Source organism: Durio zibethinus, chromosome 9 (assembly GCF_047325235.1).
Source record: "Durio zibethinus cultivar Kanyao isolate XHJ-2024 chromosome 9, ASM4732523v1, whole genome shotgun sequence".
In the NCBI taxonomy this organism is placed as follows: Eukaryota; Viridiplantae; Streptophyta; class Magnoliopsida; order Malvales; family Malvaceae; genus Durio; species Durio zibethinus.
The window spans coordinates 8,636,177-8,706,251 of record NC_143170.1 but is presented as its reverse complement, the minus strand read 5'-3'; the positions used below and the strand labels follow the sequence as shown (position 1 = coordinate 8,706,251).

Sequence of the window (70,075 nt, the reverse complement as noted above, 5' to 3'; positions counted from 1 at the left end):
AATCATTTGAAAGTTTAAAACCACTGAAGAATTCACTCAGCTTTAGCTAGAGTTCTTAAGTTATAGCGTCTTTAATGCCTTCGAGGTCATGAAAAAAGAGATGCTATTCAAGTATGCTAACCTCAAGATTGACCTTTCTAACATTAGTCTGAACAACATCATGTCAAAGTCTCTTTCACACCATTCTAAGGAGAAAGAGGAAAAGGAATAAAATACAGCTATAGACGCCAAGCTCAACGCTGCCCTAGCACTCGAGGCTAAAAAGGGCCTGCTATCGCTACTGCTGCTAACTAAAGAAATGCCTACAAGGTTTTTTTTTTTCTTTTTGTTCTTTTGTTGATTCTTTTATAAATTTTTGTTTAAGTGAGAAGTCAAATTTTTGTAGTGACCTTTGATAAAAATCACTCTACTAAACTTTTGTAAATCAAAGTTTTTTTTATACTAACCTTATGATGATTAATAAAAGGTGAAATTTTTGTTCAAGTCTTAGTTCAATTTATTCAATTTGTTTTTTTTTTTTTACTTGCTTAACATTTAAGTAAAAATATCACAAGCATAAGCTCGAACAATAATTTACCAAATAATCACATGTTTTAAGTTCGGTGGACTTAACTCGAATGGTATAAAATAATTTAACGAACTAACATCCAATTTTCATCTTAGTTTGAGTGAACCTAAAATTCAACCAAATGTTCAAGAATATTTTAAATTAACTGAGAATCTATTTTGATACAAGTCTCAGGTCAAACTTCATTAGGTCGACCTAAGCCTAAGCTTAGGAGTTAGAATAAACGTAATCATATTTGACTTTAAGTCTCAGGTCAGACTTAGTTGAGGTAAGATTAGGTCTAACAAAACCCCAATTTAAGGCTCATAGTAAACATATCATCATAACTTTATTCCATGATTTTTGTGTTACAAGTGTGATCTCTGCTCCATCTGAGCTATTGGTAGTACACTTTTAAATTCTTTGCATTCCATGTCAATGATACAGGACTGTCATTCATGTCTTATAATCTATAAGTTATGTCATGAATGACCTCTTTAACCACTAAGGTCTTTTCCAAGTCAAAGCTAGCTTGCCACCTCAGTTGTCAACTCCTAAGGCTTCAATCTTTCTAAATACCAAGTCATCATTCTTAATGTTATTATGTCAAACTCTCTTATTGTAGTAGTTAGGTACCATTTATTGATGAGCTATTATTTGGGTAAAAGCCACATCTCTTTATTCTTTAACCAAATCTAAGTCAACCTTGAGAGCCTCTTTATTTTCTTCATTTGAGTTGAGTTTGACTCTCAAACTCAGAAGGTCGATCTCAATGAGTAGCACAATTTTTTTCTAAAATGCTAGGTGAAAAAAAATCTCTCTCATAGAGACCTTTGTGGTTATCTTCATGGCCCATAGTACTCTAAAAAACTCATTGACCTACTTGCTCTTAACCTTATCTAACCTCTTCTTTTAAGGCTTTTAATATTATCTTCTTGGTCACTTTAGCCTGGCTATTAGTTAAGAGTGGGCGACCGACTTGAATCTTAGATTGATGTAGAGGTTGAAACACCACTATTTGAATCTTGGGTTTTCAAATTATTTACCATTGTCAATTATTATGGACTGAGGTAGGTCAAATCGGTAAACTATATTTTTTCATACAAAATTTTCAACTTAGGCTTCCGTTGTAGTGGCTAGAGCCTTAGCTTTAAGCTATTTTATAAAGTATTGCTATCATAACAAATTTTAGCTACCTTGTGACCAGAGTTGAATGGTTTGAGAATGTCTATTTCTCATTGTATGAAAGGCCAAGGGCTAATGATAGAAGTGAGTTTGATTGATGAAAAATGCTATACATGAATGAGTCTTTGACATTTGTCACATCTTTTCACTAGGTCGGTTGCATCTTTTCTTATATAAGCTAATAGCAACCTTACCTACGTACATTGTAAGTAAGTGGTCAAGTTTCAAAGTGATTTTCATATATCCCTTTATGAATTTCCTATGGTAGTTTTCCTACGATCATGTCTGCTTTGATCAGGGTTATTCAAGGTTTTTTTCTTTTTTTTACTAGTTTCTCTTTAATGCTCTTCTATACTAATTTTTCCACCAGGCCTTGGCCTAAATTTTTCATTATCATTCCTGAGGCTAGCTTGGACAAAGAGTCTGCCAGTATATTTTTTGATCTTGAATTTTTCTTTCCTAAACTTTATAAAAGGTAGCGATAAGAGCTAGTGCTTTGTCTAAATATTTTTGCATTCCTTTTTCTTTGGCTTTAAACCCACTATTTATCTGGCCGGCCACTAATTAAAAATCACTCGATACAATTATATTCTTTATATTTAGCTCGACTATTAGGTTGATTATTAATGCCTCATACTCGACCTCATTATTAGATATGCTTAATTTGAATTTGATGGCATATTGATATCACAGGCCCTCTAGGCTAATTAGAATGAGACTAGCCTTATTGCTATGGCTAATAGCTGATTCATCGATAAAAATATTCCATTTTTTTTTAACTTCTTCATTCTTCTCAAGCTGCTCATCAGCCTTAGTCGACATGAATTCTACATTGAAATTACCAATATTTGAGATTTTAAGGTCGACCTAAAAGTATATGCATGTCTAATTCAATGAGTTCTATTGTCTATTTAATTGATCTACCTAATAGCTCTCATTTTTGTAAAATCTACTTAAGCAATTGGTCAGTTAATACATGAATTGTGTGAGCTTGAAAATACGATCTGAGTTTTCTAGCTGATGTCACAACTGTGTAAGCTAGCTTTTTTATCCTAAAGTAATTTATCTTCGACCCTATCAATTTCTTGCTCACAAAATAAATTAGCCTCTATTTTTCTTTTTATTCCCAAATCAAAATCGAACTAGTAGCCTAGTTCGTGGTGGCTAAATACAAATACAATGTCTCGTTGGGCCTTGGCTAAGAAAAGATAGGTGGAAAGAATAAAAACTCTTTAAGCTTATCAAATGCTTTCTGACACTAAATGGTCCATCTGTAGCCAAAAATGTTTTTGAAAATCTTAAAAACTGGCAAGCATTGCTCTATTAACCTGGAAATAAACCTGTTCAGACTGACTACTTTCGATTAACATCTATACCTGTACCTTTTTCACCAAAGTCAGTGCTTTCATGTTTAAAATGGCTTAAACCTTCTTTGAGTTCGCCTTTATCCCCTTTTTTATTGATCACATAACTGAGAATTTTGTTTGACTTGACTCCAAAGGTGAATTTGCTTGGATTAAGCCTTATATTGTATTTTTTTCAAGGTATTAAAGGTCTTCTCTAGGTTTTTTAAGTGCTAGACCATGCTGTTACTCTTTATCATGTCATCTATGTATATTTTATGTTTCAATCGATCTAATTTTTGAAAACTTTATTGACAATCTTTGGTAGGTCGCTCATGCATTTTTCAAACTGAATGGAATGACCTTGTAATAATGATTTTTTTTCCTCATATTCTTTCAACATTTTGATATGATTTTAGCAAAAGTAGGTGTCCATGAAACTAAGAAAGCCATGGTCAGTGTTACCATCCACCAGTCTATCTATGCTAGGAAAAGGAAAACTATCCTTTGGATAAGCTCTATTAAGGTCAGTAAAGTCAATGCACATTCTTCATTTTTTATTATGCTTCTTGACCATGACCACCTTAGCTATCCATTCAAGGTAATAGACCTCATTGATGAAACCTACTTGTAATAACTTGCTGACATCCTCCTCAATAACCTTTTGCTTTTTTAGAGCAAAAGTCATTTTTCTTTTACCGAACTAGTTTTATGTTCAAATTGGTGTGTGACCTATAAACCATTACATCAAGGTCAATTCCTAACATATCAGATGGTGTCCAAGCAAACAAGTTATCATTATTCCTCAATAGTTAGATTAATTGCTCTTATGTTTAAGTTTAATTTCAATTTGTATATATTTTTCTAAGGTGTTCTACTATAATGGTATAGACACAAGGTTTTTTGTTGGTTTAGGTTAGTTCTCATCTACCTAAGGTCTTTGATTAATTATGTCTTTCTACTTAGTCAGATTGAGACCATTTTTTATTGGGATAAATCTCAACATGACAGTTAGTATGTTGTTAGTAAGTAAAATAATAAGTGATAAGAGTGTATAATTGAATAAAATGTATGTATTTTCATTTCAATTTTTTTTTGCTGACGTATTAGCCCAGTCCTATTGACATGTGAGTATTTGAGCCAGCTTAAGAGCTCAGTCACTTTTAGAATCTATTCAAAAGTTACAAAAATTGTTAAAAGTATAGTTTTTATTGGTGTGAAATTTAAGAGCTTAAAGCGACTGAAGAGCATGATTCTCTCAGGTTAGTTTTTTGTTATTGTAGGTGTTTACTCTTACTTTCTTGTTTCTCTTCAGTGTCTGTTACTTTTTTTCTTCAATCTTTTCAGTTTCAACTAAACTGTTAGTTTATTTTTCAATCCTTTCTTTCATCATTGTAACATAATATTGCCGTGCAATGGACTGGTCTCCCCTTACCTCTATAACCCCATGAAGTGTTAAAAATTTTACTTTCAAATGGGAAGCTGAGCCTATAAGCTGCATAACAAACTGACTAGGTAGACCGAATATCATGTTGTAGACAAATAAGGTATCTGTGAAAATAAATTTTATTATCAATTTAACTATTCTCCACTTCATTCCTAAGGAGATCAATAATTTAATAGTCCTTTTGGTTGTGCCTATTTATTTTCAAATCCGATCAAGGTTATAGTGATCAATTATAGTTGGTCTTCTTTGATTCCCATCTTTTTAATGGTAGCATGATATAGGACATTAGTCGAGCTTTCATTATCAAACAAGATCCTCTTGGTCACATAATTATATACCATAATCGTAATCATTATAGCATCATCATATAAATATTATATTCTTTTTAAATTTTTCAAATTGAATGAGATCGATTCATCTTTTCAGTCTTTTTTTTTCTTTACCGAAGAGCCAATGACCATGACTATGCCCTAATCAAACTTTCTCTTAGCCAAGGTGGAGCTTCCCTTAGTGATCATGTTAATTACCTTGGTAATTGATCTATTGTCAATAGTTCAACCTTCATCCTATTTTTGTCATCCCCTTAAATTTTCCCCTCATGTTTTCTTTTGGCTTGCCTTTCCTATCCCTTATGGGTTTTTTGTTATTTTTTTTATAGTTCGTTCTACTCTAACCTTGTCTTCATCAATCCATAAACCTTTTTAGCTAGTTGATTAAAGTTTCAATTTTTTTTAGATTGACACAGTTTTCAATGTTATGGCCTATGTCTCTTATGGTTGGATCCCTTATTATGTTTTGTCTTAATGACTTTGGCCATTTAAGTTTTGGATTTCTTTTAATTTGTATTAGAATCCTCTCTCAATTTGTATTTAATACGATGTAGTTTTTTTCTTTGCTAAGACTTTTAGCCCAATGTCGTCTCTCACTTGAAGGAGAATGGTAGAAATTTTTACCTTTTTTATGATTGAGGAAGGGGGTAAACCTCTCTTACCTCAGTTGTTTCTCATTGTAGCTTTAGTATTTATAGATTTTTTGGCCACAAGTAAGGCATCAACCAATATCTTTGGTGGCTCTAAGGATAATGTCAACTTAAGGTGGTACTCTTTATCACTGAGTCCACTTGCTAGGCTGGCTATAATGGTCATTTGCTTTAGGCCTTTCACTTGTAGAGCTTCCGCATTAAAACCCATATAACATAGTCTTCCAAAGATTTATTTCTATCTTGATGGATTAATATCAAGTTGAAAGTCATTTTTTTTTTCTTCGACTGCTTACAAATAGGACATAAAAGAGTGACTAAGCTCTTTAAATGTTGTAATTGACATTGGCTTGAGGCTACTATATCAAGACTAAGCTCACCCTTGAAGGTGGTAGCTAAACCCTTACACATCAGAACTTTATCTGCACCTTGCATCGTTGTATTAGTTTTATAAAGCTCTAAATTGTCAAAAGGGTCAAATGTACCATTATAAGTTTCCAAAGTTGATATTTTAAATCGTTTTGGAGGCATAGCTCTATCAATCTCTCCCATGAAGGGTGAGGTTTCCATAAACTTGAGCTCGTCTTTAAAAACAACTGCCTTCCCCTTTAGCTCCTTATTCATAGCTTGTATTCAAGCTTTTAGGTCTCTACTTGGTTGGGGTTTCAAATTGGTTTGTTTTGATTTTTTAGTTGTGGCATGTATCACATTGTGGCTAGAGTAATGGTGGGTAGCTAGAATATCGTGTTCTTCTTCCCTAGAGGTCGAAGAAGCTTCTATTTCCTCATAGCTTGGTTACCTTTTTATGGCTTATCAACCAAGGGTGACTAGATTAGGCATCGTTGAAGCTTGAGGTTATGGTATGTAGCATTTGTTTTAGAGCTTGTATTTGTTTAGTTAAAGCTTGAAATTGTTCCATGGTCAAGCCGACCTATTGTGGGGCAAGTTGTTTGTCTGTTGGTAGTTATGTGTTTTTCTCCAACTAGGATAGTTCTCTCCTTCCTCCATAGCTCTCTTCCTAGGTAGCAAGATTTTAGGCTCAGCTGATAAGTAAAAGGCCCCTACTTGGCACACCAAATATTTGTACCGAGCTCTAATCCAAGGGTCATCCTGAAAAGACAAAAAAATGAATAAAACAATTAGATACAAAAACATGAAGTATTTCTTACATTTGCACTTTGATGCATAAGTCAGAGATCTGGATAAAGAACGTTGGAATGAGAGAAAAGTAAAGAATTAAAACAAGTTGAAACTTAGAATGATAGTACCTGGATGTCCATATTTATAGATAGAAAAGCGAGAGACCTGTGGCGGACAATAGTGATGTAGCTGAGCAAATGTAACACTAAACATGTCAAGCATATCAAATCGGCTTAAATATTTAAAATGCCCTTGACTGTTTGTTGGCAACCTCTAATAAGAGGAAAACACTACAATGTCCTATTAACCATTAAATGCCCCAACACAAACTTTAGGCAAGGGTTTTCAAAAGATTAATCACACTTAATTCAGTTTGATTCGATTCATGAATAGTAGTTACATAGTCGCATGTAAATTGTAAGGTCAATTGACTCCATTTTACTTTTAAATAGCTATATTTATACATGTAACAAATACTAAATTTTTTGGAACTTTTTTATTGATGTCACTAAAATTTAATTAAAATATAAAATGAATGGTCAAACAAATAAGATTTTTATCTATTTTTGTAATAATATTATTTAGATTCCAAACAAAAGTTAAACAATTTTATATTTAGGTATAAATATAATGACGTGCTGCTTCAAAAAATATATAATTATATGTTAATAAATATCAATTATTACGTCTAAATGTTTTATATGAAAGTAAATTTATAAATTCTATTATATATAAATATTAATTTTTATTTCTTGTTTATTCAAAAATATTTTTTTACTATACCAATATATTTAAAGATAGCAAAGTAAAATATAAAAAAAGTAAACACTTAATTTTGTTCAAATCCATCCCACTTTATTTGCTTTTAGACTTTGATTTGAACGTTTCAATTTAAGTTAGCTTAAGAGTTCTAATTGGGTTTTTTCAAATTTTGATTCAGATTAATTGTTTTTGACATTATTTTGCATGGATCCAAGCCTAATTCAATTTCATCTTTGGGTTAATTTTGAATTAAGATTTGAAAATCCAATTTTAAAGCTCAAAGTCCAATTCTAGGCCCAAAACCTTTAAAGTCCAATTTTATTTTATTAATATTAATTAATTTAATTAATTAAAATATTAAGAAAAATGAAAAATGAGGAGGTTAAGTACCAGCCTGCTCTCAGTTTCTTGTTCTCCAAAAATCCAGTCAGTTTGTTTTTTTTATCCGAAAAGAAAAAAAAAAGAAAAAAACATGCATAACTTGAAACATAGTGTGGTATATAACAGCCCCACGAGTTTCAGTAAGGAAAACAAGGGCAATACAAGTAGAAACGTCATTAAACAATATAACAGAAGAGCTTCCATACATAGAACTATAAATGAAATTGGATTCCTCGCTACCATATCTTGCTAGTGCATCAGCACGCTGATTTCTTTCACGGTATACATGATTCATCATTGTCTGATGAAAGGTCCTTAACGGAATCCTGTAATAAAAAATGAGGGTGTTAAGGCGTAGATTAGTAATGTTTGATCTAGTAATCAGGTTGATGACTACCATTGCATCCAACTCAATTTCTAGTCTTTCAATTCCTTCATTTTTTGCCAGGATGAGACCATCTCGTAACGGCCATAGTTCAACTTCAACACTCGTAGCTCTAGGGATGTGTCTGGTAAAGCCCTTAATCCATTCTCCTTCTTGGTTTTTTAAGATCGATCCTGCCCCAGCTTTCCTTGGATTACCCTTAGAAGAACCATCCGTGTTGAGCTTATACCACCCCTGGACAGGTGGTTTCCACTTAACACAAATGGTGGAAGGATGGCACTTTTCTAGCATGACCCACCAGAGTAACATATTCAGTAATGTCATCCATAGCCTTCTCGATCACTCTGTTGTTAATGAGTTTTCCTTCGAAAATCAACTTGTTTCTCATCCACTAAATCTCCCATAAAAAGAAAATAAAAATGGTGCTCCAAGGGACCATCTTGTTAGGTAACCGTGATTTATTCATGGCATTTGATTTGATCCATTTCTCCTACGCTTCTCTGCTATTAGGGCTAGATTGAATTGGGTGATTCATAGAGGACCACCAAGCCTTAACAACAAAGCACTCAGCTCGTAAGTGGTTTGTTGTCTCCTCTAAGTGATTACAGAACGGACATTCGTTCGGCACATTCATACCTCTTGACCTCAGGAACGACGCTCGAGTTGGAAGGAATTTTCTAGCACATTCCCACGGAAAGAATTTCAACTTTGGTGAGATCATTTGTTGCCAGATCCTGATCCATCTTTCCTTAGCTTCATTGTCCCGTTGCTAATTTCAAATATCAAAATTGGGTTTTTGATAAATTTTAATATAGTTTTAGGTTTTATTAAAATAATAAATTTTTTATATATCCAATCACACCAAACAATAAAAATTGGTAACAACTCTCTCTATTTTAATTTAATTTTTAAAATATTTTATCTAGTAATTCCAAAATTGATTTGACAAAGAATAAAAAAAAAGCAATTCTCAACTTAATTTTATAAATTTAAAGATAACTACATCACCAATAATTATATGAGATAATGTCCCATCGAAATATTTTTTATTAAATATATATATATATTTTTAATATTTAAAAAAATTGAATTTGGGGCAATTGTTTTTCAAAAATATAATGTAAAAAATATTTATGTTATGTGTTACATAATACAAATTAGTACATGAATATGACCCACTGAAATTGTTTTCTAGTTACATATCCTGATGAATAATTTGGTCTTTGAACATCTCTAATATAAATACCGTATATGAATGAAAATTATAGGAAACCGAAAAGAAAAATCTATACCACATCCCTTTTTTTTTATTAATTTACTGTGAATGCCTTAACCAAATCATTTGATCTATTCCCAAATTTGAAAATCTCGTAAGATCCCATAAGTAATTCAATGCAAATTTATATACATCTATACTAAAATTGAGTTTGGTGTTAGAAGTTAAGTCACACCAGTTCAATCAACAATAAGAAATATATAACAAATAAAAATAATAATAATAAATAATTTCCTTTCAATTAATTTGAAAATATCACTAATAACAAATTATCCGATAGTTCGTTAATTACTTCTTATTTATTTATTTATACTTAATATTTTATTTCACCCAGTAATAAGTATGTCATGATCTAGTAGTTTATAATTATTAAATAAGAAACATAATATTTCCTTTTGAAAGCAATTACATGTTTACAACCGAACACACTCGTTGAGATATTTTATCAACAGAAACTAAATTGGGAGCATTTGACTCAAAATATAACAATCCAACCAGAAACATTACTAAAAAAAAACAAATCAAAACCATTCGAAAGATCAGTTTCTCATCATCAAGCCATCATTCTTTGGTTCGTCGGTGCCACCATTGCCTGCTGCCGCATCTGGTTCTTTGCCAGGTTTCCCTGCCATCCTACAAAACATAAAAAAAACATCAAGACTTCTAACAACACTTTAATTGATATTTTGCAACGACTTTAAGTGTTTTGTAAATAAGATTTTTCAACAATAAATTGATATTTTACAATCACTTTAAGCGTTGTTAAAACCCATTTTTCTAGTATTGTAAGAATTTAAAATTGTTTGCTCAATGCATTTTTCTTCCAGATGGATCAATTGTATTCTTACCTATAGAAGGATCCCAGCCTCTATGTTGAAGCTCCCTGTACTCTTGGCAAAGAGCACACCATTCACAAAGGAAGTGAGTAACCCAATCCGGAGCTGGAGCCTCCGGGAGCCCAAACTTGTTTCTTAGTTTGGTTCGATACGTGCATGACATTAGGCAAGGCATCCCAATGCAGAAGGCGATCGCACCGTAAAGCAGTCCACTGGTTCCACAAGCTGTACGTGCATCACATCATCAAATAATTAAGTTTCCATCCTTTCTCGAAAGAAGTTTTTTCTATAATCATTCAAGCAACACCTTTTACTAATGACTGCTAAAATTAAATGCATATAGGGAAAGAAAAGCACTCATAATTATAAGTAATAATTATATTTGTAGCCTCATATACTATAAACTGTATGCTTTTATCATATATATATATATTATGTATGTTTTTATTAATTTCTTTTTGTTACAAGAGGGCAAACCTTACATTAAGGGGGAGGGAGAGAGGCTGGGATCGAACTCCAATCTTGTGTCTTCTTCTTAAGGTTTTCTTGACTATTAAACTAAAAAGCTGAAAACTTCTATTATGTATGTTTTTATTAATAAACACCTTAAGAAAGACTTCTCTTCTATATATATACTTACTTGTGTGGCCATCATCCACAATTTCAGCGATCTGACCGAATGTCAAGCATGGGAATAAAGCTGTACTCAGAGCTGAAAAGAAACAACAAATCAAAATTAGCCACAATACGTTGCATTTTGAGGCAACCCAGTGAAGCATGCATCTATATATACTACATTCCATCAGTCAAATGGTTGATAGAATTTATTTTTATTTTTTAAAAATTTTATTTGATTTCTATAGCTAGGTAAAATTTTTTGAGAAAATCGACGAACAGAGAAATAAAAAAGAATACTCGAAATCTAGAGTCTAGTCCCATTAATTCTAGATTTATCATTTATGTACTACACTAGCAATGATAGAAATGTTTGTAAGCTGTTACTTAATAGGAAAACTGAAACAGTGAGCAACGAGTCAACGAGCAGACGACTTGTGTTTTCTTTATCTTTATGCATGCACCCAAGTTATATTGAGAATTTTAGAGAAGTTTTACCGTTCATCGGATCATCCATGAAATCAAAAAGGCCACTTCTCCAACCCTCGCCACTACCAGGACCCACTGGAATTCCTGCTACCGCAGGAGGTTGACCCCCAGGTTTATGTGGTGATGCAGGTGGCATATCCTGACCAGGAGGCAGGTATGCAGGTTGAGGAAATGCTTGTGCTGAAAGGTTAGGGACGTAGACGGTCTGAGGTTGCATCACTGGTGGGCTTACATTTGAGTATATCTGATTGGTTGGTGGGCTTTTGGGCGGGTACTGCACTGGCTGTGGTGGATATGATGCAGGCTGCTGGTTCGGCCAGTTTGGATGTGCTGGATTATTTTGCAAATTTTGAGGTGGGTATGGTGCGGGCTGGACCGGTGGATAAGCTTGGTTAGGATGTGGTGGGGGGTATTGTCTTGGCTGAGGCTGAGCTGGTGGTGGCTGCTGCGGCTGCTGTGGTTGGAACTGCTGTTGGATTTGCTGTGGCTGGAACTGTTGTTGTTGAGCCTGAGGATCATTTCCAAGTGCGCCCATTTGCTGGGGCTGGAACTGTTGTTGTTGAGCCTGAGGATCATTTCCAATTAGTGCGACCATTTGCTGGGGCTGGTATTGCTGGTCTTCTTGATTGTTCTGATAGGTTGCTGCTACATAGTCATCAGGAATATTTGGTGTGGCCTCATGGTTTGGCTCATATTCTTGAGGTTGCAGCTCACATTCTGTCTGAATTTGTTGTGATTCATAGGCAGAAGGGTCTGCATCAGGGCGTCCCATACCTTCTAGCTCACTAGTCTTCTTTTGCTCTTCTTTGAGCCAAAACTAGATAGGAAAAGAAGGCGTTATTGTTACTTACTGCTTACGAACTCGTGATAAAGCTAGCTTTTTATAGGAAAAAAAAGTTCAATGCCAGCTAACTTAATTAGCTATGTAGAAATATTCAAAGAAGGAAGCACCAAAGATTTGAACATATAATTAAGCAAAATATGAAGGGATATTTCCTGGAAAATGAAATGAAAGAAAATTAGGTAGTGTAAATTTAGCAAGTTGTAGGGATAAGCATGAATCGAGAAGGGAAGTGGGGTTGTAAACTATTATTTGACTTGAAGAAGGAGTTGATCTTTTGTCATTTTTGTGCGTTTGGTGCGCAGAGACAAAGATGGTGGCGACGTGACAGATGGGTTGGAATGATTGAAGGGTTTACTTTGACTATATTGGCTAGAAGACGTAGACTTCTGAATTCCGATATATTCCCAGCAAAATGGCTGGCAATGGGAACTGGAAGCCAATCCATGTGCGGGCGTCGGCAATAACGCGTGGACACAGTGGCTATGGAGTTTTTAGTCTCAAGTCTCAACCCTCAAATGTAGCCGATGACCCGAGAAAAGAGACACATATAGGACAGAAAAGAGTATGATTCTGCGGCGGGTAACTTACTTTGTTGAAAACGAACAATGATTTCAATTAGCAATAGTATGTAGTAATACTTACAGTAAGACTAAATGGTTTTCTCTTAATCAAACTTAAAAAAAAAAAAAAAAAGCAGATTAAATGGTTAAAACAAGACCAAGTCAATCGGAACTGATCATTGATACATATTTTCTCAGTTTAAAAAAGCAAAGAACCATCCTTTTTTGGTTTTTTGAAAGTTTTTTGGTGAAATGCATCTTGTGGTTAAAAGAAACATACTACAAATTAAAATTTAAGATGCATTTCAGCTGGTGGTTTTTCTATAAAAAAAAAAAAAAATTATTTACCCATCTAACAGTTTGGAATTGGAGTTGAACAAAAATTATTCATTTTACTAATTTCTCTTCTCATTATATATCTATGAAAAGATTGTTTACTTTCTTTTTTAACAAGAGTAAATCTAATATGTAGTTGGAATATTGCTAGCCAATATTTGTTGCCATTTGCCAATTTTTCTATCGTTTCTTTTCTTTAGGTTCCGTTTGATAAATGTTTTTAGTTTTTATTATTTGTTTGTTATTTTTAGGATTTATATTTTATATATTGTTATTATATAAATGTTACACATTATTTGTGCATCGTAAACTTTCACATTATTATTTTGTTTTAATATAATTAAATATTTAAAATTTAAAAATATTTATTTTTAAAAATTCAAAAATTTTAAAATTTTTTAATAATTGCCTAGTAATTTACACACTAACAATATATTAAATATAAACTCTTATTTTTGTTGTTTGTTTTTTATTTTTATTGAAAAATTTAAAACTAAATAACAAAAGCATAATCAAGTGGAGCCTAATTTTTTATTTTTTATTTCCTTTCTTTTCTCCTCAAAACTCCTCTCTTTCTCCCACATTTTAGCTCCTCGTTAGGCATCAGAAAATATTATACGGAACTCTTCGTCAGAACTAAAAAACAAACTCAAAATTTCTTGTAATTAACAATTACAAACATTTAACTAAAATCACCCACATCCAGAATCTATTCATTTTAATCAAAGTAAATAGCACTTGTAATCCACTTTGAATCAAATATTGTTTTAGTATACTTTCAAAAGTCATTGGTTGAATTTTAAACAGTCAAATTATATTAGAAGTCTCTGTACTTTACAAAATTTTAGAATTTAGTTTATATACTATAATTCATATAAATTTAGTATATGTAATATTTTGATTTAATAATTTTGGAATAATAATTAACTTCATTAATTTTTTGCTATTAAAAATGTTAACGTAGCCGTTAGCTTTGCTTATGTGACCATGGACTTTGTTAACGTGACGTTTACTTGTTGACGTGATAACTTATTGATGTGATAATTTAGATAAATAAAATTAATTGTTAAATCAATTATTAAATTATGCAAATGATTTTTATATTCATATTAAATTTAAAATTTAGTTTTTATACTTACACGAAATTTAAAATTTAGTTCCTCTAACATAGAATATATTTTAAATTTTTTATAAATTTTCTAGTTTTTTTAAAATATTAATTTTTTCAGTATTTTAATTTTTATAATTTCATTTTTTGAAAGTTTTGGATTGTTTCAAAATTTAACATTTTTATTTATACAAAATATTTAATTTTATTATTTGGAATTCTTATAAAATTTTCCATATATTTAATTTTTATGTTTTTCAGAAAATTTTTATAATATCTTAGTTTTAAAAAGAGTTTACAAATTTAAAAACATTTACATGTTTTTTTTTATCTTATTCAGGTAAAAAAAAATCAAAATTAAAAACTTTTTGTGTTTCACTATTTCTTTGTTTATCCAAATTTTTATGCCTTTCCATATCAAATGTATCAAACAGAATAAATTCTAAAGACCTATGTCTTCATTTTAGTTTATTCATTTATTTTTTTCATTTAAATATTATAAAAATGGAAAATTTCTAAAGTACATAAAAAATTAAAAAAATATAGAAAATTTTATAAAATTCCAAAAAGTTAAAAAAATTAAATATTTTGATTAAATATTTGAAAACATAAAAAATTCAAAAAATGATTTTTATTTAAAAAACTAAAATATTAAAAAAAGTAAATTAAATATTTTTTAAAAACTAGAAAATTTCTAAAAATTCAAAATATTGAAAATTAAAAAAATAAAATATTGAAAAAAATAAATTTAATATTTTTAAAATGCTACAAAATTTTTGAAAAATTCAAAATATTTTTATATTAGAGGGACTAAATTTTAAATTTCAAACAAGTACAAGGATTAAATTTGAAATCCAAAAATTGAACTTTCGTGTGAATATAAGGATTATTTATATAATTTAACAACTTATTTTATCAATCCAAATTGCCATGTCAGTAACTCAATATCACATTAGCAAAGTCAATGCTCGTGTTATCAATTCAATGAGCATGTCAGCATTTTTAATGGAAAGAATTGACAGAATTAGTGGTTGGACTAAAATTATCAAATTAAAATAGTGCGAGAATTAAATTTGTATTAATTACAATACATGAGCTAAATTCATAATTTTAGTAAAATATAAGAACCTTTAACATAATTTGACCATTTTGAAACTCATTTTGATTTTTTTTTTAATTTAACTTTGATTCAAACATTAGTTCCAACTAATGCCAGTGTTAAACACATGGCATCAGATGACATGTAAGGATTGAATGACATGGCATTTTTTTTTCTTTTTTCTTGTCTAATTGCAATGTTTTAGTGCATTATAAAAGCAAAAAAAAAAAAGTCTCTTCCACTTTCCTTTATTCCCTTCTCGATCTAGGTTTAGTGTATCAACATTAAAGAAGTTGAAGTAGAGAAATAGAGAGAAATGTAGAAAGAAATGTAGAAAGAAAACGAAAAAGAAAGAAATGGAAGAAAATTTATGATTTTGGCTTGGTCTTAGGAAATGGTGAGTTTAGGGGAAAAAAAGAAAAGAAAGATAAAAACAAATAAAAATTTTAAAAAATAATGCAAAAATTTTTTTAGAGTTTTTGCTTTTTATTTATTATTATTTTTTTGCCAAATGCAATTTTCCTTTTTTGCCAACATTTTGAAATTTTAAAAATACATTTATTAAAATTATTTTTATTTTTTATAAGAATAAAAATTCCTTGGTAATGAAAAACTAATAAAAAATTTACGTTATTTAATCAACACATATCACGTAACGTTATTTGATGTTAGCTGTCATTTAACGTTTGAATAGATAAAAGCATTAATAGAAGAATATAAAATGGTTAAATATAAAAATTGTCTCTATACTTTATACATTCTGTTAATTTGGTGTTTAAACAAATACCGTTGTTAATTTGGTATTCTAACTTTTATTCCACCATCCACTTTGATATCTTGGATTAACACTATTAATCAACTTGTTGATATATAGATTTAACCTAATAAAAAATTATAACTTTACAAATATGAAAACCAACAAATGACATTTAGAAATTTAAAAATCAAAATAATATTTGATATAAAGTTTAAGGATACACTAGATATTTACTTTTTTAATCATCAAAAGCAAATTCTTATTTGCAGAATAAGATATGACTAGTGTGGCCACAATAGGGTTTGGCTAATAGCTAGCCATGCATTGAATGAGTGTTTTGTAAAGGGATTGAGAAAAAGAGTTCTGATGATTGGCTGTATTGGAAATTGGATTCTAGTTGCAAAAGGCAAGGGAAATGAATCTCTAGAAGAATAATTAAGTATATTAATTTGGCATTATTGTTTGTAACAATTTACAATTAAATATAAAAACATCGATCACAATTTTACTACGTACATTTGAGATTTAATTTTTATTGTAAATTTTATCATGTTTGACAGTATATATTATTACAGTCAAATTTTTAAATAGTTAAAAGATTGATGACATTGAATAAAACTTAGGGGATTAATTTGAACATTATCCCTACTCTAATGCTAGAACTTTTTGTTGACAAAATAAATAAGAAAAATAATAATAATAAATAATTTTGGCTTTGAGGCGTAAAAAACATTATCTTAAAGGTAATTATGGCTCTAAGATATAATAAAATCTCAAAACTCTATAAGCAAAAGTAGTTAAAATAGTTATATTAAAAGATATATTTATAATAAATGAACAGACATAAAATTTTATTCAAATAGTTATGATTTTTTGTATAATTATGACCTTTATGAATAATAAATTATTTATATTCAAATAGTTATGATCATTTGTTGTATGATAATTGTTTCTGTTCAAACCTAATTATTTTAAATATGAATGAAATTAATACAAATACTAATTTTATTCATTAATACTTAAATTTTTTTGCTTAAGGTAAGATATACCGCATTCTAAACTACCAACAATCTCCCACTAGTTTAGAATATTTGTGTTTAATCTTTAACCTTTCATATAAATGAATATTATGAATACAATAAGATATATCTCGATTTAAATCTTCAATTAGCGTATATATTTTATAATTATAACAAAGTTGATAGTATCCACAGATTAAACCTCAACTCTTAGTGTTAGAATTAAAGATACACATAATACTTATTTATTCTTTTATTAGAGGTTTTATAATATTATTATGGCCATGTGCTTATCTTATTTATAAATATTTGTAAGAGAGACCCCAATTCAACTTGTTGAAGTAGTGCCGCTTTTATGTTTATATATGTAAAGTTTTCAGTATGTTTTCATTGATTTATACATTTAAATAATAATTCCATTAAAAGTATAAAAACTCATTCTTTCTCTCATAATAGGTCACATTAGTTTCTAAAATTTGAATGAATTTTATTAATATTTAATAAACACATAACAATAACTTGTTTTTATCCATTAAACTTTGAAATTAGAGGTTATTAATTTAAAGTTAGGTTCCCATTATTGATATATAATAGTAAGGGTTTAAACCCATTCTACTTGAAGTATTACTAATCAAATATCTTAGAATTCAATTTTTTTTCTGGTAATTATCCCCACTTGAAATTGAATCTCTAAAATATTCACTTCATAGGCTAATATGTCCAAACGTTTTATTTTACATATCATTTACATGCTCTAGACATTGTTGCTTCATTCCTATCATTTTAAAAAATAGTTGGTATTGGTTGTGGCTGCAACTTTATACTCATAAATTTCAACCATTCTATTTTCATACTTTATATGTCTTTAATACAATTATACTTCTAGTATAATTGGATAAATTTAATGAATAAACTAAGTCATTTTAATTATTTTAAGATTTTTAAAGACCTTTTTATGATTTAACTTTAATAAGTGTACTAAACTTATTAGCTTGTATAATTTGCTCATAAATTATACTTAAAATCTTACAACACTATAATACTAAGTTTTATTTCTTTTGATTCTTATCACCCCCATCATGTGCAAATAGGCATTCTTTTATTAAAGAATGTCCCATTCAATTATGAAGATATAATATATATTAATTAAGTTGCTATTTCATTTATCTTTTTACTATTTGGTGGTTTTATATATATATATATATATTTAAGAAGAAGGCCTCCAAATCCACCTTTAGTGAAAGATAGTTAGTAAAAATTCTATATTTTAATATTTCATTTTCATAAAAGTTTCAAAATTTTTATTTCAACTCAATATGAGAATATGCATCAATAAGTATAATGCCAAATATAATCACCCTCAAAACTAGTAAACTCATGCTTTCTATAATCTCACTTTGAGACTTTCATTCTAACTCTTGGATACTTAAAAATTATTGGATTATGGACACCAAAGCTATATCCACCATGGTTCATGTCATTAAAAAAGTCAAAACTTCACGTACAACCATATAATACTATAAATTTTGTGTCCAAATTATAAAATACATGAAATTTTTTCACTCAACAAATACAAACCATTTTAACTAGTTAGAAAGAATTATATAACTTCTCTAATTGAATTGAAGTTATCTTTAATAATATGTTTATTTCTCATTGAAACAATATTATATAAATTAAATAATATGAATCATGCATTATTCTCTTGTTAATAAAATGCAATCATGAATTATGTATCATAAAATATGATTTTATGATAAAAACATATATACTTACTTCTTTTTCGAAAAGATTTATAAATTCACAATTTCTTTTATGTCTTAAAATAATTCTCGAGAATTTTATCATTTTGATTTGATAACCATGATCTTTATCAAAATATAACAAGGCTATAAAAGATTTATAATCAAAACTAGCAAGTACTTCATGTCCATTTTATGTTCATGATCATTCAATGCTATGATTGAGAAAATACACATATGACACCATAAAATCATAAATCATAAATTAAATAATTTAATTCAAAATTAAAAGATTAAAAGATTAGTTAATAAAGAAACAAAATTCAATGAGACTCGAGGTTTTTTATGAATTATTAATCATTAATTTTTTTAATAAAATATAAAAATTAGAAAGATAATAACAAGAAACTTATCTTGTATTTAGTATTTATTCACTAAGAAACTATTTGGATAACAGAAGTTTTCCATGCTTGTTTCAAAATTCGATTTAGCCAACTTTACCAATTTTTTTCTTATATCTTCCTCATACGAAATATGAATTTCATAGTTACCTTTAATTAAAATTGTTAGAAAAAAAATAAGAGAAGAGAGATAATAGAAAATAATTTTGACTTTGAGACGTAAAGAACATTATCTTAAAGGTAATTATACTTCTAAGATATAACAAAACCTCAAAATCCTTTAAGCAGAAGTAGTTAAAATGGTTATACTAAAATATTTATTTATAATAAATAAACAGACATAAATTTCTATTTAAATGGTTGTGACCTTTTGTATAATTATGACTTTTACTAATAATAATCTATTTATATTCAAATAATTATGCAAATAATTATAACAATTTATCATATGATAATCATTTATGTTCTAATATAATTATTTAAAATATGAATAAAATTAATACAAATATTAATTTTATTTATCAATAATTAAAATTTTCTGGATGCACCACATTCTACACTTATAAACTTTAATCTTGTCTTACTTTACACCTCTAGCTATATAAATCAACTGTCAAGCCATGTATAATTTAAAAGAAAAAAAAATTATGTACACTCATCCAATATTTACATTTCACACATTAACATAAAATATAAATTTTGATTATAGTCTATAACGATGTTTTCACTTAACCCCTTCAAATAAAAAAAAATGTGATGCTGGGGTAGAACTGTTTAAATGTGTTGTAAAGAAAAATTAAAACAGCATTTAATAAACTTAATATAGAAGTGCTTGAAAAAAATATTTGATAATTTTTTTATGTTTTTCAGAAATAAAAAATAAATAGTCAATTTTATTAAATTAAATCATAAGTTTTTAAGTAAAAAAATAAATAAAATGAAATGATATTTTTATTAATTATAATAAAAAAAACAAATAAATTCAATGAAAATTGATAAAACAAAAAATCTAAAATAATATAATTTTTCTTCTGTGAACTATTGAAGAGTAAAGTAAAAATGTAAAAAATTTTTATTAAATACTTGTCATTAAAATTAACTTTTTTTGAAAAAGTTTTGATTTATAATTTTGTCTAAAAACTTAAAATTACTTTCTTTATAAGTTAAAATTCGTAAAATTTTAAGAATCAAACACTTAACTTTTGTTATTATAAATCTTTACATAAGGGGCTAAGCATACACAAAGATCCCGCAAAAAATATACACCATAGACAGTTTCTGGCGTACTGCGCTTATTTAATTTACATTTTAGTAGATTGAGAGTCCTAATATTTTCCAAGGAAAAAAAAAAGCAAGACCAATGATTATAAGTGTTTAAACATTTCAACAGATGCAACTTATCACCAATTAGGATCACGTATTATTAAATCTTATCCTGCAAATTAAATGGAATAAATAAGCAAGTTGTGGACGTTTAACATGAATTAGAATATTTTTGTTTTCGAATTGCAATATTCAATGTAAATATTATAGTACCAATCGTACACTAATTCCATGTTTGTATGTTTTACCGTAAGATTTCTAGCTTTTGACCTTAATAATAGTGCAATATGTCACAGCATCAACTTACATCATAGCTAGACAGATTCTAATCGCCTATAATTAATTAGTTATCTATCTTTAATTTTATGTTATTATTAATAATCAGTAATCACCTCTTTATTATCTATCTTCAATAAGAAATGATTTATTATTATTATTATTATTATTATTTGTATTAAAAATTATCAAAAATTAAATATTAATTATTAAAATTAAAATTTTAATACTTAATCAATAAACTACACAGTTATTTATAATATAATCTAATTATTAAATTTTAGTACGTCGTATTATCAAGTTTAAGAGAATTGGTAGTTGCATATACCGTAATGACATATGATAAGTTTTAACCTCTAGATCATGGAAGAGGATTTATTTTATACTTTAGTAAAATTTAGATAATTTCTTTTTTATTTTTTTCATAATTTTCTAACCATGATTAAGAATTGTAGTGATGTTCATCAACATTTTATATTGGAAAGACATAGAAAAAAAACAAAAAGAAAATATATGATTGTAATTTGTAAATCAAGTCAGGGGAATTAATATTCTCTGCGCTATAATTTTCTGGAAATTAATTAAGATATATAATAGAAATTGATATACATTCTCTATCGATAAGCACTAGCTATCTTTTTTGGTGTCACGTTTATGAAGAAATAGAATTTACACAAGTGGATGGAAAATGATGTCTTTTCTACAACATTAATACTTGGATCCGTAGGTCAGCAAAAATTTTAAAACTGGATCCATAAAAGCCTAATTGGTAAGAGAATTCAAAATGGACTGAGCCTAGCTATAAACCAAGCCTTAAGCAAACAGTAATAAGTAAGCTTCAAGTCCCATTAACCTTGAAACTAATTAACCATCGGTAGCGAGATTTATTTTGAAAGGAACCTTGAAAATCCCCAAATTCAATTATCAGATCTACCAAGTCCCATAAATCTTCCCCCATCGTCGATCTTATCCTTAACGCTACTAAAAACAAATAGAAGCAAATTTCAAATCCTGAGAACCCATTTTCATCCATTTGCTGTGGTCACAATTCCCCAAAATGGATGCTCCACAAGGTGGATCCGACCGCGACAAATCCAATCCTTCCTCTTCTCCTGTTCCCGTCGTCTCCAATTTCTGGAAAGGTATCATCGATGTTAGCTTCATTGAAAAAATTCCTTTTCTTAATAAAATTTCTAGTGTTAATTTTGTTTGGGCGAGCTGGTTTATCGATTTATGAAGTTGCTTGAGACCAATTTGTTTGTTCAATGATTTCGATTGGAGGGATATTCAGATGGCAACTAACCAAGACTGCATTTTCTTTCTTTTGTTCAAATTATTAGCTGATTTCGTTTTGAATCGTTATTCATTGTGAGGGTTGGAGAGGAAAGTGTGAGAAAAGAACATAGTCAAATAGGAGAGATTTCCATTTTCTATCCATATTCACAAAAATAATCCTTTCAAAACGGAGAACGTGTGAGATGTGAGTCATGTGTTGCAAATTTACAAGATTGTTCATTTTTTTTCCAGATTTTATCCTTTTTGTCTCCTCTTTCAAAGGTACAACGGAAAAATCATGTTATTTTCACTTCCAACTCTACCTAGCATCCCAACAAAAATTATGTTGCAAATAATGTTCTATATCTTTCTTCTTTTCTTTTCTTTTCTTCCAGCTTTCTATTTTATTGCTTTTCCATCCTTCTTCAATACCTAGCAAAGCCTAAGAGAACACATTCTTCATTTGCATTGGAGACGACTCCAAAGATGATGATTAGGAGAAGAATTTTGATTTGTTTAGACTGTTTTATATTATTAAATTGCCCTTTCGTAAATTTTATTTATGAGAAACTTGTAAATAGAATTACTAATATCTAATTATTGCTTGATGACATTTAAATTCTTAATGAATTCTATGATTTAATGGTATTTTTGGTTTCACTTTATGTCCATTGCCTTATTTTGATACTATTAAATCACTTATAAAGTAAAAAAAAATTATTTATTTATATTCAATAGTTTAACATAAAAAATATGTTACTAATAACATTTATTCATGTACAATGTTTGTGATTATGTGCTAGTATAATCAAATAGGGAAGTAATCATTCTTGGGATGGGCATTAATTTCCTTTTTTTCCTCACTTTTTCAGAATTTGATTTGGAAAAGGAGAAAAGTTTGCTTGATGAACAAGGACTCAGAATAGCTGAAAATCAGGAAAACAGCCAGAAAAATAGGCGGAAGCTTGCTGAGAGTACAAGAGGTATTGTTTGCTCCTTCATGCATGTGCATGGGTGTGTGGTAATCATAAATACTTTGTGCAGGTTTTTTAACAAGGATGCAGGGTACCATCATGACGCTATAAATTTTTAAAGTTAAATAGAAATGAGTTATCCTAGTATTTTCTAGGCACATGTTGGACACAAGTAGACACGAGTATCAAAACCTCAAGTGTCGGATTTTTTTTTTTATATGTCTTATAGAGGCTAAACTACTAAGATTTTCTATTTTGTTGGTTCAGTTACTAGGGAGCAAAAGTAAGAAAAGAAGGTTGAGAGAATAATGCCATTTATAAAGGAAAACCAAATAATAGGTTATTTCTTATTACTGTGAAAATTAGAGTAGTTGAAGATTTTTCCTTTTTTTCTATCCTCTGTGCCGTAAATTTCTTTGTATTAACAGTTTAATCTTGATAGAGAAATGCCTTTGTCAAACTTATTGTTTGTCATGAACCATGATAACAGATTTCAAGAAAGCTTCAGCAGAGGAAAAGTTAAGTTCATTTAATTCATTACTTAAGGGTTACCAAGAAGAAGTTGATAATCTTACCAAGAGAGCAAAATTTGGTGAGAATGCCTTTCTGAACATCTACCAAAAGCTTTATGAAGCTCCTGATCCTTATCCTGCTCTTGCTTCAATTGCTGTAAGTATTAGCTCAGATGATTTGGTAATTCTTTAGAACAACATCCTACTAACTATTGCATTTTATCAGTTGTATGCGGCCAAAAGTCAGTTTTAAATTGATTGGACTTCTTTAATGTTAACTGATTTTTATTTGTGTGAGATGGTATGTAAAACTAAGGTCCAGACAATGATTTATATTTTTCGGATTCAAATCAAACAATGTTTGATGGACTATTTCGGTGACATTAATTATGTATCTGTGTGCAAATGGTTTCATTTAGTATCATTGCTGATTTTTTTTTATAAATAAAATATCAATGTTGCATTAGAGGGGAAGAGTAAAATTATTAAAATGAATTAATGTAATAACTTGCTGCTGATGCAAAATCTTAAGCTAGTGTATCTAATTCTAGCCTTGATATGCATGTGAGTTGGTATCAATGTGACTTGGGTTATGTCAGGCAACAATGTTTTATGGTCACCATTCCTCATATTTATGTTGTAAGAACTAGTAATCTGCCTCTCATAAACCCATTGCTGTCATTTGAGTTTAATTTTGTTAAAATCTATGCTGAGCTTCTAGAAATTTACCTACAGAAAAGTCATACTGAATTGAATGGAAAATGCTGGGGAACAGTACAAAATTATAACATGTTATTTACATTTTTTAATTTTAACAGGGAAAAATTGTTATCATACAGAAAAATATGTATATTGAGAACATGTTAGTTGGAAGCTGTAAAAATATTAACAGAAAAATAATCATATAATATACTGTCCTATACTCTGCTCTATATGTAGTTCCAACACTTCCAAGCAAAAGTATTCTTTCTATGCATTTGTCATGTACTATATGCAAGTTTGTTTCATTGGATTCACACCTTCTCTGCAGGAGCAAGACCTAAAAGTTTCTGAATTGGAATCTGAGAACCGGAAGATGAAAATTGAACTTGAAGAGTTCAGAACTGAAGCGATGCACTTAAAAAATCAGCAGGCTACAATAAGAAGACTTGAAGAACGGAATCGCCAGTTAGAACAACAGGTTAGCATGCCTAATTTTCTTTGCTAATAAATCATAATACTGTAAGTTTAGCAATGCAGTGTTGTGTTTTTTATTGTTTCTTACTTAAGCAAGTCTTGTGAACTGTAAATATTTTTGTTTTGAGAGTGGCCATGATGATAAAAGAATGACACCAACAACTTGGTCAGAGATGCAAATAAATAAATAAACAAATAAAACAGACTTAATTATATACTAGTAAACATGTAGCCTCAATTCCTTATTAATTGGAAGTAATGCGTTGTTAAGTCTAGTTTAGTATGCATAAAAAACATTGAGCTGCTGTCATAAACATTGACCATTTCCACAGAATTTGTGATAAAAAATCTGAACTTTTTTCCCCCAATCCCCAATACCTAATCTGCAGCCCTTTTCCTTTCTTTTTATCTTTTTTTTTCCTCTACAAGTAGGCATCTTTATATCACTTGTTAGGAGTTATGTTACCACTAGAGAGGATTTGTCATTCGTTTGAAACTGATGTTTCAGAAAGATAAAGTAGCAAAAAAAAAAAAAAAAAAAGAGAAATGATGCATTTCACGAGACTAGTCTTTTCCATTATCTGGTTGAATCTCTTACCTTCATATATTTTTCTCTTTTATATTTTGTTTGTTTTTCTTGGGAAAAAAAATGTTAAGAGAGTGACTTTTTTTCCGTATGTTATTTCAGTTAATACTTGTTTCCAGGGTCTCTGTATTCTATTTGCACAAGCTATGTCATCTGTCAATGAATTTTAGGATTTGACTGCTCAAACCTTCTGGTGCCAATTGTAGAGGGATTCTATATCCTGTACTTGAATTATTGAGAAATGAAAAAAAAAAAAAAAATTCGAACTGGTTGTGTGGAATTGGCAACATACCCACTATAGTTGCAGTGTAATTTTCTTTAAAAGACTAATGTTTTTGAAATATAGTTGTGGCATGTCAAGTTTATGGCATAATATGCCTTTCTTCACTTATAAAAGAAGGGAAAGGAAAGGGCATATGGCTTAGTTTGTTGCCTTTTATTATTAACTTCTAAGTTCAACTATTGGTGTAGTTCCTTTGCCTTGAGATATGATCTTGCCTCTTTAAACAGGAAAAAATCTAACTAATCCATTGTGTATGAAAAATATTGCAAATTTGATCATAATTATAGGACAATTAACTTTTATTCAGTTATATACGTATGTGGTTTAAGATGTATGCCAAAGAACTTATGCAAACTCTACTTAATACTTACTTCCAGTAGGTTTAATTATTGGGTTCACAGGTTAAATTTATTGTAATGAAAAATCTAGTGAAACGTTCCAGCAATGTTCTGTAATTCTTACCTATATCAATTATGGCAAGATAAGCATTGTCTCCTTGAATGTTCCACCCAACAATTTTCCTTATCTTTATTCTTTCACCCCTTCAGTTAAATCGGGATTTTTTTTTTCTGAATTAGACAGCTAAATGCTTAATTTTGGTCATGCATTCAGATGGAGGAAAAAGTGAAAGAAATTGTGGAGATTAAGCAGCGCAGTTTGGCAGAAGAGAACCAGAAAACACTAGAAGTCTTAAAAGACAGGTATGCTTCTGCTTCTAGTGGTGTAGCTTTTTGACATTCCTTTCTCTTGGTAGAGATATTCTCTTGTTTATGCATAGGAATTAGAATGTAACAGAAAATTGCCCCAGAATTCCAATTACAATGGTTGGTGTGTAAATAGCTGTCTTAATGAACCTGTTCTTTGACTTGTGTTCTTATGTTTCCTAATGTATGAATTATCTACTTCATGCAGGGAGCAATCTTTGCAAGATCAATTGCGGCAAGCTAAAGAAAGTGTCTCAAACATGCAAAAATTGCATGAACTTGCACAAAGCCAGTTGTTTGAACTTCGTGCTCAGTCAGGTGATAGCTGAACCTGACTGTTTTGTCGTACAAATCTGTTATTCAACACCGTTAATTGTCAAAAGAAATTTGATTCTAGTTTGTTTTGTTTCCTTTTCCCTTACTGCTAGTGTCTTACGTTGTCTTTAACAATACAGAGGAAGATAGGGCAGCAAAGCAATCCGAGGTCAACCTTTTGATGGATGAAGTAGAGCGAGCCCAAACACGGCTTTTTAGTCTGGAGAGGGAGAAGGTGAATTGTACATATGATATTTTAGTTTATTTTGACAACATAACCATGTCATCCATTTAAGATCTTGATTTGCCAATATAAGAGCAGAGGAGACTATAGTTGCATATGGCAGTCAACATGGACCTAGTTGTAAATAAAGGATCACAGCTGCCTTTCTTCAACTTCAAAATATCTAGCTGCCAATCACTCCCTGCATAGGTTATTTTTATTTAATTAAAAGCTCCAATATCTGCATTGTGCTGCTTATAAATAAATCCTTGCACCTAGTTACAGCAGTGAAGCAGATCATGCTTGCAATAATTATTCTGATATGTGCGGTGTGGTGGATTCTGCTGACACAGTCATTGTAACAAATGAAGAGGGCATACATTTAATTTTTGGATTTTGTGTCTTTTGGTAATTTGGTTCCTTTTGGTGTGATGTTCCATGTTTGTAATTGAATGTGTCTGCAGGGGCTTCTACGGTCCCAATTACAGTCAGCTCATGAAGAGTCTGAAGACAAGAGAAGGTAAAGTACTCTAGTACCATCGTCTGTGCAAAAGTACAATCTCTTTTTCTTGCTACATTTAATGGAAGAAATGAGTGAAACAGTTACTTAGGTCTTGATTAGTTGATAGACTTTAATATCTGATTCTTGATATTTGATGCCATCTTTCATTTACAAAGTTTTATACATGTCATGTAAATGTGTAGATTGTTATTGGGGCCTAGGATTTGCCACCAGGTGGGGGGGGGGGGTGTGTGGCTGTGGTTGGGCGTAGGCAGGCTCCAATTTACATATTCCAAATGAGGAAAACATCTATTTTAAGCCAAAAATTGTCTGTGCATTTGCAGAAGTTCATAAATTAACAAGCACGCTGTAAAGACATTGTTTTTCAGTTGCATTGTTGCCAATGCAAGTGGCTAAAGGAGGCCACAAAGACCTTTTTGTGATCCAGGCAGTGTTGTAAATGAGCTGAGCCAAGCCAAGTATTCACGTGTTCTGGCTCGGCTCTGTTAAATTTAAGCAAGCTCGATAAATAACCAAGCTCTTAAAAAACTTACATAATTTTTGTTTGAAAGAGTTGCTGAGGACAGTTTATTTATAGACTCAGTTCCCCTTCCTTGGCTGTTGTGTCAAAGTGGGACTGATGAAAGACAAGTTTTCTTCTCTTTCAAACATATAATTTCAAACTTATTAAATTTCCAGTTTTAGGCATAGAAAAAGTTACTTTACAATAATATTTTTAAAAAGTTAAAAGGTAATTTTTAATTATATAAATTTTATACGATGATTTGTAGATTGCTAAAAGATATTAAAGCTTTAAAGTAGTCAATTATTAAACAAACTATATAATCAAGTGTTTTACCAAATTTGCTCACAAACATTAAATGAGCTTGTTCGTGAACAACAATGAGTTGAATTCACCTCTGTTTGAGCTCAGTTAATTTATTAACGAGTCATAAAATCTTGTTCGAACTCTCTCATTAACTTATTGATCAAATTAATGGCCCTAGATCTTGGAATACTACTCTTTAACTACTTGTTATATGTTATTTGATGCAGATAAACTTTTCTGACTCTCCTTAAATCATATCTTCACTTCACCTCCTTCCTCCAACTTCATCCCCTCTTCTCCCTTCTTAGGTTCATTATATATGCTTGGACTACCCCTTTTCTATTAGGGCTATAAATGAACTGATGTTCAACGAACGACTAGTAAATAATCTTGGTTTATGCTGGTTTATGTTCATTTAATAAGTTAAACAAGCAAGTTCAAACAAGATTTTAAGACTCGTTTAATAAACAAGCCGAGCTCAAACAGAGGTAAACTCAGTGCATTCTTTTCGCAATTAGGCTTGTTTAATGTTTATGAACAAGTTAAAAAAAAAAAAAAGCTTGATTATAATTTGTTTAATCCCTCAGAAGTTGACTACTTTAAGCTTTAGTTTCTCGTAGGAATATACAAATCATCATAGAAAATTTATATCTTTAAAAATTACACATGGCATAAATTAAAAATTATCTTAACTTTTTAAAAATATTGTTGTAAAATAGCTTTTTTATGTTCCTAAAAATGAAAGTTTAATAAATTTGAAAGTAGATATTTGAAAGAGAAGAAAACTTGTCTTTCCTGAGGTAAGGGAGGCTAAGTCTATAAATAACCTCTCCCCAGCAACTCTTTCAAACAAAAATAATAAAAGTTTTAAATCTGCAACCCATGGGCCTATTTGGGTAGAGGCTTCTATCGGCCATGTCTCTTTTACAAGGTTTTAAAACCATTTTTTTTTATTAGTTTTAAGGTTTATTTTGTGGCTTATGAGCTCATTTAGAGCTTGTTTTAGGCTTAAAGGTCGGTAAACTTAAGTGAGTTGAGTTTGAACACAAATTTTTAAGTTTGTTAAGTGCTTGGTTGTTTATCGGGCTCGCTTAAATTTAACAAAGCTGAGCCCAAACAAGTGAATACTTGGCTTGGTTAATTTACAGCCCTACTTTCTGTACTTTACCTTTGACTGCATGTGAAGTAAATATATTGTTATATGTTAATGAGGTATTATTTCTTCAAGAGTTGTTTTCTTGACTCTGCATCCTATCATGGCTTTCTACCTTAGTCAAAAGTTGTTCTAGATGTGGTAATATGCACATTGGTAATATTTCATTCCTCCATATCTGTGGTCATTTTTACAATTTACATGTTAATATTTGCAATAAATTTTTCTGAGTTTATCATCATTTTCTTTGATGCAGCAATAATGTAGATTCAAATACTATCCTTGAAAACTCCCTAAGTGCCAAAGAAAAGATAATATCTGAGCTAAATATGGAACTTCACAATATTGAAACCACCTTATCTAATGAGCGAGAACAACACATGAACGAGATCAAGAAATTGAATTCATTGCTCAATGAGAAGGTAAAAACCCTTGTTGCTGTTTTATTCTTCCAATCCATGCAATGTGTTTGCTAGTCGTTAGAAATTTGGTAATTATGCCCTTGTGTTTTTACTTCTATTACCAAACACCCTATATGGTACTTTTCTTTTGCACTTCATATCACGTGAGGGCAGTTTTTTCTTCACACTGAACATTGTAACTACCTATGGTAACATAATGAAACCATTAAATCTTAAGGACAAAACCACATGGGCTGTCAGTGTGATTTACCCTTTAAAAGTCTGTAGTCTATTCATTTGCAAAAAATTTCATAATTTGGTACTTAGGATATTACTTATTATTATGGTAATCAAAGGGTAATTGTTAGATTACATCAACTTTCAGTGAGCTTAGAGAATTTTTCCTAGGTGCTTTGTTCAATGTGTCAGACTCAGTCGGTGATAGGAACTGTAACCAGAGTTCACATTATTGTATCAATTTTCTTTAATTCTGTATTGATCTTATATTTGTTAAAATGAACCTTTTTGATTCGTAAGAACGGATTTTTTCCCCTTATATTTCCTTTCCCTCTTCTTATATGTCAAACTAGGAAGTTGCAATTGAGGAGATGAAGAAAGAGCTTCAAGTAAGGCCAACAGCAAAATTGGTTGATGATTTGCGTAAGAAAGTGAAAATTTTGCAGGTAAAACCATCCTTTAAAGAATTTCTTCTTTATAGATCTCTTTTGGCTAATTTAGTTTCAGCTGCTGCCCATTTAAGAATTTTGTGTAATTGAGTTTACCGAAGTTAAAGATGATTCTCAAGTTCTCAAATTCTTCCAATTCTGTTAACTAACTAATTCTCTTGCTTGTTTTGATTGTTTTCTAGTCAATGATGCTATGCTGAATGGTCAATTGTATTTAACTTCCAATCAGATAAGAATTTGAAGAAACTCCCTTCAAGTTATATTTAAGGTTCCATTTGGTTGTTTTTGCTGGTTTGCCTTTTGCTTCTGAAGAAAAAGGCAGAAGATTTTTAATTTCTTTTAAAAAGCAATAAATTTTTTGAAGATTTAAAATAAAAAAAATTTAACTGTTCTTAATAATAGAATGCATTATTCTACTTTTATTATAATAATTTCTATGAATATGTAGCCACTGGCTCTTTTGTTAAATTAAATATGAGGTTGCTTTTTACTCTTCGCATTTTTTTTTTGAACAACTTTTAGAAAGCAAGAAGCAAGTGGCAAAAACAACTGAACTTAAATCCTTTCATCAATAGCCATATTTGCTTGACACTTGAAGACTTTTTTTAGCATGTGGGAATCCTTAATTATCCACATAAGCAGCCATTTTACTTTCCCGTGGTGAACTTTAGTATCATGAGGTTAAAGAGGGTATATAATGCAATTTAAGAGCAGTAAGTATATTGAGGATGAATCTGTGCTTAAGTTGTACTCAAACTGGTATACTTTTCAATCAGGGGTCTGTTTATTTTGTTTTAAATTGGCATGGAAAAAAAAAAAAAAAACAGTTTTGTCCGTCATGGTCTTCTGCTTGTTGCAGTTTCATTTTTTACGTATGTTGCTATATTGTGTGTGACCTTGTATTACTATTTTCTTGTTTTTATCATGCTTCTTAGCATCTTGATATATTTTCATTGTTGCATGTTTAGGCCGTAGGTTATAATTCAATTGAGGCTGAAGATTGGGAAGCAGCTACCAGTGGGGAAGAGATGAGTAAAATGGAGTCTCTTCTTCTTGATAAAAACAGGAAAATGGAACATGAACTCACACAGCTGAAGGTATGAGCTCTTTTTTGGTGCTTTCCTTCCCTAGTTTTTCCTTTTCCCAATTTTCTCCAGCAAGGGTACATATGAATGGATTATTGATATCTTTCTAGATGAAAACTATACAGAAGTCTATCTTGTGGACATCTGTGGTTATCATACTGTATTCTTACTTTAGAAAATTTTGGATGGGAGTTAGAATTTGATGCTTTTGATTTGTTTTAATTATCATGTTATAACTGTGATTGTGTATCTTTTACTGGTTTTCAGGTCAAACTTTCTGAGAAAACATCTTTGCTGGAAACGGCTGAAGGCAAAATAGTAGAAGTCACAGAAAAGGTTAACGAACAACAAAGGTTGATACAGAAGTTAGAAGATGATATATTGAAGGTTTGGATTAACTCATCTGGCATTCTAAAAATGGAAATTTTGACCAGCTTCATTATATGCTTCTTACAGCATTTTCCGTAAATGACTTGCAATATATGTAAATTCTCTTACCTTGTGAAAGATTGAGATTATCAATTTGTGGCTCTATGTTGTTCCATGGAGATTATGATATTGGACTCAACATAACAATTCTTAGTTTATGCTAGTCCCCACACTGTTGCCTTTTCTTTTTTGTGTCATCTTTTTTTCTTTAATGCAGGGTTATAGTTCCAAAGAACGGAAGGGGACTCTTTTTGATAATTGGGATCTTTCCGAAAGTGGAGGGAATGAACTCTCTGAGGTATATTTGCTTTTGTTTGTTACTCCTAATGTACAAGTTACCGGGATATGTATTCTCTAAAATATAATTTAACTTGCATCAAAGAAATATAACTTAACAACATGATGTTTGTAGTTCTATACTTGTACTTCCTATTTGCTATTTGCATTGCATTGCTTAAATCCATTCTAGCTCCTTTTTCATTTCTAGCCATTCTTACCAGCATGAACTATAATTACCGGAGAACTTGATACCTCAATATGTGTGGTTTAGGCAATTTTATCAGATTCTTTTGTTACCCTTGCTTCCTTATTTCTTATGTCTTTATCTTTTACCATTTCGTTTTTTGTTTTTTTGGTGTGTGAGGATTAGGGATGGTTATAAAAGGACCTCTGTCAGGAAGTCAGATTCCAACTTTAATTGAAAAATTAGATACATGTAAAGAGTCAGTGTCAGCAACACTTACTGATTTTCTTCTTTTTATTGTTAGGCTAGGAAAGAATTTATAGTTTCATTTGTTCTAAGCATTCATTGGATGTAGCATGTTTTACCTGCTGATAGTGGGAGGGCATATGGAGATAATATTTTTGTAAGATTGATGTGTCTGACTGGTGATGTTAAATTTGGCTTTTAAATTTTTGATATCATGGACCATAATAAATATTTATAGACGGACACTTTAGTTTCGATTTGACATCAAATAGAATTATGTTTACAAGTGAAGTAGTTCACTTTTCACAATGAGTTTGTTCTGATTTGTTAATACATTTCTTATTCTGGAGCAGAACACAGATCAGAAACAAGTTTCCTCAGATCAAGACCAAAGCTCGATGCTGAAGGTTATTTGTAACCAGCGTGACCGGTTTAGGGCACGTTTGCGAGAAACAGAAGAAGTATGTTATTTGCCTTCTCCACATGCTTGCGCTTGATCTCATTTTTTATTTAATGGAAGTTTTATTACATGTGTTGTTAGGATTATGGTTTCTGCAAAGTAGCATATTGAATATTCCATATTTTATAGGAAATAAGGCAATTGAAGGAGAAGATAGGCGAGCTAACAGCAGAACTGGAGAAAACAAAAGCTGATAATGTTAAACTTTATGGAAAGATTCGCTATGTCCAGGATTATAACCAGGAGAAAGTAATTTCTAGAGGATCAAAGAAGGTACTTTTTAGTATTTTTCATAATTCTCATCTAGTGTCTTTAGCTTCTTGAAGCTGAGTTCTGGTATTTGATCACTTTTCAGTATGCAGAGGATCTTGAAAGTGGTTTCACCTCAGATGTTGAATCCAAGTACAAGAAGATATATGAAGATGATATTAATCCCTTTGCAGCATTCTCAAAAAAGGTTGGTAAAATTGAGCTTCTTTGATGAATATATAGTTCTGTCACATTACATATATTTAGCGATCTAGTTTGATTTTGAACTTAGGCCTGCAGAGCTTTGTTTTCTTCTTTCATTAGAATATTCTAGAAGAGAAGACACAATGCCTCTTCACATGCTTCTGTTTATGTTTGCATTTACACATTCTCTGTAAGCTTAAATCTTACGCATGTATCTTCTTTAAGCATAATTTCAGATTTTGTATTCATGCCATGTGTTCCATCTTATATGCAATTAATGATATTGGCAAGTATATGTCTTCAGTTCAATAGAAGACTCAGATGACTCTGGTTTCTTTCAAACAATGCTCAAGCATTCTTTTCCCAACATGAATGTCAAGAGAGATTCAAGATAAAATGTATTCACACCCTTGTACATTGATGTGGGAAATATGTTTATCAAGCAAATATAATGAAAAACATTTGTCGATGTAGAGCTTATTTTCTACCATCCATGCCCTACTAACTAATAACATGGGAATATTGAAAATTGAAATCCAGTTAGCATTTAAATCCATAGTCTCTTCCAAATCACGTCATATTTTTTTTCATGTTGTTTGTTGGATATCATGGAATAATCATTTTCATTTATTACATAGGAGAGGGATCAAAGATACAAGGAGTTGGGATTCAGAGACAGAATCACACTCAGCAGTGGACGTTTTCTAATGGGCAATAAGTATGGTTTTATTTCATTATCAAATTGCATATAAAGTATAGTGTTCTTTATTTTGCTGGATCTCTTCTTCCCTTTTTTGCATGTTCCTATGAGTGTGTGCACATGTGTAAAGGTGGTAATTGTGGCTGGTAGATTTTGGGCATCTAGCGTTCCAATCAAGGCTGGTTTTAGTTCTGTGTCTTCTTTCCTCCTCTTTATCATATTTTATATTTTTTGAGGATGGTCACTTGTGTCTACTTAGGTTTCAGGTATGTTGGGTACATCTTGCTGTAGATTCAACTTTTTTCACATTTTACTTTGCCTATTATATGCTAATTGAACTTGGGTTTAGGGTTAGGGTCGTGGACTCTTTTCAGAAGCTTAGTAAATAGGTTAATTTTGGTTTAACTGCTGTTTCCGTGTCTACAAATGTGCATGTGTGTATGCGCAAAATTTCAGTATTTATTATCCATACAAGGCTAATTGTCCTATGAGTTATACAAGGCGCAAATACCAATTACAAAGGAAGATTGATACCCTTTTACAACCTTTTCTACCTTATTTATAGAAAAATTTTCTGGTAATTGCACAGAAATGGTGGCCTGCAGTTACATTAAATGCAGTGACCATCACATAAGGGTAGGCTGGAACAATTTCCTTCTGCAACTGTATTACTAGATAGTTGATTTGCTAATGAATCGCCTCCTTTGTAGGTATGCTCGAACATTTGCATTTTTCTACACAATTGGTTTGCACATTCTAGTCTTTACTTGTCTATACAGAATGTCAGCCCTAAGCTACCTCAGGTGATCATTTGCCCTAAAATCTTTTGATAACTCTGCCTGGTTTCCTTTCTAATTATCTGACTTTATTACTATGCATTTGGTAAATGCAGCAATGGCTCTGAGGAAGCCCTCGTTGGAGGAAAAACTACGGACCTCCCACGTGGACTTTAATTTCATCTACCCATGCCATATCTTCATTTATTTTGTTCCTGTGAGAGGAATGCGTCGTTGAAATTATGTACAGAAATTTCAGACTGTACCATGTAACAGAATGATGTCGTGGTGGATATAGTTTAATAGTCCTCAATGAAAGGGCTGATCTTTTCTTTTTTTTTTTTTTCCTCCCTTTTAATTTCAAAGAAAGCCTAAGCAGCTCTAATGCATTTAAGTTGAAAAGTGAAATGTGGATTTTTATCTTTTCTTTTCCTTATATCTAATTTAGTATAATAATTTATTTGCTCAAGTATAAATGAGAAGTTGAATATATATATATATATATATATATATATATATATTAGATTTAGTAATTTATGTATTTATGTTATGTTTATTTTACGTCAAATACATATAAAACATAAAAATTATTGTCATAATTCAGATTAATATGTTAAATATAAAATTTTTTTTATCAAATTCATATTTAATTTTTATTAAAATTGTCAATAATATTATTTATGTTATTTTAGTTTATTTTCATGTATTTAAAATTATCAAATCTATATGCATGCATGCATCCAGCAAAATGTAGCGGGAAACCTTCAGTTGCAAGAAATTTGCAAGGCTTTTTTTTTTTTTTTCCTATTTTCAGTATATATTCATAATATATTTTATTAAAGGAAGAAATAAGTATTTTCGCTCAAGCTAAAGATTGATTTAATGTGGTAGATTAAGTTGATTAGTTTTTGAAGCTGAGCTCAAGGTTGAAAAAGGAAAAAGAACAAAAAAACATGATCGAGCTTGTCGGGGTTAATTAAGGAATGAGTTGCCACCAATTAAGCGTGCAAATAGCGTTGATACGAGTATTTGTTTCGTATTGGCTTGGATGTTGGCTTCTATTCTAAGAGCACATTTAGAGTCAAATTCTGCATGTTGTAGTCCCAAAATATTTTGTTCGGCAAAGAGCCCAAGGGCCTAATCTACTCTTTAGTTATTTTTTCCTAGTTCATGGTCCCAGTCCGCCATTTGGATGTTACAGTGGGAAAGACTAAAGCATCCCTAAGGATGCAATTACAGCTACTCTTGCCATCAGCCAATTGAATTGGATGCAAATGTGGCCCGCATTTGAGTTGGCTCATGGCACCATAGGCGAATCTAGCGCAATGTCAATGACTTTACGAACGGGCACAGAAACGATGTTAGAGTTGTTTCTAGGGTGGTAACCTAACTCGTTTTTGGTGAGTTTCGATATAACTTGAGTTCATAAGATTAAATTTTTTTTTAAAATTAAATTTTAAATCGAATCGGATTCAAATTTTAGATAAATTTTATCAGATTCGATATTATATAAAAATAATTTTTTAAATTAACTAATTAATTATATATATTTATATAATTATATAATTAAATATTTATATTTAAAAAATAATATTTTATATTTAAAAAATAATATTTTATATTTAAAAAATAATATTTTATTAATTTCAGATTGGGTCGAGTCGGATACGGTTTATACACTATTAGATCGGATTAGGTTCAGGTATAAAAAAAATTAAAAAAATTTTGGTTGGGTCGAAGTCGGGTACATTTTTACACTATCGGATTGGGTCGGGTTCGGGTGTAAAAAAAAAATAAAAAAATTCGGGTCAGATCGAAATCGAATTTAGCGAATATGAAATAAGGTCGGATCGGGACGACCAAAAACCCGTCATGACTCGATCCGTTGCCAACCCTAATTGTTTCGTGGCCGATAAGGCTTGATTGATTTCAAGTTTAAATGTTCCAGCCTAATCCCATTTAATCCAATCTATCTTTTAAATTAAGTTTATTATTAAAAAAATTGAAAAAATATATTTTTAACAAATTTTTGATATTTTAGAATTAAAATTTAATGAAAAAATATTATTAATTAATTAATATAATTTTATTATCAAATTGGGCTGAACTTGAATTAAAAAAATTATATTCAAAGTTCAATTTGATAACTCTTTTAAGTTAGGATCGTAGACTTAATGGATAGCTTGATCAATGGACCATAAACACCTTTAAGCCATATCTGTATATTTCCATTTATTAAGCTATGAGTATGAATTGTTTTAAAATTAATAAATAAATATGTATTGAACACATCAAACCTATTTAATTGAGGGTTAAAATGCTTATAAAAAATTATGGGTTAAAATAGGTTGATTCATTTACAACTCATTTAATTAATATATGAATATGAGTAGCTTCGCAATATTTGTATAGATATATGGATAGATGAATAATATGTTTTTAGGACATTAATCTTAAAACATTGTGTCAAACTTAATATCATTTCTCACAAATCCATTCCACTTTTATCACATGTATCTCTTTAATCTTAAACCACTTTTTCCACTGATGAGAGTAGAAAATGAAATCATAGCAAAAAAACGTGGTATTGAATCATTTGTCTTTTATGTGCAAATTAAAATCGGATAAATCTTTACTCGGAGTAGAGTATAAATTTAAAAAAATTGAATAAAAAATTAACGAACCTCATTTAAGAAAAAAAAATGATATCGTGATTTAAATTAAATTTTAATAAAAAAATAAATTAATGAAAAGTTTGTGCAATAAGTTTAGTAAATTTTTTCTATATTATAGGAAAATAGATCAAAACTCATCTTTCTTTAATTTAATTTTTTTTTATTAATAAGAGTTTTGGGTATCGATTTATATGGTTCTTAAGAATTAATATTAAATTTTGAAACATTAGCTAATCAATTGTATCTTGTTGCACCAGAGATCATGTTTTATATTAGATGTTTTACTGTTTTTGCTATCAAATAGTTAATTATACCCTTATATAAATGGTTACCCAGGATGAAAAGATAATTTTTGAGGTCCTTATGTTCATTATGCTTCGCATTGAATAGACTAGATATTCATCCTATTAATATCTCAAATCAATGATAAGTTTGATCGGGATCTTACTCTATCTAAATGGCACCCGAATCAAACCAAACCATTTGTCAAGTTATTGTTTTCTTGTTTTATTCCTTCAAAGGAATGGAGACTACTTAAATTCATTAAATAGGATTTTAGCTGTAGCATTCCATTTAAAATGGTCATTCTTGAATCTAATTTCTCACATATTAAGTCAACTAAAAAAAAAATCAAGTAGTTAAACTAAAATTTTGAAATTTCATAGAAGAAAAAAAAAGAAGGCCATGCTAATTAGTAAAAAACTTTGTACTCAAATATAAGATTCAGTCCAATTAATAATATAGTTGTAGTTATTTTATATTTAATAAATTTAAAATTTAAATTTCAATATATATAACTTTTTTATTTTCAAATTCCATTCTTTTTTTTTTTTTTGCAACAAAACTATATTCTCTTTCTCGATTTAGATTAGTTTAGTGCATGTCGTTTTGCCCAAACAAAGCATAAATCTGAGATTTTCAAATAATGTAGTGAGAGTGAAGCAATGAATAAACCCCAAATTGGCCTTATCGTTTAAGCTACGTGGTACGTGCCTTGGCACTCTTTTTGTTTGTTTATTTTTTTTTAATTGATGAGGAAAAAAAAGTGAAGCAGAAAAAGTTTGGTTTTGAACCGGCGCAACTTATTCCATTTAAAGTCTGCCAACAAGCCTGACTTGACCTGCCTCGCTCTCCCCCTTCTCCGAAAGAAAATAAGACACAACTCTCCCCTAACAAAGAAGAGAAAAAGGAAAATGGCTTCATCTTCTTCAAAGCATTTCCCTTTCTTCTCCATTTCTTTCTTCTTTTCTTTCCTCTTTACTTCCACTCTCGCTCGTCTCCCTCCGCAAACAACAACGACAACACTCGATGTCTCTTCTTCTCTTAAACAAGCTCAACATATTCTTTCCTTCGATCCACAATCTCTAAAGCCTTTCACTCAATCCCAAACCCAACCCCTTTTCTTCAACTCTTCCTCTTCTGTTTTTTCTTTTCCACTTCACTCTCGTGGGTCTCTCCACAAAACCCGCCACACCCACTACAAAACCCTTGTCCTATCCCGACTCCAGCGTGATTCTGCCCGAGCCGACTCGCTTACTACCAAACTCTTACTGGCCCTCAATGGGGTCCATAAATCCGAGCTGCAACCACTCTCCACCGAGGTCCAATCCGAGGAACTTTCCACCCCTATTATTTCCGGGATAAGCCAAGGTAGTGGAGAGTACTTTTCCCGGGTCGGAGTCGGTAACCCGGTCAAAAAATACTGCATGGTTCTAGATACCGGAAGTGATATTAATTGGCTCCAATGTGAACCCTGTACGGACTGTCACCAACAATCCGACCCTTTATTTAACCCGTCTGGATCCTCCACTTACAGTCCGGTTTCTTGCGGCTCAAGGCAGTGTTCTTCTCTTGAAGTTTCCGCTTGCCGTAGCGGGAAATGCCTTTACAAAGTCTCGTACGGAGATGGGTCTTACACGGTCGGCGAGTTCATCACCGAAACGGTGTCTTTTGGAAACTCCGGAAACATCAATGGCGGCTTTGGGTTGTGGCCATGATAATGAAGGCTTGTTTGTTGGAGCTGCGGGGTTGCTTGGACTAGGCGGTGGATCCTTGTCTTTAACATCACAGATTAAAGCGACGTCGTTTTCCTATTGTTTAGTGGATCCTGACTCGACCGGCTCGTCGACTTTGGATTTCAACTCGGGTTTACCTGCTGACTCGGTGATCGCTCCATTACTTAGGAGCCGGAAGATCAATACGTTTTATTACGTTGGTCTGACCGGGTTCAGTGTGGGTGGCCAACTGGTTAAAATCCCCCCTGGTCTTTTTGACATGAACGATTCAGGAGACGGAGGAGTGATCGTAGACTGCGGGACCGCCATAACCCGGCTGCAAACTCAGGCTTACAACGCCCTCCGAGATGCGTTCGTGGAATTAACTCAGGACTTGCCGAGCACGGGTGGGATGGCGTTGTTCGACACGTGTTAAGACTTGTCTTCGAGAAGCAGCGTTAGGGTGCCAACGGTTTCGTTTCATTTTGGCGATGGAAAATCACTGGATTTGCCAGCTAAAAATTATTTGATCCCCGTGGACTCATCGGGAACGTTTTGCTTGGCTTTTGCTCCTACGTCGTCGTCTTTGTCTATTATTGGGAACGTACAGCAGCAAGGGACTCGTGTGACCTTCGATCTTGCTAATAATAGGATTGGGTTCTCTTCTCGTAATTGTTAAGACGTAATTACCCTTTCCTGCCTTTTTTTATCTCTGCTGAAAGAAGGGGTGAAGGTCACAGTTAATATTTGATTAAGTTTGGAGTCTGTATTTGAAGATTTAAATTTTGAATTTAAAAAAAAATTATGTGCGTAATTTTTTAATTTTATAAGATAAAAAATTTAAAGTAGATTAAAAAAAAAAGTGAATGTGTTGTTTTTATAGGATCTTTAGTACTTTTAGTATTGGAAAATTAAATGGGAGGATCCAGTTGGGTGTCCCACTTGAATAAATTTCAAGAAAGGAAAGCAATTTAATTTTAGTATTTTTTTTTTTTTTTACAGTTGGGTAGTTCAGTGGCATTATATAGTAAATCAGTTCACAATGAAGGTATTTGAAGTATTAGATTGAGTTGCATGAAAGTTTACTTTTTTTTTTTTTTTTTATTCAGAAGAGGGCAAATATCCGTATAGGAGAAAAATGACGGAATTAGAATTTACATTTATACACTTTTTTTTAAAGCTTTTTAACCACTAAGTTAAGAGGTAAAAGATAAAATTTATTATTTATTTGACAGAAGGTGAGAGGGACTTCATCTAATTATAATTGTTAGACATTTAAAAGTTTAATTATAAAACGGACACAAACAACAAAGTTTTCCGCTCTTCATATTGGCAAATGAATCATATGTTTCTTGATTAAAAAAGCTTACATGTGTTTGAGAATTTGTTAGACCTGTAATAAAAGTGGATTGGTCATCTATAAGGGTTTCATTGGATCAATTCAATTAATTTTAAATTGAATTATATTTATTTATTTTTGTTAATTAATTCAAATTTATTAATTTTAAAAATTAATCAATTTAATTTAATTTATTCAATTTATTTAATTTTGTAATTAATCAAATAATAAATATATTTAATATAAATTATATTTTAAAATTTTAATTGCTCATATTTAAAATAAACTAAACAAAATTATTTAACAAAATATTTAAATATAAAAATATCAAGTTAAAAATTTTAACAACTTATAAAATAAAATGATCAGTTCATATATTTTTAATTTTATATTTTAATTTTGATAAATTTTAGATAAATTAATTTTTTAACTTAATTAATAAAAAATTCAAATTCTCTAAGATCACTTCTTATGATTGACCAATTAAACGAATAATTCCATTAAAATTTGATTTTGAATGTGTGGTCGTACTTCCTTAACGGGAGTTTTTTTCTTTTTTTTTTTTTAATCTAAGTGTTGTAATTCAAAATTTTATTCTCAAAATAGTGTTTTTTTAACTTATTTCTCAATTTAGAGTGCCTTTTGTCTACGTCATCCCTTATAATAAAATTTTATTATTATTATTTTTTTAAATTAAAAGCAAAACTATCTTTCTCCTAGCATTGTCTCTTTTATTGATGTATTTGTAAAAGGAAAAAAGTTAGATTTCTTCATTTGTTATTAGCACAGAGAATAACTTAATTAACCTTTTAAAGCAACTTTTTTTTTTGCCAGACTTCTAAATCAATTTAAAACAGCATAAATCATTTCAAGTTAAACGAGATAATGAGTTTTGTATAATGAATTCTTATCCTCCATAAGTCCTAGATTGTATTTTCTCTTAATAAAGTGAGCATGAACTTAGTGTTCAAAAGCGGTGATTCATTTGCAACTGTAACATCTAGATCGATTCTCAAGCCTACAAAGTAAGAACCAGCCTGTGCTTTATCCTAGCACATATAGTTATGTAAGAGATAGCAAAGAAAAATTTAATTGCTACATATCTATCTATAATCTATAACTTATATTAAAAGTAATCCCCTTTTATGTGTTTAATGTCCACGTCAGTAATTTTTTTTAAAAATAATTAGAGGGTTAATTTTGAAATAAGAAATTGTTTTAAGTCAAACTTTGCGTATCTATTTATGCATGAAGGTCATGTGTACTTATTTCATGCTATCTGTTTATTCATGAAAGTCATGTGTATGATAATTTTTTTCATTTTTTAAGGAAAATGACGATGAGAAGGAAGGAGAACAGCGTAAGAGGGAAGGAAGGAGGGAGGAAGGAGAGAAATAGAGAGAAAGAAGAGTTAACTTTCCCTCTTCCTTTCTCTCTCATGACTGCTCAGCAAATAAAACAAACATTCAATCCCAGATTCATCAGAGTGCCAAAGGACAAGAGAAGATTTAAAGACTTAGATTAAGAAATCGCTCCAAATATAGCCTCAATTACATGAAACAGGCTAGTGGTAGATCTAGCTAGCAAAAAATGGGTGAAAAGATCGGGGAAGAGAGAAGAAGTGAAAAGAGCCAACAATGATAGAGATAAAAAAATAGAAAGGTTGTTGGTAGATTTGGTCAAATATAATCTCTTTGAGACAATTTTAAGCTGAATAAACGTTGGGTTCATTCTTTATAGGTCAAATTTAATGATTTAATTTTTTTTTTAAGTTTTGACAACCAAAAAAATGAAAAATAAAGGGAAAAGGAAAGGAAAAAAAAGGAGAAATAACGATTTCTTTTTTAGGTTTAGACTTCAATTCAAACTTTTTTTTTGTTTTCTTTTTTACAGTTCACTTTTTGTTTAAACTTTTTTAAGAAAACATTTTTACGCCTCATGTTTCATTGTTTCTTTATACAAAAGAATTACATTTTTATTATACCATGTGGCTTCTATTTAGCTGCTAAATTTTTATGGGTTTCAATAGACATACTTGTAGCCCTACAGATCCTGTTTGTGCCAACAATGTTGATTTAATCACTCAAGTTGTTGGTGTAGATTGGAATGGAAAGATTGTGGTTTATGCTCATAGATCAAGTAATTATTCTTTTTACCTAGATGTTCTACCACCCTTGCGCTTTGTAAAGTGATAATTGCCAATTGGATTTCTATGATGTTTACATGTTTAATGTATTTACTAAAAGAATCATACTTTAAAAATGCTAAAACAATGCCTTTGAATTTCATGAGAGATGGTATGGTTACCTAAAGGTGCTTCAGTGCTAGTAACACTTAAGGTTTCTTAGTATGACCTATTCCACTTCTATACAAGTTGGTTTGTTGATTTTTTTGAAGTTTCAGTGTTTTATATGACATATTGGATAAAATCGATAAAATGCTCTTCTAAACCTCCACAGATAAAAGGGTCACATTCTTTTTTATATTTTATTTCTTGCTTTTATATTAATGTGGATAATGTTGCATTTTAATTTAAATGGTGAATGCAAGCCATAACTTTTTCTAACTTTTTCTTGCTAATATTTTGACCTCTATGTCAAAGGTATGTGTTCTACTTTACAAATTTTCAACTGCTTAAAGCTAAAGATCCTCTAACATAAAGGAAGACAACCTACTAAAAGCTTGGTGAAACTGCACCTAATTGAGAGTTTTGGTATGAACTAGGTTACTGAAGATTTAACTTAAAATATGAGCAAAATGGTGCAAAATGATCCATGCAGTTGACCCACTTGTAGTAAGAAAAGGCATGATCTATTATTATTGTTGTTGTAATAGTTGTATTTCAATAAGATGATGACTGCACAATTGAAATTAATTTCATGCCTTTTATTTTTGTACCCTTATAATTAGTGTTTCAGGTGTAACTATTTGATCATTTTTTGTTGTACATATGGATTAATGACTTTTTAATGTGAAACATGAAAACTGGTGTATAGCAAGGATGGTTAGCAAATAGTTTTTAATTCTTCTTCTAGATATTTAATGGTTTTAAACTTTGTGCAGTTTTTTTTTTTTTATTTGGAGCATTCATTTGTAGAATGGCCTATCAACAGTTTTGTATATTGGTTTTAAACTTTGACTGGTGCTTCATTTGTTAATCATTCATATTAATGAATGTTACGGATAGGGGAGCCTTTAAAATCATGGTTACTTTTTAACCATCACTTCACTTGACATATGGATAAAATTATGCTTGACATTCCTTTAGGTTTGACTTTGATAAGATTTTATGGTTCTTTAATTTGTTGGTTTTCTTAAGTTCAACCAATCTGTCTCCATGTCATCCTTGGTACTAGCTGAGAGAAACTAGCTGAAATGTAAGGTATAACTTTTTTGGTTCTTAGACAAAGTCCATTCTGGGACAATTCATCTTGAGACACTTGAAATCAGATGTGATGTATCAACTTATCACAAAGATACAATGGGTGGATGCTTTCTTGCTCTTAGGTTTTTAATTAGATATTGAGTTTTGTTTTCTTACAATATGTAGATTTGTGTTTGCAAAGTTATATTCATGGATTTATTTGGTTTCCGCATGTTAAAAAAAAAAATCGATTGTGAAATCATCATGAAATAGACTCTGCTAGGAAATCATTGTGAAAGCGTTATGAGAGACTAAGAGAATTTTTAGTACGAAGAGTTCTTTGTTTTTTTTTTCTTTTTCCAATTTTCTTTTAGATTCTTCAGAGTTTGCTTTCAGCTGTTTGTTTGTTGTTTTATGTGATGATACTCTACTATTGAGGGAAACCTTCAACTTTCCAAGTAAAAAAGCTCCATGTAGAATGCAAATCTTTCTGAAAGTGAAATGAAAAGAAAATTAGAAAAATTGAAACAAATCAATGAAAATTTTGTGAGCATTGTTTATTCTTATTGCTTACTTCTAACTTGAAATTTTTTTATGGAATTTATAGCACAGTTGTTAAGTTAGTTAGTGATTCATTGTTTGTAGCTCACAATGTTCAAGGTTTGGTTTGTTGTTCCAAGATAAAAGATTAAAAAAAAATTAAACTTAATACTGCAAATTTATTATATCACCAGCACTAGAGAGAAATCATATTTGGATTGATTACTCATCTTAAAGTGCTTGTTCAGATAGTCAAACCGAGAGGAATGGAATGTCCCACTGATGCTTTCAAGGAAACTCATATATCATGTTATTTGCTGAAGATGCTTTATTTAGTGATTTGGTATTAATTCTTCAGGTGTATATACATATTTGTTAGTTCAAAGACTTGACATAAACCAATAAGGGGGTGAATTGATTGATAATAAAATTTTCAAGATTTAATATCCAATAAACACTAATTTTACAAATCAAATTTTCTAAGTAAAAAAACATAACAAATATGAGTATACTAATAATCTTAAAAGTAAGAGATAAAGATAGAAAATCAAACATTGAAATTTATAGAGGTTCGATAATTCCTTTAGGCACTTATGTCATCTCCCTTAGTCTCACTTGCCAAAGAGTTCAATCCACTATATGTTAAATGTTACAACCTAGCTCTTCAAAGCTCTATATAATCAACACCATAATCTCTTAAGGGTTGTTTTCCCCCTTAAGCTCACAATCTCACAATACAAGCTTTTGAGTATTTTGCAAACTAAAAAAACCTCTTTAAGATTAAGTGTTTGCTAATTTGAAGCACAAAACAAAATTAATAAGAATATCAAGAGAAATATGATACAATAAGAATTTTTGCACTTTTGTCACATTAAAGTGCTCTTAATGCTTGGAGAAGATAGTAGATGGAAGCAATAAATTTTTTTGGCATTTTATACTCTTCAAATGTAGTGGGAAGCCTTCATTTATATGTTGAAAGAGGACGATAGCCATTGCTTGTATTTAATGCTTGAAACCTACAAAATTTAAAATAAAATAATAGTTTTTAGGGCTTTTTGGGCACTAGGAGATCAATCCCCTCACATATGGATTGATTGGATTAGTTAAAATCAAGACCAATTTTATGTGTTATCAGACTACCCGATTGATCAGGTAAGAGACCTGATCGATCTCCTATCCTAGGTGATCGATCCTTTGTGTAGGGAGATTGATTATTTTTGTAAATTTTAAAACCTATGTTGCTTTTGGATAAAAAATGGATCAATCCCTTTAAAGAAAGGATCGATCAGTTCATTTAGAAAACCTAGCCAATCGATCCTTATAGGGAGGATATTGATTGATTTTTGAAAAACTTGCACGAGATAAGCTACTAGAAGAAAAATGGATTAATCCCTTTAGCCAGGGGATCGATCAAGTCATGTGAAGGGATCGATCCTTCCTTTTAGATGATCGATCCCTTATATCCCAAATTGTCCAAAAGTCTATTTTTGTTTCCAGAATATGTTTTGCTTTAGTTCAAAACTAATTTTTGGCAAGATAGAAGGTTAAAAAAAATTCACTTTGAGATAAAATAAATTTGATTCAAGTTAGGTAAATTTTTGTTTTGTCAAGTCAAAAACTTTTATCAATTTAAAGCTAACAATCTCTTTCTTTTTTATATGACAAAATCAAGTGAAAAATTTGCTTTAAAAACATTTTTCCATTTGAAAAGTAGGCTCCTCCTAAATTTAAGTACAAAAAAATTTAAACAAGCTAAGAACAAGAATATAACCATCAATATCAAGATCATTAATAGATAAGGCAATATCCATATATCCATTTAGAATTACTCCCTCTATAACAAGTGAGCAAGTTATCAAATGATCCTTTGTTGCAAACCTTGTTTCAACAACAATTTTTCATTTTATTACTTTTCCCCCTTTTTGTTATAGCAAAAAGATCAAGACAATCAAAGTAATATGACAATCAATTCAAGGCAATAAAAAGCTCAATATATGTTTAAATCAAATCAACTTAATTCCGTAACTCAATGCCATCACAAATAAATCAATATACCAATTTCCACATAACATTAATTTTAAACCAATTCCAATGTAATATACCAAATGCCATTATAAAAATGAAATGCAATATCATTAATATAAACATCAAATACCAAGGTTTAAAAACATAATGCAAATGTCTTTAAGAAAATTAAAACATAAAAAGATAGATATGTAGAGAAAACATCTAAGACAAGGCATCAAGGTGAATCATTAAGGAGAAGGATAAGGTAAGAAATGATGGAAGTTTTGGTTCATCTCAATCCTCATTTGACGAATTTCTTTAGTCATGACATTTTGATTTAACTCAAATATTCAAGCTTTGAGTTCACATCTCTATCCATGGAGTGTAAGCTATTCATTTGACTCATCATAATTTGTAATGCACATTGAGTATCAAATGGTGGACTATAAGATTCTTCTTGAGGTACATCAAGAATATCTGAAACATTATACTCTTTTTTTTTCTTGCACAGCCCTAATTTTTATCCTTTTAATCCACAAACCAAGCGCATTATTAAAGTACATTTGGAGTTGACATTTGAAGCCATTTCTCCATATTAAAAAGTTGAAGTTGAACCTCATCAAGCCAAGCGTCTTTTAATCTTTCTTTGAGTTGGAAATAAATCTGCAACTCAAGCTTTTAATAAAATATTTTTAATATTAAAAAAATTTAAATCAATCTCTTTAAACAAAAAAATATTTATATATACATTAATCATTAAATTAAATATTTGCCTCGTTCTAAAATTGTTGAGTTATAAGAAATAAGTTTTTTTTTTTTTTTGAGTAATAAGAAATTAATGAATATAAATCGTAATTATAATTTGGGTGTACTGAAATGGCTAGAGAAAAGCTTTTTTTTTTTTTTTTTTTTTCTTTTGTCAAAACTAAAAGTAAACCTCATACCTGTAGTTCTCTACTTAGCAAAAGTCAAAATAAAAGCATTCTCTCTTAAAATCAATTGGTATATATTAAAAATGACGCATAACATCTTTTTTAATCATGTAAGTGTAAGGATATGAAAATTTATAGATAGATTAAAAATTAAAAAAAATTATTAATCATTCAATAATTCAATAATTTTTATTATCATTAACCATTCAATAATCCAATAATTTTTAGCGACTAGAAATTTTCCTTTTCTCTTTTGGGATTTAACACGTTGACTAATCATTTGGATAATTTTATTGGGTTGTGAAGATTTTGTTTCAAATTCATTTCTCTAGATTAGATTATGGTTTTGAAAGACAACCAACTTCTAGTCTTAGTCTGCAAGTGCAAATAAATACCGAAAAATGCTAATGAAGCTATCGCCATGTTCCTTTCAGTGATGTTTCCCTTCTTTTTTTTGGTTAATTTGAGGAAGATCCTAACCGAACTTTTGACTAAAAAGGTACATGTATTTGTTTTCAAATTACATGTTTTTATTGTTGAATCAAATGTTAATAAGGCAAAAGCAACATTTCATTAATATTTTATATGGTTAACCTTCTTTTTTTTTTTTTTAAAGTTTTATATGTCTAACCTTAAATATAAAATGTTATCCTCAAAAAGAAAAAAAATGTATAAAGTGTTATAGTCCAAGCCTATATCAAACAACGGTGTCACAGTCCAACCTTAAATAGGGTAACCAGAAATTGCATCGAGTACAACTTGTTTTACTCTTTCTAACTTTCATCTGATATCCTTGCCATGTATGCAAAATTATAGTAATTGGCCATGTTTGGTGAGAGACCTGGGATCACGTTCCTTGCTCTTTGTATTAATGTTGATTGTTTACACATTTCATTGCTTCATAAAATTGTTCAAGTTTTCAACAATATAGGAAAACCATACTTATATCTCATTCAACTACATTCATCAATGCACACCTCCAATCTTGAATATCTCCATTACACCGAAATTGTTTAAATGCAATCCAAATAATAACACAAAACCGAAGAGAACATCTTCCATTTTGATTTCTAAATGAAACAAAGTTATAAAGAATACATCTGACTTCAGTCAGGGAAAATTTTATTTTTGACAAAAAGAGTTCTCTCTAAATTCTTAATTCCTAATGCATTGAAGCAGTTATATGTTCACAGAAATGAACATATAAAATCAGTAACGATTGATAAAGGGAGCTAGGAAAAAATTTCTACGAATAACTTGTATACTTTCATCCTGCAAAATTTAATCTAGTTCCTAATTATTAATTTCACTGTAATCACATTCTCCTGTAAATTACCTCAATCTGCTGCTTAACCTAAGAGATAACCAACTAGAGTAATAATTTAACCAAGTTGTTCTATTGTTTTGGTGCTATTGACATATGAAGCACTTTTATTAAAACCCTCTAGTAAAAGAATCCGGACAGCCTCCATTCCATGTTGAAATGTAAACTCCAGCTGAAAGAAAAAGACATCATCACCTTGAAACAGTTAAAAATCTATTACCATTTTTTTTAAACCTTTTTCTTCTCTATGGTTGTTTTATATTTTTACATACCTCTTCATGTTCTTGCTTGTTGAAAGGGTCAAGAACAAAATTAACAACATCCATCCTCCCAGCCCCAGGTGGCCGTCCAATGCCTAGAAAAGTTCCACAACTTTAACGACCAGTAAATAAGGAAATTAGCAGCATTTCAGATATTATTTTAGTGTTCTTAGCAGCCTACCGATTCTTAGACGAGGAAAATCACGGCTCCCTTTTAAATGATCAATGATACTTCTCATCCTGGAAGAAAATAAAAAAAAACAACCAATCATACAGCCAATCATTAGACAGATTAAAAAAACTCAAGGTGAAAAAAAATGCTTTATTGCTGGAATCAGAGTTCAGACATATAAAACTGAAGGTGTTATGCTTCATTATAAGTCTGATATAATAATGAAAAGCCAAACATCTTAAGGATGAAAACTTAAAACCTGACTTTCCCTTTATTTTCCGTCACATCATAACGTCCAATAGAATGATCAAAATTAAAGTTAAAAAAGCATTTGTAAGTTCACAGCAGTCTTCTTTTTTAAAAGCCAAAGCACTAAAATGGTAAATAATACTGGTAAAAGTTCACAGTTAGTCTGCGTCTGCATCTTTGGACTAAATGTTGAGGATGGTAATAAGTGACAAATAGAATATGTATAACCCAAAAATGAAATTGAAAAATCAGTGTTGATATAAGCTCTGTAAAATTTAAAGACAAGTATAATAAATGCTAACAAAATAAATACCCATTATGTCCTCCATGTCCGCCTTTTGGAAGTAGTCTCAATTTGGCAAAAGGTAAATCTAAGTCATCAAAAATCTGTTAAAGGTAACAGTTAGCTAAGTCATTAAAAATTTGTTAAAGGGAACAGTTAGAGAGGGGAAGATTAGCATTAAGTAGCACCAAAGAAAGAAAATTACCACAAGTACTTGCTTCAATGGAATCTTGTAATATGAGACAATGGCCCCAACCTTCAAAACGTATTAAGAAAACATGCAATGACTATTAGAACTATAGAAATTTCAATCAGATGAGAGAAGCTTTTACCCTCAAAAACAATATAGAGGTCCTTTGAGATGGCTACTTACAGAATCACCACTTGAGTTCACGAAAGTTTGTGGCTTGACAAGCATGACTGGAACATTTCCTATAGATCCTGGAAAACGGTAACTATCTCCAATTAAATATTGCATAATGGGACATTTTCAGCTACCTACTGTAGCTAGAAAAATTAGAAGTGGAACATGAATTCACTTGTAATTTACCCACATTTTCCACTGCACTGAACTTTTTACTTTTTTTTATCAGGCATGAACTCATTATCTGTACACACACACACACACACATAGATGGAATCTTTACACAATATTAATCATTAACTATGCTCAGGCCAAGCAGGCTATATGAAAATATTTATATTGATGCTTAAAATATTACTGAAGAAACTTAAGGTAGAGAAGGTTTTTGGCATGATTTATATCATGTCAATGCACTTTTCCAAAAAGATGAAAGAAGATTTGAATTTACAAAGAACACTGTCTGCCATCATTCAAATCAAAGGCAAACTGCGGAGTGGGATCATGATCTAATAAGTTTCCATTATCTAGACACTCTCTTCTGTTTTTCTATTCTATCATTTTGTATTAATATCTTAATCACATACCCATATTAAACATAGCAGTCTATAAAACAATCAGTTAAAAGTTTCAATTAAAACGCAAATCACAGCTAAAATTAGTCAAAACCAAAAGCTAATGTAAAAACCATCCTACTGCATTAAGCATTCCATTATTAGTTTAACAACTGATTATCAAATACCTCTTCCATCAGTGAAAGTAATTCAAAGTTAGAACAAAACCAAAAAAAAAAAAAGAAAACCTATTCCAAACAGGGATTTGAAGTTGACAGTGTTAATAGAAATCCCTTCAGCCTCAGCTATAGTGTCTACCATCTCAAAACCCACCTGTTTGAAAAAACCAAAAACAAAAATCAACAAAATCGTTAAAAAAATCAGTTCGTTTAAAATTGTCAAAAGGAGGAGGCATTGAAGAACATATGGATACATTGTGGCGGGTGCCATTGTATTTCTCGCCGGGATTACCCAGGCCGACAATGAGCCAGGGCTGCTGAGGCGGAGGATTGGGTTTGGGCTTGGGCGGCGTCACCTGGGAGTCCTTGGCGGGAGAAGAATGTGTATTTTGAATAGAAAACTTAGGGAATTGAGTCATAGTTGTTTTGAGACTGGTGGAAATTTTGAATGAAGGAAAGAAAGAGGTGGGATAAGATTTAATCAGGAAGCGAACGCTGGAGATTGATGAACTTAATTTCATCATTTTCTCTGTTTATATAAATTGAAATTGGGTTCGAGTGTTTAGGAAGGATAGCAGAAGAAAAAGAAGCGGTAGAGCCTCTCTTAAAAAAAGAATTGTTTTTAATAATTTTTTTCCTTGTGGCTTAAAGGTCAAACTGTCAAGCCCAAATTATTTTAAGAAGCACATTTTCTTTCTTTTTTTTTTTTAAATTTATTTGGAATTAATAAAAATAATTTTGGTAATAGCATCTAACTGCCATATAAAGCTCAATCTGTTTCGGAAGAAATTATTTTCGAAAAATAATTTTTTTTATTTTTAGGTATTTATTTGATAATAAATTAATTTATTTATGAAAAATAATTTATTGATCAATAAAAAATAAAGTAATTTTTTTGAAATTTATCTTAAACTTTTGAAAAGGAAAAAATAAATTTTAAAAAATAATTGTTTATGAATAAAACTATTTATTAATATATTTCAGTATAATTTTACTCAAATCGTACCTTATACATTTTTTTAAGCTCAAAATTGATTTGACTCGATTTATATTAATAAATAATATTTTATTTAACTTTACTTAAAAAATTAAAATATTAATATTAAAAGTCTTTTAATATTTTGATTTTAAATATTTTTATAATTTTATTCAAGTAAAACTTTTAATATAATATGTTAAATTTGAAACTGATTTGATTTGAATTAAAATATTATTATATTAATAAAAATATTTTATTTAATTTTAATTAAAAATTTAAAATATTAACATTAAAAGTCTTTTGATATTTCAATTTTAAATATTTTTATTTTGTATATTATTAAACATAAATATTTTTAGTATTTCAATAATAAATAGTATTATATTATTATTTTAATAATAAATAATATAATAATAATAATTTTTTACTATGAATATTTTAAATAATTTATTATTACTTTTTAGTTTAAAATATATAATTTTATATTTTTATATATTAAGGTATTTATATTACTATTTTAATAATAAATATAAATAAAAAAATTTTATTATGATTTAATAATAGATGCTTTCAATATAAAATATAAATATTATTATTTTAATATTAATAAAAATAATATTTTAAGAATAGTAATATTGTTTTAAATATTTAAAATATAATATAAAGAATAATAAATAGTTTTATTTTTAAGTATTTTTACATTAATATAATATTTTATATTAAATTTTATTATTAAAATATAATTATTCTTGAATGTTAATAATTTTAATAATAAATAATTTAAATGTACTTTGATAATAAATAATTTTTATTGTTTTAATAGTTATACTAATATTTTTCAAAAAAAGAAACAAATTTTTCTAAAAATAATCAAATAACAAAAAATATTTTTTCTTAACTCATTCAAATAACAAAAAATCTTTACTTTTTTCAGAAAATGTAAATATTTTTCAAAAAATATTTTTTGAAAGTCAATTTCAACAAAACAAACAGAACTAAGTTTTTCTCCAATCATTTGCTTCTTAAATGTGTATCCTTTTTTAGATAGAGAATGTATTACTTATTTTGTCTATTATTTATTTTATTAAAGTTATTTGTGGCATATCATGATTAAAAGTATAATGATTAAAAAATTGAGAAAAAAAGACAAAAAAGGTTTTAGACTCCCTTTCCTTCCCATTTATCCATTTTGAGAGAAAAAAAAAAACCTCAAAAACAGTTTTGTATATGATATTCAGCTCTCTCACACTCTTATTTTTGAAATCGAAAAATATAAAAAATAAAGCATCATTTGTAAAATACTAACAAACCTTCCCTTATCATTTTTCTATTAACTTAAACAAAAAAAAAAAAAAAAACCCCAAAAAAGGTAAAGGGAGAGGTGACGAAAAAAAAGCGAGGAAAAAGAAAAAGATATGGTAAGAACCTGATTTACTTCTTTTCTTCTACCATTTGAGTGTCTATATTGATCAATAAGATTTTTTTTATATTATTTCATAATTTTTTTTATTTATTTTTCATATTTGATTCTCTCTATGCAATTGAATTGAAAGACAACATGATCTCTTAGCACTAGGAAGAAATTTTCATTTGTATTGAATAAGTTTGGATTTTTTTTCTCAAAATTGTGCTTCCTATTAGTTAAAGTAACATTTTTTTTTCACAACATGCTTTTTGCTTCAATCTTGCTTTTTCTCTTCAATTATTTATTTTTTTCTTAAAATTTCATTTTATATTTTTTTAATCTTTGTTTTTGTTAATATGTTTTATATATGATGTGTAATATATTTAATTTTATTTTGTTATGGTTTTTCCAAGTCCAACTAAAGATGGATTTTAAAGATGAAAAGATTCAAATGCTTTACATCTTTTTCCTTAATTTTATGATACCCTATTTATGTTAGATTTTACACTTATAATTTTATTTTTTATTCTAATTATTAGTTTCACTTTATACAAAAAATTTTTTCATGTAAACTTTAAGGTTTTTTTCCTTTATTACACCTTTGGTTCTCCATGTCAATTGAATTTCAAAAACATGTATTTATCTTTTTAATTATAATTATAAATGTTATGATATATGGCTTGTTTGGAGGATTGGTCTTCATATTTTTCAATATTGTGATCAATAGTTCTTTCATTTTACTTAAAAAGTCTTTGGAATAAGAATTTAAGATTTAATTTTTTGCTTTTATTTATTTAACTATAGCATTAGGGTTTCCTTAGTTTGTTCAAATTAAGATTACTTATATTTGTTGGATACATTGGAAGAAATAAAAAAGTTAAGATAGTATTTGGTTTTAAAAAACAAAATCATTTTTTGCTTTAATTTCCTTAGAAAATGAAAAATATGATTGAAAACATGTCTAAGACTTGAAAATGAAAACAAATTTTTAAAAAACAAAAGAGTTAAAGTATGAAAACAAAAAAAAGATGTTTTCGATTGTGAAAACAAGGGATATACATTACTTTTTTCGTTATGTTTTGCATGTTACCATATTTGATCATTTTTTAATGTTATTAATCAATAAAAATATATTATATTTATAATTAGATGCCTTTATTTGCAATATCATTAAATATTTTATTTATTTCCTTATTTTTACATTTTTAAAAAATAATTGTTTACTTTCATTTACCAAATACATTTTTAGAAAATAAAAAACAAAATAAAACTATTTTCTAAAAAATGAAAATAAAAATAAAAATAAAAAGGATTTTCTCAAACTAAACAAAGTTTGTTTTTAGTACTTTTTTTCTTAAACATTCTCTTTTTTATGTTTAATGATATTTTTTTTTACTGCCTTACTTGTTTGGAGCAAAATTGAGAAATTCTTAAAAGTTTTTGGAGGAATAACATAGCATTTTTTATCATTATTTTATTATATCTTCAGTATTTAGGATTGTATTTAACATTTTACATCTATATTAATAAGTATAAAAGGTTTATATGAAGTACCCCTCTTTTAGGTTTTGGTAGCTTTGCTTTATTTTGAATGATTGATATCTGAGTTGTGATTACTAGAATTTGACTATTAAGATACTGAGTATTAATTTCTAATAACTTAATACTTAAAATTGAAAGTTGACTATTTTTATTTTGTGCTTGATTCTTTCTATATGAATATGATTATTTGATTTTGTTCATATCATTTTTGTGTATATTTACATGTATATTATCAGTAAATACATATATAGTAGTCTCTTTCTACTTATACACTTTTGTGGTCATATATGGATGTAAAGGGTATGGCTAAGTGTCCATGTCTGTATACGTTGTACATTTATAAATTTTCATATGTTATTTTTAAGACTATTACATCTATTAGCAATTTGCTTAATTATGACTTTATTCCTTAAAATTTGTCATTGTGCTTCTTTCTAATTTTTTATTATTTGTTATTTGATTAAATGTAAAATACAAATAGAATTGGACATCTTTCCTTTTAGCATTAAACTATTATAAGCAACAAGGATGATGATGGCTTGGGTATTATGAAGTAATTTTACTATTTCAAAGATAGATTTTCAAACTAATGTTTTTTAGAATTCATTAAGGATTAGATTTGTAGTTTTTCTTATTTGTTTATTGTACATTTTAAAAAAAGGATATTCATATGAACTTTAAAGAATTTTGAAGTTATGAAAAATTTGCTATTGGTCAAATGTTAGCATTTCAATTTAATCCCAAATTTTGATTCATTTATGTTTGGTTACATATTTTTTCCTTTACAAATTTAATATTGAGAAAACTTTTAATTTATGAAATTCAATTCAATTACTTATGTGTTTTGCATTTAAGCATTTTTATAGCTTGCCATTGTTATATATTATTACAATAGTATAAAATGATAACCCAACATGAAGTGAGGACATATTACTATCTAACATATATATAAATTGTCTATATGTTTTATTGTAGGCATTGACAATACACACTTAGTATGGCTTCTCACTTTTTGACATTATTTCTTTAATTGCAATTTGGTTGAATTTTTCATAATTAACATTCCATTAGGTAATTGTTCTTTACACAATTATTTGGTTGCACTATAATTTATAGGTTAGTTTTGTTAATTAAATATCAGTTTTTGTCTTTTGAATAAATTGAGAATGATTTTTGTGATATATTTCTAGAGGGAAGAAAAATATTGATTTTATTTATTTTCAAAAGTTTTATGACAAATTGTTCATACTCTTTAAGTATTTTCATCATTATGAATGAAAGTGATGTTAGAGGAATCACCATAGAATGGAACAACAATAAGATGGTAACTCAAATTTTGTGTTTAATATTAACATTAGACTTAGTGTTGCCATGTCTGTAAAAGTAATTTTGAGTTATAACTAATGTTTAAAAGTCTTTCTTACTTATAATGTTTAATGTATTTGATGAAAAAACCTATTTTTTAGGTTAAAAACTAGGATATTTGCTCTAGATTAACACAACTAAAAGCAGACTCAATAGATAATTGATTTTTTAGCACCTTTGTTTTTTCTTGACATAATTAGTTGTTCTTGTCTCAAGATAAACTATATCTTTTGTCAATCAAAATTATTCTGCTAAGTTACTCTACTTTTAATAGTAGTATTATATAACAGAAATAAAACATATTTATCTCTATATCTAACATCTATATAAACTGTTTACGAATTCATATTTTGTTTACATCTGTTCAAAAAAGACATTAATGGTATTTTTTTTACTTTCTGAAGATATTTTTATCTTTTCTCATTTTTATTCATGGATTTTTATGACATTTTCATTTGCAGGTATTTTTCTTATATTAAACCTATTACCTCTTTTCTTCCACCATCGTTGTTGGTGTTTCACATCTCGAAACTCATTTTGTTGTCTAAAAACTTTTGTAGTAAAAAATGAAAGTGATTTTCTTTTTTGTTGGAACCAAGAAAAAAATCTCTAACCTTTTCCCTTTATAATCTCCTTTCTTTTGAAAAAAATACCATCTACTGAAATCAAAATTGACAATCTTATTTAATCAAGCATTGCTTAGAGATGTGAAAGCTAAGGAGAAAATATTCAAGATGAAGTGTATCTAGTGCCACACATTGATAAAGGCAATGGTTACAAGCAAGGTCGATCTTTTTTTGCTCTTTTGGATTTGATTTAATTATTTTTTTTATTTTAATTATTAGCTAATTATTTTTATGTCGAGTTGCAAGCGAGATTTGAGTTCTTAAATTTATGCTTTTATTAATTATTACATCTATCAATTTGTTCTTACATGATATTTGGTATTAGCAAAAAATTAAATAAAGCTTGGTATCTTAATAATCATTTGTTTTTTAATATATCTGTGTCTTATAATAGCTTTGATTAGAGCTATTTCACTGCTATGGGCATTGTTTGGGTTATATAGCTATTAAGTTTATTGGAAACCCTAGCAAAAAAATTATTGGCTACTTGAATTATGTTTTAGGTATCACGTTATTTATTATTCATATGTTTCTTTTAAGATTTTTTTCTCATAATTTTCTTAAATGGTGTATTTGTTTTTAGGTATCCACAATTTTCAACTAAATTATTTGCATTTGCCATGATGTTTTGTGCCGAAAGTCCACATTGGTTATACAAGGTTTGCTCTCTGATCTTCATGAACTAAATATCAAGACAATTTTTTATATCAATCTTAATATTATTATATGTCTATTAAACCAAAATATTAGATCTTGAATCTTATCACTTTTCTCTTTTTACATTATTTTATTTATCTGATTTTATGTCGAAATATAAATTGTTCCCATATTGTTCTCTATATGTATTGTCTATTGCTTACTCACTTTTATAGATGCAATTCATTAATTAGAGTCACTACTATTTTTTACTTAAATCTCTTTTTGTCATATTATTTTATTCTTTCAACTTTTGTCATATAAAAACTACACTATTTTTCTATTAAAGATTTTCCAAAATGTGCTCATTATTTGTAGCATGTGACCAAATTCATTAAAAACGTATTTTCAATTTTATGAAAGCTCAAGATGAAGCAAAATTATTACATCATCTTGGTGGTATCATACAATAAGAAAAAAGTGTTGAAGTTGAAGTTGACTTTGAAAAGCTTTTAGGTAGATTACATATTAAATATGTTATGATGGAATTATTCAAATTGGATATGAGAGATAAAGCAAATATTATGAAACTCTTAGAACTACTCTATGGATTCCATTTTAGAGGTAGATATTACAATCTATTTTTTTTTTTGTAAATTGATTTGTTCTACTCTATCATGGAAATGCTAGTATTTCAATATTCTTAGTTGTCTTTTAATCTCTTATACATTTCTTTTCAGCTCACAATGTAACAAATAGTAATTTTCTTTCCTAAAATGATAGCTCATGTGTAACAAAAATATTAGAGTTTTTAAAAGCTTAAACTCAATTAAATACTTTATGACATACATTGGTAAAACAATATTGTTTTATTTGTCCTTATAGAACATTTTCCAACAAAATGTAAAAGTTATGCTCTCTTAATATTGATTTGTAAATTAGCATTTTCATGATATGTAGCTGATATATCATCATTTACATGGTTTATAGTTCTTGTCTCTTCATTATTTTTTCTTGAATAATGCTTCTATCATTTCTTTCGATACATTATTGCTGTTATCATTACTTAGCATTTAATGCTTATACATTTTGATTTATTTAATGATGTAATAGATATCAAATTCTTTCCATATACTTTTGGCTTACCTGTGAAACAAAAGGTAAACTTTTTCAAAACTTTAATTGATTGTTTATCTAATTTTATAGATTATTAAGATATAGATTATTAAGATAGATACTAAAGTTTTCCTTAACTAACATTGGTATGTTGAATACTATTACAAATATAATTCTTTATGTTTTTAGTTTAACTTTTTTGTTACTTTGTAATAATGTTCATGTTAAAGAATCTTTAGATTAATATTTTATAATTTTTTATCAAAAAAGTCAACTCAGGATGAAGTTGAGGATATTTTTAATGTGTTTATATATACGTAAGTACAAAAAAATTTGATAATTATAATTTCAAAGTTAACAATTTCAAAATTATTACCTATATTTTGAAATTCTTAATCTAGACATGAACCTCTTTATCTTATAATTATTTAATTGAAGAAGATATTATATGTATAAATTCATTTGAACTCAAATTTTTTAAGCACTAATTCTAATAATATGTCAATAGATCCAAAAGTCAATCGGTACTTTAAAATTACTACTTAAATGTTGGATGTCAAATTCATAAATTAATTAAAACTATTCATAAGTTTTTATGTTACTTGACCATTATTATTTGGTGTTAAAATATTCATTCATAATAAAATAAATTGATGAAATACATAAAAGATTATTTTTTAAATAAGATCATAATTTAAGTTTTGATAATTTTGAATATAAAAAATCAAAAAAAAATTAAAATGTTTACAAATTATTTAAAATTTTATATACTTAATCTCTTTAGCAAATTTTAATATTTTGTTAGTTTTGAAGTTTGATTTAAATTGTTATTAGTTATTTTAACAAAAAAGTTAAAAAAATTTCCTAAATTTAATCAATTATTGAAAATTTACCAATTGAAAATAAAAAAATAAAATGAAAAAAATTAACAACATAAAGCAAAAAAAAAAAAAAATAGCACCAAACGACCAAGACGAAAGGTAGTTGATAGAAGAATGTTTTATCCATTTTCTTTTACTTTAACTTCACTTTTCTCTCTTTTTCTTCAATGGGATGCGACAATTGTTCTTGGCTTTGCCCCTTTGTCCCTATGACCATAGCCTCTTCGATTCTTAAGCAACCGTTGCCTATACCCATATTCTATTAGAAATATTTTCAAAATAAGTGAAAGATTATGTGAAAATATAACTTAAATTAAACTAATTAAAAGTTAAAGAAAATTCCAAGGATTAGAGGAATATAGAGCAATTGATTCTTAATCTTAAGGTAGCTGACTAGCATAGCTAGAAGTTAAGTCAATTAGTTGCTTAATCTAAAAGCAAGTGGCTAGAAAATCACAAAACCTATCGATTGCTATAAGTTGGAATCGATTACTCTCATGGATGAAACATTTTGTAAGTAGATAGAAGTTGATTACTATGAAAAGAAATTGATTGCTTTCAAGTCAATAGCATTTTGAAATTTAAAAAAATTGATTGTCTTATGTTATGGTTAATTGATTTGTTGACAATTACTTTATGAAAATTCAAAGAAGTTGACTACCTTACAAAGGAGTCAACTATCTTGATGTAAGTGATGTTTTGAAACTTAAAATTACAAAGGCACAGTCAATTGCCACAAGGAAGAGTCAATTGCCATAGTTCAAAAGTTATAATTTTCAGATGGAACATTAAATTTCTATTCAATTGATTTATGATTTTTCACTTAGTGATTTTTCACTCTTAAAGAAGTCTATGTAAATTACAAAGATAAATGTTTTTAATCAATGCAATTATTGGTTAAATAATATAACTAAAGGGATATAACTTTTGAATTAAATTTCTACAACTAAAGAGGTGTGAAACACATTTGATATACAATATTATATCTTTATAATTCTTCTCCATCTCGCTCTCAAATTAAAGTATAGTCTCTTAGACTTAATTTGCTGTAGAAAACTTAAACTAATAATTTTAATTCTTTATCCAGATATTTAGTGGTTAGAATTACACTGATGCAAAATATTTTCTAACAAAAACTCTATTGTATCTTATAATGTATTTTGCAATCCCTCTTTTATGCTTACTTTTCATGGAAGCAAATAAATCTAAACAAAAATTACTTATACAGCATACCTGTAAAAGTATTTTAATTTAAAATTTAATTCTTTTGGTTATCAAATCTTCAAGTCTATTGGTTTTAAAACACTCAATAAGAAAACTCATCTACAACTAACATCTTCTTTTTTTTCTCCTCATCATTTTCATCTTCCTTCAAGCCCACCACTACCATTTCTTGTTCAAAGGCTAGACCAACATATTCTTTTTCAATGTCATCAATTACAGCTTACAACCATTGATGGCATAATCCAATTTGTCAATAGCCAATGTCATCATATGATAAACCTCTTGAGATCCTTCGCTATTATGTTAAAAGTTTAATAATCTCTAGCTTTCCAAGGTAATCACATCAATCCTATTCTTTTTAGGGGGTCAAAATCAATTAATCCTATATTTTTTTAGTAAATTACATTGATCAATCACCTTAAGTTGAATTTTGTTTTTCATAGTATCATTTCAAGTGAACATTATAGAAGTTTAGTAATAGCAAATATAAATTCAACAATTTTATTATATTTCATAGTATTTCTTTTAAGTTTTCTTGACATTAGAATGCAATTTGTTCAATGAATATGATGCAATTTTTTTTTCAATTGATTAGTCAATAATATGATGAAAAGTTGTGGTATGTTTAATAGAAAAAAACTTAAGCTTACTTTTTAGTATAATTAACTTTAACGTTTAATCTATGATGTAGATAGATTTACTATGGCACGTATAACATATATATTAGGAGATAGAAATGCTACTAAACACAAAGATTTGTACCTAAATGTTCCTTTGAATTACATAAGATGAGGCTTTTGAAAAAAGGGTATAATGTGAATAATTAATGGGATAGAACCAAGATATAATCTCTATGCAAGGAAGCTGCTAGTATTTTTTTTTTTTTTGTTGAGAATTTATTCAATTTTAATTGAACTTTCAACTTAAGGGTGCTAGTGTAATTGATGGATTAAAACAACCTCAAACAATATTCAAATCAAATATGTCATGTATTGAAAAATCAAATTATCCATCTCTTATGTGAATCGAGCAAGAATCAAAGAATAAACTAACAAATAAATCACCAAATCACAAGCACAAGAACACAAGCAATTTTACATAGAAAACCTATCCAAAATGAGGAGTAAAACCATGAGTAGCTATAAATAATCTCTAGTATCAAAATAATAAGAATAAAAAATTCTTTCTAGCTATAACTAAAGGTATACAGCCATAATATTTAAAGATTAAACAATCCTGGTAAAGCAACAATCTTGTAAAAGAAAATTGGTGAAGTCTCATCAAATTTAAAGATTAACAAATAACCACAAATTCAATAGGTAGAAAATTCAAAATCCAATTTCCACCATTCAAACTAAAAAATAATGAGTCATGAGCACACTAATAGACACTGATTTTTGTCTAAGTAAATTTCAATCTTTGTTTAGGATTTTGACAATTTTAATCTTTGTATAAGATTTTGACTTTCGCAATAAAAGCCCGTTTAAACTTTTTAATTGGGTTTTATTAGGCTTAGTTGTATTGTGATTATTTTTTTAAGCCTAACGTTAAGGCCTAAAATTTATTTATGAGACCCAAAGCTTTTTAAACCCAAGTTTATTAAATTTGAATTATTTTTTAAACAAAAAAAATTAAAAAATAAAAAAGGCATTAATTTCCCTTTTAGACTCTTAGCCACCCTACCAGCCAACTTAACATCTCAATCTTAATACAATCACCATGACTCATACAAAATCAATTGGCAAACTAATTTTAATCCATGAAACTAAGGGATTTAAATCCTTGAAAATCTAGGATTTTATCCGAATTTGGTTCTACAAAATGAAAAAAATCATAGGACAAAGGGAAGACCATTTTTTTTAAAGCCTAGATGCTCTGCAAAAGAAAATCCTGTGAACCAAACCACCACTACCAACACCCTCAAATTACAACCACCGATTGCACCATCAGCCACTTTAAAGAACACCACTTTCCCAAACCTCCACTAATAACAACCGTCACTTTGACTGAAAACCCACCTTCACCTTGACTACCACCAACCAACAAATTCATTTAACCCAAACACTTATATATTGAAACCTACCAAACAACCAATAAACCCTATAAAAAAAAGCCACATTCTTCTAAGAGGAAGCTATAACAAACAAACACACAAAAATCATTAAAAAGTAATAAAAGAGAGAAATGGGTTTTGACCGAATCTTCAAGGCTAGATCTAAAAGTTTTGGGAGAGGTTTTCAAAAAAATCTAAGGTTGAAACAAACATCAAGAGGTTGAAATGAATGTGTCAGAGTTTTTTGGGCTTAAAGCAATGCTAGCAACAACGATCGACTGTGATGGACAATTGTGATGGGATGCCACGATGGTTGATTTTTGGGCTGGTTTTAAATTTTTAGATGGAGTTTTTTTTTTTTAAAGAGAGAAGCTTAAGAAGAAAGAGAAAAATAAAAGAAAACAAAATTTGAATTTAATAGTTTGAAAATAAGAACTTACCAAGTGACCTATGCGTAGGTTCGACTAGATTCGAGGTTTACACCCCTTACCCACTTTGACTACTATTGCCTCACCTAGACCATCCAACAGAACCAAGTTGAACCAAACTATGTTGTTGTTGAATTACCAAAAAATTGCCTAAAATCATAAAAAACTGAACCAAACCAATGGTAAACAACTCCAAATCATTGACTAAATTTAATCGACCATTTTGAGCTTTTTTTAACCATTTTTTTGTTTTCTATATTTTTGTTGAGCTATTTACTTATTTATCTATCCATTCCTAGAATAAATATATTTTTTAAATAAAAAAATATTGTTAAAAATCTAGTAAATTAACTTTTTGAAAAAATAAATATAAAAAAATAAAAATCGTTCCAATGATGAGATTTTAAAGAGATATGCATAGTGATTCTTACAAAATCATTAGGTGAAATTTTTTTTTTATAAAAACTAAAAATGCATTGGAGTATTTATAAAGAATTTTCAATGAAATTTTTTTTCTTCTATTAAAAATGCAAAAATATGAAAAAAAATAAAAAAAAGGGAATATCAATAAATATTTTTCCTCTAAAATAAGGACAATCAATTCAAAAAAAAAAAATAAATGAATGAAAATAAATAAAATATAAGGACATGAATAAAATTTGCACACCAATGCATAAATATTTTGTCTTTATTTGCATATCTCTTAATCATGGAAAGATAGATGCAAATATTCGAGGATGGAAATCTAAAAAAATCTAAATAGTGATTTCTAAGTGAGAAGAATTCTTTCAAAACTACTAATGTACTGTAATATTTTAAGAGTTTTTTAATAATAAGGTTCTAGTTTATTTTTTCAAATAAAAATTGAATAATAATTTTATAAAAAAATAATAATGATAATAAAAAGAGGAATTTTTGTGAAAAAAATAAAAAATAAAGATAAAAGCAAAAAAAAAAAAAAACTAAAATTATGAAATATTAGGATTAAGGAAATTTTTTTAAATACTAAAATTCAAACCTTTTATCAAGATTAAAAGGATAACTCTTAATTAATTGGTATCATTTTTAAAACAAAAACCATGGGGTGCTCATCATTTCTCATTAATAACCATACTCTTGAAAAAACTATTTTCATAAACTTAAAAATTATTTGTTTAATAAATTTTAATTGATTTAAAGATTTTATTGAAAAGTTAAGTTTTAATAGGGGCTAATAACACTACCTAAAAAAGATTAATTGCAACTTTTTGTGTTTTTAAATTCGTCTTATAGTCCTAAAACCATTATGATAGCTTAGCGATTCTATTAAGGATTTTTTAATAATCAAGCAAAAAATTAATCATGTGTTATTGTTAATCTTGATTGAATGGTCATAAGTATTTAACTTTAATCTCATTGATTTAAATTTTTTTTAAAAAAAGGTAATAAATAAAAAAAAGAACAATCACTTGCATCTCACTTTGCTTATATCATTTAATTATGCTATTTTTTTAATGTTTTGTATACTGATAAATTATGTGGCTGTTAGGATAGAAATTGTGATGTTATTTTCCTCTATACATAATGACACATTGTATTTCATGCATGAGATCTATACCCAAGCTCTATCCCTTATATGAAGATGTAAAGTACCTATGTCCTCGTGAGGTGATAACCTACGTAATGACAAATGAAATACTCTTACTCAAGTTAAACTCTTTTCATTCGTAGTCTGTGATTTGTAAAAATCGAGGTGGCTTACTAGTTCAACATCGACAATTACATAAAACAATTTAGGAACCTTTAGATACATAGTAATCTAAACCAAACATATAATAAGTCACAAGGAACTAACCTTGGGTAAAGTCATTTGATTTTTTCTATAAGGAATCATTGAAATTATGACACATGTGGAAATATATTTCTAACAACATTTTTTTATATTAAAAATAAAATGGTTATATAATACTATAAAAAATTAAAGTAAAAAATTTTTTTGAAAAAAAAGCCTTCTATTTTTTTATTTAATTTGAATTATTATGTGTTTTTACCTTCTATTTTTTTTCAAAAAAAAATTTCTTTTAAAAAAAAGGATAAACATTTCTTTTTCTAAAAAAAGAATTCTTCTAATTAGATATTTTGTTTAAAATAAAAAAGTGTCATAGTCCGAAAATAGGTAGAAATATTTTTATCATTTGTCATTTTTGTCCATAACAAAAAATAGAATAAAAAATTTCTTTTGATTAGCCTTTTTTTTTAAAAAAAAGGAAATAAAAGAAATTTTGAAAGAAAAAAAGTGGTTGTCATCATAAAAAATAATAGTGTATTTTTTTGTACTATTAGTTTTTTTTATATCCTTTTCAAAAATATCATTTTCCTAAATTAAAAAAAAAGTTGCCATTTAAAAAAAAAGCTGATTTTAAAAGAAAAATAAAAGTAAGAAAATTTTGAATTACTGATATTTCTTTTATTTTTTGGACCATGTATATTTGTCTCGCATCACTTATAAATGTTCATGGCATTCATGCATATCATGTATCAACTATGCATTTGCACATGTAAGTAAAATGATTTTAAATTCCTGCTAATACTTTTTGTCATAAAATTAAAAAAAAATTTTGTTAAAAATAAATCACAAAGGATCTTGATTTTGAAATTATGATGATAAACGGTTTAAGGATAGCTCAACCACTTAAAGTTTCAAATCAACTTATCCACCATTTGTGCAATGCTTGAGCTAGGGTTATGGAAAGGAAATGGGCAAATAAGATGGATAAAATCAAGAAAACATAAAAGGAAACAAACGAATACTCAACATGATGATGGAAACGATGAGGAAAATGGGTACAATAAAAAAAGTAGTAAGAGAATAAGCTATCCAAGACAGAGACCAAAGATAAAACAATGATGATTAACCCTAATATCCACTAGGTTGCACCTTACATCAAGCCTAGATTTCTTGACCAATACAATTGCAATCTATACCCTTCATTGAAAAATGTCCATCCACCTACCCTACCATGCCAATTACATAGAGACTTACTCAACTTTTAGGGCATGTTATTTCGGCCATAAGGATGAAATCATCAAATTGAATCCATGTCCCTGATTTAGATGATCCAAATGAGCAAGAAAAGATCAAAACAAGTACATCAAAAGTAAGAAAAGACTTGAAGTCTTAACAGAAGATGAAGCCTATAGAAGAAAGGCTATGAGCCATTGAAAGGATGGATATTTATGGATCAATAAGTGTAGTTGAATTATGCTTGTGGCTAATGTGGTAATTCCATTGAAGTTCAAAATTTATGAATTTGAAAAATTCGATGGAAGTAAATATCCGGTATAGACACCCATCTATGTTTAGGGTCAACTGTCATTATTATTGGTATATTATTATTATTATTATTATTATTATTATTCTTTCATTTTTCATAATTTATGTTGAAACAAGGAAATAAAATATGCATAATCAAAGGGTTTTCAATTCAGAATCAAATCAAATCAGGTAAACTTGCAAAACTTAGGCCTAAATCATATTGACAAAATTTAATCCCAATATTCAAGCTCGGATTGATTCTGTTTAAGCCCTAAAATTAGATAAAGTAGGCTATAAATTGCACATAGGATCACAAAGAAAATGGGAGTTTTTCTTTAGGAGACCTCATTAGTTTTGGAGTTTTTGGATTTAAAGTTTCTAGCGATTGAGAGTGGTTTGAATTTCTAGGTTTGAGAGTTTGAAGTTCTGGGTTTAGGTTTGAATTTCTAGGTTTGAAGTTTAAGTTTCTAGGATTGGGTTGAATTTTTGGGGAAAAATGGAAAAATCTGGGTTTGGGTTTGAAGTTTGAATTTTTTGGTTAAATTTTTTAATGGGTTTTGAATATTTTGATTAGATTTCGGCTAGTTTTCTAGAAACCAACAATCAAACCTAGTTTCTAGTGGCTAGGTTTGGGATTTTCTAAAGAGAAGGCAGAAAAAAAATTTTTAGACAAAGAAAAGGCTGGATAGTTCTGAGGAAAGGTTGAAAAGCTTGGCCTTTATACTAGTACCAAACGATGTTGTTTTGAAAGTCTAGGATCTGTGCTTTAACTCATTGACTTGCGTGTAACCCGCGTGCTAGATCCAACCCGATCACATTTTTTTTTCATTTTGTTTGCCATTTATATTTTTTTATTTTATTTTTTCTAAATTTGTTATTTTTTATTTCATTTTATTATTATTTTTTTTTATATTCTTCTTAATTTCATTATTATTAATTTCTTTCTTATACAAATTTCATATAATAAAAAAATGTTTCTAAAAACAAATTCATGAATCTTACCAAACTATTAGAGGTTTCTTCATGAATTTAAATTTTTTATGAATTTTACCAAATTATTGGAGAATTTCATAAATTAATTGTACAAAAATTGTTATTAAAATATTTTGTATTTTTGTCCTACCAAACTATTAAAGGATTTGCATTTTAAATCTTACTAAACTATTGGAAGATTTAATATATTTTTTAAAAAAATTTACAAAGAAATCTCACCAAACTATTAAAAAATCTACATCAAAGTAAATCTTACCAAACTATTGGATGATTTTACTAATTATTTTTTTAACTAAATATTTAAATGAATTTGATGACGTAACCTCTTGAGGGTAAGACACTAGTCTCCATAAATACTCCTAAGGTGAGAGAATTATATTAAATTGCTACCAAACTATTGGAGTAATTTTAAGATTGATTTTCAATATTAAATAATTTGGTAAATCATAAATATGTTTAAGGCTTGGATAATTTGAAATCAAACTGATACCATCATTTGGATCGGTGCTGTAAGGGTGCTATAACCTTACTCATGCTTAATCGCACTCTTAAACCTAAAATCTAATTTTGTGGACTAAAATATACTATTTAAAGATATCTAAGTTAATCTTGGGACTTTTCTTTAAATATGATAAATTTTGTCAGGTGACCAATTACACCTAAACAAAAAAGATTAGTGGCAACTCATTTAATTTATGTCTAGTGGTAAGTTTATGGATCTATACGTTATGATAGTTTGGTGACTTCGCTAGGAACATTGAGAGTCAAGTCAATAAATGATTTCTTATTATCCAAGCCTAACTTAATAAACTTGAGATCTTTTTCTTCTTTCTTTCTTTTTCCTTACTTATATTTTATTTAGTTATTCATTTATTTGTTTTCATATATTTATCATTCACTTATTATATGCATAACATAAGCTTTTCACCCAAGTTTTATCTTTTAGGAGAAAGTAAAATACCTATACCTTCTTGAGATTTCATGTCTCCACATGGGCTAGTGAAATACTCTCACTCAGATTGAACCCTTTCTGCTCATAGTCTATAATAGGCAAAGATTGGGGTGCCTTACTAGTTTGTGATTGACAATGATGTAAGGAATAATTTAAAAATCTTTTAAAAATAATCCAAGCTACATATATTTAACCTTAATAGCTTAACCCATAAGTAGAGCCATGTCCCTTTACCCCTTATAGTTAATCCAAAATTTAGAGTCATGTTGTTATTTTACTTACTTTACAAATTTTATTCTTTATTTTATATCAAGGTGACTAACCGATTTTTTTCTTTGTTTTTATTTTTATGCATATTCATAAACATAAATACAGATTGCATATTATTCCTGTCCTAAAGATATTTTTAACAAAAGCATTAATGGAACCCACAGAACATCAAGTTTGCATCTCGTCTATATTCTTCAAATGTGATTTGCCTATAGATGTGAAAATAGAGTTAGAAAAAAAGCAACGAGAAGAAAGAGATTGTTTATCACCTGGTTATGTCTTTACTTTACCAAAGGAAGTTTAATTATTTCTTAAACAAAATGACTTGAAAGACCTACTAGACATATGAATAACATGGTCCTTTCCAAGCAGCTAGCATTTTGTTAGAAGTTTGGGCATATTGCACACTCTTATCAGTGAAAGTTGAAAACTCACTCATTAAGGAGATAATAGAGTTTTGGGATCCCTCTTATCATTATTTCATTTGTAATAAAGTTAATTTGGCATAAATTGTAGAAGAGTATTTGATTCTAGTGGGTGTGCATCTCCAGTATCCAAATAGAATATATATAAAAAAACAAAATCTAAGGTATCACAAAAAGTTGGCTCATATTTTAGGGGTAGGAAAAAAGCTCATAGATTCACATGTTTAAGAAAAAAGAGGGCATAAAGGTGTTTCATAAGAGTTTTTTTAAGATTTCATTGTTAAACATCTTGATGATGACCAATGAATGAATATGCTTGCTTTAGCAATATATTGTAATCTTTCCCAAGGTTTTAGGCCACACTGAAATAGTGGATCTATTTGAGCAAATTGAGAGAGAATGTAATCTTTCACCAATGATCTTGGCAAAAACCATCAGATCATTGAGCTTTTGTAGACAAAATGATAAAACATGTTTTTTGGGGTGCATGCCATTATTGTATTTGTAGATGAAGAGCTATTTTGAATGTAGGAATAACGCTTTTTCTAAGCTCTTTTTTCATAATCGAAAC

General features: G+C 29.0%; 3 protein-coding genes and 1 pseudogene across 4 annotated transcripts; 2 read left to right on the top strand and 2 right to left on the bottom strand.

Annotated features, from left to right (window-relative positions):
- Window positions 1-9,811: 9,811 nt before the first annotated feature.
- LOC111310725 (uncharacterized) lies at window positions 9,812-12,261 on the bottom strand. 2 transcript variants are annotated; one of them, XM_089765793.1, is made up of 5 exons: window positions 11,951-12,252; window positions 11,395-11,893; window positions 10,922-10,993; window positions 10,294-10,506; window positions 9,812-10,078 (listed from the first exon to the last, which is right to left on the bottom strand). In XM_089765793.1, the coding sequence occupies exons 1-5, from the start codon at window positions 12,155-12,157 to the stop codon at window positions 9,999-10,001; spliced, it is 1,071 nt and encodes a 356-aa protein (XP_089621919.1). In that variant the 5' UTR covers window positions 12,158-12,252; the 3' UTR covers window positions 9,812-9,998. The 2 variants fall into 2 exon arrangements, with proteins under 2 accessions (XP_089621919.1, XP_022765885.2); XM_022910150.2 differs by having other exon boundaries at window positions 11,395-12,261.
- A 9,445-nt stretch (window positions 12,262-21,706) lies between these two features.
- LOC111310699 (protein CASP) lies at window positions 21,707-35,550 on the top strand. The gene is made up of 19 exons (XM_022910134.2): window positions 21,707-21,992; window positions 22,998-23,108; window positions 23,590-23,768; window positions 24,642-24,791; window positions 26,269-26,357; window positions 26,569-26,678; window positions 26,816-26,910; window positions 27,363-27,418; window positions 29,639-29,804; window positions 30,374-30,466; window positions 31,438-31,566; window positions 31,822-31,941; window positions 32,201-32,281; window positions 33,046-33,153; window positions 33,282-33,425; window positions 33,508-33,609; window positions 34,244-34,323; window positions 35,016-35,108; window positions 35,198-35,550. The coding sequence occupies exons 1-19, from the start codon at window positions 21,908-21,910 to the stop codon at window positions 35,256-35,258; spliced, it is 2,052 nt and encodes a 683-aa protein (XP_022765869.1). The 5' UTR covers window positions 21,707-21,907; the 3' UTR covers window positions 35,259-35,550.
- A 3,053-nt stretch (window positions 35,551-38,603) lies between these two features.
- Window positions 38,604-40,730, top strand: LOC111316817 (protein ASPARTIC PROTEASE IN GUARD CELL 1 pseudogene; annotated as a pseudogene).
- Window positions 40,731-49,173: 8,443 nt separating this feature from the next.
- On the bottom strand, window positions 49,174-51,907 carry LOC111316809 (peptidyl-tRNA hydrolase, chloroplastic-like). The gene is made up of 8 exons (XM_022918966.2): window positions 51,569-51,907; window positions 51,384-51,468; window positions 50,594-50,661; window positions 50,426-50,476; window positions 50,251-50,324; window positions 49,698-49,756; window positions 49,529-49,611; window positions 49,174-49,428 (listed from the first exon to the last, which is right to left on the bottom strand). The coding sequence occupies exons 1-8, from the start codon at window positions 51,836-51,838 to the stop codon at window positions 49,315-49,317; spliced, it is 804 nt and encodes a 267-aa protein (XP_022774701.1). The 5' UTR covers window positions 51,839-51,907; the 3' UTR covers window positions 49,174-49,314.
- Window positions 51,908-70,075: the final 18,168 nt, after the last annotated feature.

What these genes read in the sequence shown, in the direction of transcription:
- LOC111316809 (XM_022918966.2), bottom strand. Translation starts at nt 51,838, where the DNA reads ATGATGAAATTAAGTTCATCAATCTCCAGCGTTCGCTTCCTGATTAAA. An exon ending in ACAATGGCACCCGCCACAAT is followed by an intron (nt 51,469 to 51,568) that starts GTATCCATATGT and finishes TTTTTCAAACAG; the next exon opens with GTGGGTTTTGAGATGGTAGA. An exon ending in CATTGAAGCAAGTACTTGTG is followed by an intron (nt 50,325 to 50,425) that starts GTAATTTTCTTT and finishes TACCTTTAACAG; the next exon opens with ATTTTTGATGACTTAGATTT.
- LOC111310725 (XM_022910150.2), bottom strand. Translation starts at nt 12,157, where the DNA reads ATGGGACGCCCTGATGCAGACCCTTCTGCCTATGAATCACAACAAATT. An exon ending in TGTGGATGATGGCCACACAA is followed by an intron (nt 10,507 to 10,921) that starts GTAAGTATATAT and finishes ATGCACGTACAG; the next exon opens with CTTGTGGAACCAGTGGACTG. An exon ending in AGGCTGGGATCCTTCTATAG is followed by an intron (nt 10,079 to 10,293) that starts GTAAGAATACAA and finishes TATGTTTTGTAG; the next exon opens with GATGGCAGGGAAACCTGGCA.
- LOC111310699 (XM_022910134.2), top strand. Translation starts at nt 21,908, where the DNA reads ATGGATGCTCCACAAGGTGGATCCGACCGCGACAAATCCAATCCTTCC. An exon ending in GTTTGCGAGAAACAGAAGAA is followed by an intron (nt 33,154 to 33,281) that starts GTATGTTATTTG and finishes CATATTTTATAG; the next exon opens with GAAATAAGGCAATTGAAGGA. An exon ending in TCAGCCCTAAGCTACCTCAG is followed by an intron (nt 35,109 to 35,197) that starts GTGATCATTTGC and finishes TGGTAAATGCAG; the next exon opens with CAATGGCTCTGAGGAAGCCC.